General features: G+C 41.1%; 3 protein-coding genes across 6 annotated transcripts; 2 read left to right on the top strand and 1 right to left on the bottom strand.

Moving 5' to 3' along the window:
- Positions 1-17,471: 17,471 nt before the first annotated feature.
- On the bottom strand, positions 17,472-33,156 carry LOC115571788 (G protein-activated inward rectifier potassium channel 1-like). Its single transcript, XM_030401384.1, has 3 exons — positions 32,417-33,156; positions 20,792-21,008; positions 17,472-20,399 (listed from the first exon to the last, which is right to left on the bottom strand). Exons 1-3 carry the CDS (start codon positions 33,083-33,085, stop codon positions 19,726-19,728), a joined length of 1,560 nt encoding a protein of 519 aa, XP_030257244.1. The 5' UTR covers positions 33,086-33,156; the 3' UTR covers positions 17,472-19,725.
- A 5,228-nt stretch (positions 33,157-38,384) lies between these two features.
- znf281b (zinc finger protein 281b) lies at positions 38,385-46,166 on the top strand. Of its 3 annotated transcripts, none has more exons than XM_030401190.1 (7): positions 38,385-38,595; positions 40,798-41,322; positions 41,541-41,654; positions 41,766-41,889; positions 42,708-42,791; positions 42,889-43,007; positions 43,524-46,166. In XM_030401190.1, the coding sequence occupies exons 2-7, from the start codon at positions 40,870-40,872 to the stop codon at positions 45,147-45,149; spliced, it is 2,520 nt and encodes an 839-aa protein (XP_030257050.1). In that variant the 5' UTR covers positions 38,385-38,595; positions 40,798-40,869; the 3' UTR covers positions 45,150-46,166. The 3 variants fall into 3 exon arrangements, with proteins under 3 accessions (XP_030257050.1, XP_030257048.1, XP_030257049.1); XM_030401188.1 differs by having other exon boundaries at positions 42,699-42,791; XM_030401189.1 differs by lacking the exon at positions 38,385-38,595 and adding an exon at positions 38,709-38,910 and having other exon boundaries at positions 42,699-42,791.
- Positions 46,167-48,103: 1,937 nt separating this feature from the next.
- muc13b (mucin 13b, cell surface associated) lies at positions 48,104-62,075 on the top strand. 2 transcript variants are annotated; one of them, XM_030399160.1, is made up of 12 exons: positions 48,104-48,211; positions 56,867-57,271; positions 57,398-57,520; positions 57,861-57,970; positions 58,433-58,491; positions 58,631-58,806; positions 59,593-59,721; positions 59,870-59,912; positions 60,106-60,143; positions 60,522-60,609; positions 60,837-61,104; positions 61,286-62,075. In XM_030399160.1, the coding sequence occupies exons 1-12, from the start codon at positions 48,124-48,126 to the stop codon at positions 61,502-61,504; spliced, it is 1,746 nt and encodes a 581-aa protein (XP_030255020.1). In that variant the 5' UTR covers positions 48,104-48,123; the 3' UTR covers positions 61,505-62,075. The 2 variants fall into 2 exon arrangements, with proteins under 2 accessions (XP_030255020.1, XP_030255022.1); XM_030399162.1 differs by lacking the exon at positions 48,104-48,211 and adding an exon at positions 55,271-55,470.
- Positions 62,076-71,905: the final 9,830 nt, after the last annotated feature.

Genomic DNA, 71,905 nt, shown 5'->3' with positions numbered 1-71,905 from the left:
GTGAAGTGGAAGGAAAATGATATATGATTTTCAAACTTTTTTGAAAATAAAAATTGAAAAGTGTGGTGTGCAAAAGTATTCACCCCCTTTATTCTGATACGCTTAAATAAAATCCAGTGCAACCAATTGCCCTCAGAAGTCCCCTAATTAGTAAGGGCAAGGAGAGCATTGATCAAACAAGCAGCCAAGAGGCCCATGGTAACTCTGGAGGAGCTGCAGAGATCCTCAGCTCAGGTGGGAGAATCTGTCCACAGGACAACTATTAGTCATGCACTCCACAAATTGGGGCTTTGTGGAAGAGTGGCAAGAAGAGAGCCATTGTTGAAACAAAGCCATTCAGTTTGCAACAAGCCATGTGGGGGGCACAACAAACATGTGGAGCAAGGTGCTCTGGTCAGATAAGACCAAAATTGAAAATGTTTGGCCTAAATGCAAAACGCTATGTGTGGCAACCCTGAACACACCATCCCCACCGTGAAACGTGGTGGCAGCATCATGCTGTGGGGATGCTTTTCTTCAGCAGGGACAGGGAAGCTGGTCTGAGTTGATGGGAAGATGGATGGAGGCAAATACAGGACAATCTTGGAAGAAAACCTGTTAGAGTCTGCAAAAGACTTGAGACTGGGGCGGAGGTTCACCTTCCAGCAGGACAGCGAGCCTAAACATCCAGCCAGAGCTACAATGGAATGGTTTAGATCAAAGCATATTCATGTGTTAGAATGGCACAGTCAAAGTCCAGACCTTAATCCAATTGAGAATCTCTGGCAAGACTTGAAAATTGCTGTTCACAGACACTCTCCATCCAATCAGACTAAGCTTGAGCTATTTTGGAAGGAAGAATGGGCAAATATTTCAGTCTATATATGCATCGCTGGTAGAGACTTACCCCGAAAGACTTGCAGCTGTCATTGCAGCAAAAGTCGGTTCTACAAAATTGAATGAATACTTTCGCACGCCACACTTTTCTGTTTTTTATTTTTAAAACCATGTATCATTTTTCTTCCACTTCACAATTATGCACCACTTTGTGTTGGTCTATCACATAAAATCCCATTAAAATACATTTGTGTTTGTGGTTGTAACGTGACAAAATGTGGAAAAGTTCAAGGGGGGGTGAATACTTTTGCAAGCCACTGTACCAGTGTGCTTGTTATGCTTTCCATTACATTCCTTTCACAGCATAAATTCTTTCTTTCACGGCACGTGAATTTTACACTGACAACAGTGGCAGATTAACAACTTGCCATGATTTTTTTCTTTGAATCCTTGAGTTCAGCTGGAGGCAAAAGCAGGAAACAATTGAAAAGATAATTATCACCGCAAGATTTGATCACCTGCGAGCTAATTACGCTAAAGTTATCTCCATGGGGTCGCTTTCAAAATGTCCCTGGCTGACTTCACAGTGTCTTCCTGACTGCTTTTAAAGACAATCTTTAAAAAAAATAGTGGGTCTTACAGATGTTCTAAATACATGATTAATGCCAAAATTTTGAGTGTGGTGTTCATGCATTACAATGTGAAGCTCAGTATTTATAAGCAAAGTAGAACATGTAAGATCAGACCGATGTTGTTCATCCAAAACAGGCTTTTAGGAGGCATTTTCGGCACAAACAACGTACATTGCAGGTGACATTGGCTGCTGGAGATGCAAACACACCCGAATCCACTGACAGACACAGAGCTGCTAACACTGACATAAATATTCTGATAGCATCCTGGAAGGCTTCCACACAGTGAGGAAATACTACACAGGGGATGTGAACCAAGCTGTTACTAGACACACATACAACATACTTAAAGATCGATGTGCTCCTTGGCTTTGGAAGTAACTGGCTTAATTACCAACTACTATAAAAAACAAAACTAGCAAGCCAGGCATGCTAACAATTGTAGCTGACATTAGAGCCTAGAGATTTCAACACCTGAAAATACACATTAACATGAATCCAACATGTTATCATCAGAGATTTATTTGAAATGAATGAATAAAGGTCGCTAACGTAACCATACGCTAAATCACTATGCAGCTCTATCCATAATTGCCAGCTAATCAACTAACTAGGCTACCTATTATCGAAACATAATGGTCAGTAATCGCTATTACGGACATTCTTGCGAGCCATGATGGATTGTTTTTGAAATTATTAAGGAGGAGAGTCTGAGATACCCTTCCATCTCAGAAAACCCCCAAATTGATGAAGACCCCCACATTAGAGCCATCATTCCGCTTCCTTTAACTTTTTTCGTGTGTGATTTTGTTTTCTGAGAGGCTAAACAGAAAAATGGCTTCACCATTTAAAGCGTTGCTCTTTCTTCAGCCCCCGCTACACTGGCCTACTTCAGCATATTGGAAAAGCCCAGAGCTTGACAGGCCTGCTGGGCCTTCGTTATGGTTGCTAAGCTATGATTGGCAAATCTGTTTTCAGGGCAGAGCGGTCAATAGCTGCTGTTCATCTTGAATGTTTGTCCATGTTTCACACCTTATATAACGTCCACTCTTCTTCTCTGGATAGTGTTGCATTGGCAGCATTTCCTGTAAACTGAACAAATGTCCCCGGGGCAAAAGCGATTAAGTGTATATTTTTATATGCAGTCTTCTCCTCACAGCTTTGACTAAAATACGTTTTAACTTCACAGCTTTTTGTTGGCAATAGTTCAAAAGGTCACCCCTTGGAAAAAAAAAATAAAAAAATCAAACAACCAACTTTTTACTAGAATATTGATTCGTCATGGGAATGATATTCTGAGGAGCAATTTCATCCGCCTGTTTCCCCTCTGTGGTAAATTAGAGCGTGGCGAGTCTTATCAAGAGCATTTCAGGACATGGAGCACAGTGTGAATACTGATGAGAGAGGGAGGTGCAACGTCTCCGCCCAAAACTGGAGCTCGGTAAATCGGTAAAGGGTAAATCCACTCAGTGCAGGAAATCATTCCAAACTAAATAGTCGGTGCTCGCTCGGTCTGGATTGTGTTAATGCACTAGATGCAGCAGAAATGTATGTGCGTTATATCCGAGAATCCATTTCTGTCCATGTGCTGACTCAACCAAATTATATAATTAGATAACAATGCATTTTTAATTAATGATCTTGCTATTCACATCTGTAAATATGTTCTTGATAATAGCCAGAGATGCACATTTGCACACCATGCATATGTGCCCTCGCACTTGGCTGTAAAACTGCAAATCTATGAGCTGCAAACATCTGCAAACCAGTCTGCAGACAACCACAAGGCTCGTTCTAGTCCATTAGAAGCCATTCTATGCAATGCCCAAACATTTTTGACTGTTGGTGGAATTTCAACCTTTTCTTTCGGGTTTACCGTCATGCCTCCAGGATGATGGAGGTGATTACGAAAGACAGCCAACTTGATTTACAGAGTAACACTGTTTTTATAACGTGTTCCTTGAATCGTGGTTGCAATATTCCAATCTTGCAAACTCCTCTCTGCTCGTCCTAATTACGCAAAACCTGCCCCTCAGAAACAATTACCTCACAGTCCAACAGAGCCAGATGGCGAGGAAACTGCTCTCTGTAAGAGCATTTAGCATGAAGAAGGTATTTTAACGTCTCAGCTGCCATATTGTCTTGTTATGAGCTCACATGAACACACTGTGCTCGCAGCTTCTTCTTCTTCTTCTTCTTCTTTCTTTTTTTTTTTTTTCCTCAAGGGCATTTTAACATGTAAGCTCCTCCTCGGCTGGTAATTACCATGTCATGCAGCGCTGCGGTGTCAGGAATGGAGAAGATTTTCATTCAGTCCTGGCGTGAGCAGATCACTTGACCCACTTTACTGCCGAATGATATTAGACATTGTCACAGAGGGGTCACGAAAAAGCTCTCAGAGGACATACTTTTAATGCTCTTCTAAGTTGTATTAAGTCCCCTGTAATAAACGTGGCTCGACCTCGACGGCAGATACACAGTGCACACAAGGGCACGCGTTGCAGCTGTGCCAAACGTCCTCTCTAAGTTATAGCTTTTATTTGCTGTGCGATTAAAGTGCTGATTGTTTTTAATATATTTACAAAGAAGTCATTTAGGTTCCTCTAATAAAACGAGTCACTTTATTCCATTTTTGGCTTACAGAAAAATTAATCATGACTGGAAAGTAAAATAATCCCTTAACCTTATAGGGAAAAAAAAAGTGTCTAGATATTGTTGGCACTAGTCATTTTGTCACATATGTTTCTTAACGCCGGAGGACAGGGCGCATTAAACTTTGCTTTGTAACCACAGATGGCCATCTCGCTCACTAACTGGGGACTAATGGTATTCCCTCAAGTGTACAAGTCTTGTCACTGCATTAGCTGCATTAAAAACCATCTAGTCACAGATGGTCAGGGAAAGTGTACGGGAGGATTATGTGAGCAACATCAGGCCAAGAATAAAAAAATTAAAACTCATATGGAGTCACAGTGGCTTCTGCAAAATGAATCTGGAGGATAAATTAGCCGTGCAGTCACGGGTGGCTGGGTGTGCCTGTGCCATTTGAAATCTAAAGCTGGCACGCCCGACAACATCATTAGAAATATGAGTTAGAGGCAGATCAGAACTAATTGTTAATATTAGACTTGGGGTGGGGGGGGGGGGGGGGGACTAGAAACTAAAGAGAATGCACGTCACTTTTAATGAAAGTTCAAAGTTCAAATGAGTGCGGGGCTCTCTTGGCAAATGCGCTGCCATTATCCCATTTAATTAGTGATCAGTGACAGATCATTATGGCGAGCTAGCTAGCCAGCTCATGCCTAGAGAGTTAATTAAAAAATTCTAAGATGTCAAAACAAAGCTCTTCCGGGCAAGTTTTTTAAGAGGCCGTGCATCTAGAAGGAGGATCAGACAACCGCAGCCGGAAAGTGGCCGTCCAGGGAAAAGTTGGGCGCTGACGTTGAGGCTGCTTCTCCAGCCTCCAGCGCCTCGAAACTAAAACTGACCGTTCCAGCCACAGCCCCTGGATGCCATGCCAATGTAACCGTTGCAGCTCTATCAGCGGAAGCCATTCCTTTAAATGCAGCCAATCAATTGTGGTGTTACCTTGAAATATGGTCCGATGTCCCTTCGGATTAAACTATCAGTTGTCTTTTACAGTTGCTAATCAGTCAGGAAACAGTGAAAGGATAAGCAACTTGCACCCGAGAATAAACACAGCAGAACGACATTTGATCTTCCCACCCTGAGAGTGATGTCAGAGAGATAAATGGCCACCGTGCGAATGTGGTCTGGGGGAATCTATTGCGGCATTGCATGAAGAAATAAAGTTTCAGCTCGCCTCCGTCACCTTATTTTTCAAAACTATCGCAAAGTGAAAAGCAACAGTAAACAGTAAAACCACCACACTGCCATCGATACAATTTATAAAACTGTCAGTAGGCAAATGAACAAATAAATCTGCATTTCACTTTTTGCTTTGGTTCCCCCTAGCAAAAAGTAGTATACTTGAAGTTCATTTTATTAAGTATGCTTGAGTATAAGTATAAGTATAGCAAGTATACTATGGACCATGTACTTGTAGCGTACTAGAAAGTATACAGTGTTGGGGAGTAACGAATTACATGTAACGACGTTACGTAATTTAATTACAAAATTTACGTAATTGTAATCCGTTACATTACTGGGAGAAAATATGTAATTAAATTACAGTTGCTTTTGGAAATTTCAATGATTACAACTTAAGTTACATTTGAAAAATAGCCGCAAAAGCTCGGATTTATCAAATAGTCCCCCCCCCCCCCCCGATGGATTCATGTTTGTTTTTAGTTTTTTTCATATCAACAGCCTCCTTCCAAAACTGACGCTTGTGATTGGCTCTCTCTGGTCATGTGCCATTCGACTCAACCGACAAACCGTACGGCGGCAGTCACACTCAGCAGCAACAGTGTCGGCGACGCACAAGATGTTCCTGGGCTGGAAATACAAAAAACACTTAATACAGACAGAAGCCAGGCTTCCCTGTATTACAAAGGTGGCTCTCTTTTAACCCGGCTAGATCACCATGGTAACTTATGCTTAGCTTATAACCTGGTTCCGACCAGGTTATGTTCAGAGTTTAATCATAAAATCGACTATAAAAGCGCCGCTGTTTCACTATTTAACTCATTTACAGCTGGCGTCACCTTGACTTTGAAAGTCCAGTAGAGCTGGATCAGAACGGAGCATTTGTAAGGAGGGAGAGATCGCGCTGATCCGCTGCTGTTTACTTTCTCTTTGAGCGTCTCCGATGTTCAGCTGAGGGGATACGCTGCTCAGCTGTTGATCCGACTCGCGTCAGGAGGTCATTTATCAGGCTATAGCCTATTTACTTTTATATACAGTCAGTCACCACTGAAAGAAGTTGTGCGCTCGCAGCAGGACAGATAATTTAACTTAATGTGGCCATGAATACATTTATTGTTTCGCCTGTTATGTGTTGCCCAAACGCAAATCTTGAGTAGGTCTACTGTGTTTTCTCACATTTAAAAAGGTCTTTGTACAGAGACAACATGAGATTTGCTTGTGGCTACAGCACCTAAAAACCCCACTGTAACCTTTTTTCATACGCACACCCAGCCTCGCTTTCAATAAAACACACACTGGCATTTTATAATTGCGATCACTGAAATATATGAAAACAATATAAAACACTGTTTAAAACAACAGTTGTTGTTGCTCTAAAGCTTCATATTTAAAAGCAGTTCAATGTAGAGCTGTCAGAAATTAAAATCAGCCTCCTCTTGTCATATTTGCAGGAACACTGTTGCGTCAGGCTGTGATCAGGCTTTTTTGTATCACTCATACTCTCTCCATTAAAACAACCTGCTCCTCTTGGCTGAAATCAGCCCATTGTCGCTCCATTTAGTGAGGAAGTGAGCCTCCTTCGCAGTACAGGCCTAAGGTCAGACTCATAATATATGGTTAAACCTTTGAACTGAAAGGTTTATCACACTATAGGTCTTAAAATGTGAAAATGGTTAACAGTTAATTTAATACTTCTTCGGACTAAATTGGAACATTTTAAGTTTATAAAAGTATACTTTAAGTATACTTTATAAGGTCATTTTAAGTTTACAGAAGTACACTTTCAAGTACACAACAAGTACACTCATCTATATACTACTAGTGTACTAAGTATATACTTCTAGTCCACATTTTAGTTTATTAACATGTAAGTTTATAATAGAGGTAATACCTCAATGCAAATGTGTGTAGTGAAAAACATTTTTACTCTGTTAACTTAAATGTAAGCACAAGTCAATGACTTGACCTTAATGTGCACTAACATCAAGATATACTAAATATTAATATTTGTAATTTGGCAATTTCTGGCCAGAGATTCACCAATTAGCTATTACCACACACACACACCTATCACTCATGGTGCCAACATTTTTATCATCTATGTTAGCTCGACACAATTTAACCACATAACAAGGATGTGAATTAACCCGCAACCGTCTTACACATCATCTTATTCACAAACACATTCACAAACCATAATTACACCAATAACAACAGAATACCCAAGAGTCTTTGCGCCACAGTCCACAGTATACTAAAGTACAAGTATAAGCTTTAGTAATAAAGTATAAGTGTAAGTCTAAGTATTAATGTACTTAGTCTTAGACTATTCTTTATACTTCACTATACTTTTCTTAAGTATATAAAATATAGTATATAAAAAGTACACTTCAAGTATACTGCCTCAGTTTTAGTATAAAATAAGTATACTTGTAGTACACTTGAATAAACTACTTTTTGCTAAGGGTCTTCTTTCACACCTTATAACAATAAGAACCACTGGGTTAAACGTCACTTGAAATGTCCCTTGTGCCTGATGATTCTATGATTGATTATCTTATTGATTTTATTTCTTCATCTTTGTCTTCAATGACATAAAGACACTTCAACTTTTAGATAAAGCTATTCAACTAGACACAGTGAGTAATGGAATATAAATCACAAGTGGCAGGCGGGAGTCATATCATTGTATTGGTAATCAGTTATCCTGATGCCAGGGAGTGGACAACAGATACAGTAATTGCGGTTTTCTGAGTGTAGCCCATAGGGACCCGCTGGGTAAATAATGCAGAGCTCATTGATTGGTACTACTCCCAATCGACTGGGATACTGAAGCCGGTGTAATAAAGTCGCTGCTATTGCTTTGTTAGAGAGTGAAGGCTCAAACAGAGTGCACACATGTTATTTGATTTATTTTTAATATAGTACAAAGGAGCATAAACTCCCTTTAGACACCTGCCTTAAACTTCACAGCAAACCCTCACACCGACCTGCTGGCCTAATAAATAAGCAAACTGTTTTGATTAATACACCTGCACCACAAAACCCATCGTCACGGCTGTACTACCAGCTATTAGTGAGGTAAGCGAATAATTTTCTTTGTCAAGTAGGACGAGGGAGAAGCCATACCAGTTTGTCCCCAACCATGCAGTGATTAACCTCAGCCAGCAGCTGTAAATCAGCGTGGCAGGAGATGGATAAGAAAGACGGTCCAGGGCACAGACACGGCTTCTGCACAACTTACGTATGCCCAGACTTTGCTCTGCATCATTTTCCCAGAAGACAGGCTGGCATTGTGGCCAGTCTGGGACACGTGCACTCAACATTTGTGTTTTTGCCAGATCTGAGTGCTTGTTTGCTCAGCTGCTGTTTTTTTTTTTCCCCTTTTTTTTTTAAACAGGCAAAAGTGCGAGACGGCATTTTATTGGTCATTATTCTGCTGCACTGATGGCGAATCTGTTCAGAGTTTTGAGTTTGGCAGTCGAGTGCTTATAGTCATGATAAGTGGGCCTGTTGTGTCCAGAAACCGTCAGAATAACAGTCTGGCCTAAATACCACTCTGTTGGTTGTTCTCTTTTACTTTGGTAAAATGGTAAACGGGCTATATTTGTATGACACTTTTCTAGTCTGAGTGACCACTCAAAGCCATTTCCAGCACAACTCAGCATTCACCCATTCACACACACATCCATATTACTTGTGGCAGAGGCTACAGTTCATACACACAGTTGAAAGAGCCATCCGGGGAAATTTGGGGTTCAGTATCTCGCCCAAGGACACTTCGATATGTAGACTTCAGGGGTCAGGGATTGAACAACCAGTTTGTCCCCTGTGTAGGAATCTGAATACCTGTCGCCTAGAGTCATTTTTATAAACTGTGGATGAAGAAGTTAACAGTCGAGCTTATCTCAAAATGAAACTTTATGTTTGAAATAGCTGATGGTAACGGAGAAGCGGTTTAATTAGTTAGCATAAAGTAGGCTAGTGGATAGGCTGGTTAAAATAGTTAACTGAGATTGTAATCTTAACTAAGATTTGTCCAAATGTTTGTAGCTCAGAGTCGACATTACTTAACATGGGTACACATAGGGGATACTGAATAATCTAGAAGTAAACAGTTGAGATTAGCTACTTGATTTATAGTTGATAGCTAAAAGCAATAGTTGCCTTCTGCTACGTGGAGTGGCAGTAGTAAGAATGCAGCGAAAATGTCTAAATTGATGGTTCAATTGTCTGAAAAACATTTAGCAAAATCACGTTTGGTATCTACCATTAATTGCCCATCAATTTGAACAACTCTTCAACATGATGGGTGGTAAAGGAGTATCTCAGCTGTGATGACATGACGCATAAAAAGGTTGGGAACCGGGAACGATTCACATTTCTGTGATAAAATGTTACCTCTGCTGCGGTTCACAACATACATAACATGTTATTTGTTACACTTCATGTCCTTGAAGAAGCACTTAGTTACAGCCCTCTCACCTCGGAGAATCACTCAGCTCTTCTGGGCCCTGCTTTCCTTGCATCTGTGCGTAATAAAAGTTTGAATTATTTATCAAATTTACTGTGCATGAAACATTCAGCCACTCAATCAGCTGTCCCAGCGCTGCCCCGAATAAGTCTGTGTGCACAGCCAATTTAGATTTATTTGCGTTGGGAACCAATTTAATTTGATAGGATACACCTGAACAAAGTCCGGAAATGCTGATCGGGCGGCGAATTGAATTTGGTAACAACATGCTGTGGGTTGATGAATCTGATGAAGGCTTGAGTGGGTGGAGCTGGAGTCAGAAGTTTTGGAAAGGAAAAAAAGCTTCTTGTGTTTTTCGACAAACAATGATGAGCTGACAGCCCCATGTGTCACCGTCTAGACAAAAACCTTCCCATCCAAAAGTTTTGGAGATGATGGGAATCGGGAAGAGGAGCTGAGACATCGCCGTGTCCCAGAAAATATGTAAATTCTTAGAAAATATGTAAATTTCCTGGGACAGGAACAAGTCTTCATTCTCGAGCCTCTCTTTGAAGATTACTAAATTATCCCACATGGTATTTACTGAATGTGTTACTTAGGTAATCCAGGGAGGGGAGATGAATTAATATGATGGTAGAGTGCATACTGTAGGAGCATCGCAAGGTCTTTTTGGAAGATCAAAGGTTTTAGTTTTAGTCAGACAAGGTTGTCGTGTGCCATTACAAAACAGGGAGAGCGACGGCTTTTGTCACACTGAAGGTCTCACCTGAATAGAGGCTGGCGGGTGGGAGGGAGACAGAGGAGACTGGCCACTTCATTTGAATGAGCGATGAAGAATATGCACCTTGAAATAGATTGGGAGTTTTTGCCGCTTTGCAATGAATCAGACGGAGACAGAGAGCACATCTTTACTGAAATCGAACAGGGCCATTCGTTCTTTAATCCTTGCACCACAGAAGCCTTTTATAATATACCACTCAGACATCGTATTTAACCTCAAATATTTAAATCTCGGTGCTGTATTGTAGGCAACTGGACTTGTTTCAGTTCCAGAAACTGATTTACAATGACCTGGATGACTGGGAACCTTCATCTCAAATATTTAGTTCATCTTTTCCGTCCTGCGTTCTTCGTACACGGACAAAGTCACAAAGCGGAAACGTCTTCGCCAAGCAGTGCTTTTCACTTATTAAAAGATCAATCCAATATTTATTGGACAAGCACGCTTTTCACAAGAGACAAGCGGGAGCTCATAAATTCTCAGTCATGTCGGAGTTCGAATCAGACCATAAATGATTCTGTCTGCTTCACTTACTCTTCACTAAGGAACGGATTCCTCCCATTTAAAGCAAAGGATGTGCCCTGTGAAGACAATTACTCATTCAAAGCAGCAGCAGCAGCAGCAGCAGCAGCAGCCACTCCAGAGGTGTGTATTTGCTAATGTGCGCTGAGTGATTTCGTATTCACAGTGGTGGGATTGTAATGCAGAGGGTTTGAAAAAAGTCTTGGAGGGGAAAACCCAATTAGGATGCCAAGAAGGGGCATGTAATAAGATTCTGTCAATCTGTAATGGAGTGACAGGTAATAAGGCAGGCACATGTTGAGCTCTCACTCCAAGCGGGTTTCAATCAGGATCGCCTCGGGCAGCATGACCTGCACCGAAAAGAGGATACAGCACCTTCCCCTGCCAGTCAACCGTTACTGAGTATATATAGTTTGTACAATCAATCGAAATATAGCGGTAATCACAATGCAGCCTTCCAAATCCCAAGAATCTGCCATTTCTGATGAAGGTGAAATGTGTGACAAAACATGATAAAGACTGTAGTGTTGCAGAGACACCCTGGCCTTCAGTCTTATTCTCCAGTTAGAATAAAACATGTTTGGTACAGATGCCAACAAATGTCACATAATCATTATTGTAATTGTTAATAATGTCAATATGACTTTTACTCACTGTGTCGTACAGCCCTGGTATGAAGCTAAGATTTAACCAGCATATAAAGGAACAATATGTAACTAGTACTGCAAGCAGTTATGAACGGGGGCCAAGCCCCCCCCCCCGCGCGGCTCGAACACCGCGCACCGAAGAGCCCACGGAAGTTGGCCCCAAAGGATGACGGGCTCAGGGCAAAAGTGAGAAGACAGGCCAATGTCTGAGCCGTGGTATTCGCTGTAATGGGAAGTGCACTGGAAGTGCAAAAGGCTGAATGTGTGCCAATTTGGATTTGTTGTACTAAATCACACCCACTTTGTTCTTTAAAATGTGGAAGTTGAAGGCAAAAACTTATTTACATCTGAGATATTCGCAGGAGTCTGGACCAACCCTCCAAATTGCACTGCCCTCCCTTGTACGGTTAAAAATAAAAATCTTTACAGTTACAATAGGGTTCCTAGCACTGCTGGTCCTAGGAAACGTGTATGCTTGCATACGCGTTCCCTCGGTCCCTCGGGCTTGGCCCCCTAATAATTATATAATAAATAAACTAAAATGATCAACAGAATGTGATTAGTTGTCGTTAGTTGTGATTAGTTTTGATGTTATGATGTCTGCATACTAAGATTAGCATGCTAACCAGCTAGCCCCGGCCCCGCCTGGTCCAAAGCTACTCAAAGCTCCTGTACTGGCAGTGTAGACACTGACACGCCACTGGTCCCTGAGCTCCCCAAGCTAGCTGCACTGCTAACTGAGCTAACAGCTACAGTTAGCAGCACCGAGTGGTGACTATGTTTACATGTTTCTGCGTATATGAGTATGAATTTGACAGGTGGCCAATTCTTAAATATTGCACCTTTAAGCAAGCATGCATCGCAGCATGATGTTAATTTAGTATATTATAGTCCAGTTAGAGTAAAATAGACGATAAAGTTTGCTTTAGAGCATCGCTGCCTCCTGATTTACAAGTTGCTATCATGGTGTGTCCTCGGGTTCTCAGTCAGATCCAACAAGAGTGCAGCATCGCAGCTCACTTCTGGCGATGGCACTGATTCCAAACTTGGGGCTTCAAAACAATAGTCCACAAACCAGTTGGTGAGGTCTACTGACCTTTTGGACACCTGAGGAGTGGAAACAACACAACACTGTCATATCATCCTCTTATAAGTCTGATATAGCAAACTGGTTGGCAAACAGTTCACATCCAGCAGACACAGAGCAACATTAGCATTCATTTGGAGTCGTGTTTCTGGCGACTTGCTGAATGTCAGTCCAATATTTGCTCTTGTTTGAGCTCTATTTTTGGTCTCCGATAACTCCTGAGAGAAATGTCTGACTCTTTAGCCGCTAAATGCTCCACTGTGCAGAGAACTGTGTGTTACAACCACTTACGACCTCTTTAACACCACACATCAGCACATTAATATATTAAAATTTATGAACTCAATCAAAAAATGCATTCAAACACTACCACCACTTAACCACTTGAGCCCGCAAAGTAAACACTATACATGTGACCAGGATCAATAGATGGTATAATTACGTGACTCTACATCTAATTAACCAACTTTCCAGGGTTTTAGGAGGCTTAAAGTCGTTTTCCAGATCATTATTCAAACATTCTTCATTATAATCAGTTTCCTTGAAGAGAAATGTATTTAACAGAAGCTTTTCTGTCACGCTGGTTTGTTTATATGCAAAAAGCAATCATCTAGTTCCATGCGGTGAGATCCTGAACTAGATTTAGGTGTAAAGTGAGAATGCAGCCAAAATTAATTAAACTGCATCTAATGACTCCCTCTCTCAGAGAAACATTGTTATTGCTCAGGTTTATCTCAAACCTTGATGCAAAAGAGTTATTTGGAATATAAAATTTGAGATTACATTCATTTTAGTTTATGGTGCTTCTAATTAAATGTGAAACAGCTGAGGGGAAAAAAAACATGCTGTTGGAAATGCAAATGTTTCCAGCGAGGAATGCTTTCCGTCTTAGTCCTCAGCTGAGGGACACTGCAGATATAAGGAGCACTTGAATTGATGTATGGTGACTTGTGGAGAAACAAAGAAAGAAAAAGGCAATTGAGATTCTGCTGCAGAGAGCAAAGCACTATTTACCTAGACTGCCCCGAGCGAGCCTGTGGGCACAACACAGCTGACACCACCAGTAAATGATGCCCACTCCCATTTCTCATGGTGATCAAACAGGAAACTTCAAAGATCTGTCGGGTTCTCTCCCGATCATGTGGACATTTTCTTTACTTAAAAGTTTTTTAATTTATCCAGATAACAGATCTGTGTTAAAGCTTTGGTCGGGTTTTAAATATAATTTTGCTGATGCGTGCGAACAAAAGAAGTGGCGCGCACTTAGAGTACGAGAGAGTATCCATTGTCCGGTGAGGGAGGGAAACTCTCGACCCACTTTGTTGGGTAAGTTTGATGGCCACTTCACGACAAAGTGATTTTATCTCACAGGAACAAGTTTATTCATAGCGGGCGGTACCTGTTATGACTATATCCATGTCGAGAGGTCAAAATACAGCAGTGCTGCAATCCCCACTACCCAGATGATCTCTCAATTCACAAAGCTAATGGCGCTGTGCTGTAGAGAAGCAACACTTTTTTCGTGCTCATTGACTATGGATGAGCATCTGGTCGATGTGGATGTGTGATCTGATTGGTGTGTCCCTCCTCAGAGCATCTCGCTGTGTGTCCCTATGCACAAAGGGAAATAGGGGAGACATACTGAGGCCACAGAGTCACGCTCTGAACCCCACATCGGACTCTACGGTGGCATTAATGCAGCCTTAAACCGAACATGACGATAACTCGAAACTCTCGTGGCAGCGAAAAAGCCTTGAAACTGGAGGTGGGACTTTCATCGTTAACAGATCACACTGATTATTAATGGTTTTGGGCTGTTAAAATGAGTGATAAAGTATTTTATTTAATGGTAGGGGGAATAATCAATAATTCAACGCTACCAACATCAAATCATGTTTCATGTTCGTGTATCTGCTGGACTTCATACAATACAGTTAGTATTATTACACCTGGATGAGTTAATGGGATACATCTGCTTGTTTAACTACATTTTCAGTGTTACATAAAGACATAAAGGATCTGCACAGTCTATGAAATAGAAAAATCTGGCCTTGGATACACATTATGCCCTTGGGCATCGTTAAACACCTGCAAAATACGTAAAGTACGTTCACTCTAGTGCTGTACATGCATTTTTATACTTCTAATCCACAACAGTTCAAGAGTAACATTATATTCAAATCCATTTATTTGAAAGCTACACCTTCTAGTTACTTTTCAGATTGTGATTGTCAAACCAAACTTATAAAATATGATGCAATGTGACAGATTAAAACCACCCAACAAGATATATAATGGTCTTAAAGAGCTCCAAATTAACAATGCATGACATGAAAATGCTGCTTACCTGTTTTTGGTATTCCAATAATATGTAGTTTATAGGAGTATGAGTGTGGCCGTTCTGCTCTTTTATAAATACTTTAGATATTTAATACATTTTAAAGAGAATAGAGGTGGAAGACAGATCCAGTAAAAGTAGCAATGAGTCACTGCAAAGTAAGTCTTACAATATTAAATTTTACTTAAAGCACAGTATTAATTCTAAGTATGTACTTTAAGTGTCAGGTAAAACAAATCATGAGGCAGACTCAGCCTCGTTAGATCATAATATATTGGTGAAACTTTATTATTGATACTGATGTATTGATGAACACATTAATAGTTCTCTAAAGGTCATATTGATAACATTTGTATGTTGACAATTCACTTACCATGGTCTGGGGGAATACTCGATTCTGATTGGCTGCAGGGTGTCCATTAACCCCTGATATATGGACACTTACTAAGTAGTTCCAGTCAAATTGACTGTTCACCGCTGTAAATTAATGCGCTAGCTGCTGTATCAAATCTGAATATATTCAGTCCGTCACTCCTTCAGCGTCTTATCCTCTGAACACCACAGGGTGGCGACTGTAACACACAAGCTGCAGAAAGTTCACTTCCCTTCTAAACTTACTGATACATGAATAATCTCACATCCCATTCGCTGTTCAGCTCTCTACTTCAGGCTGCGGCCACAGTAACGTTACACACGAAAATCTTGATATTTATTTGGGGACAATGACATGACTGGTTAGCTAGCTAGTCTTGTTGTTAAACATACTGTCAAATTATATTTACTGTTTGTTAACCGTAGGCAATGTTATTGACTTTGAATCTTGCTAGCATAGCGTTAGCTTTCTGGCTCTTTGCCGAGCGGACTAGAATATCTCCCGTTGCCTAGTCATATCCGTCCTATTTACTGGAGGAGTGAACAACGCTTCCGTTGCATAAGAACCTTGCGGGAGGGTAATGATTGTTCCAGTTATTAGTCAAACCCTTAGGTGTTACCAGGGAAACTTAGTTATGGCTTGTGAAAAACTTTATATTTTGATTGTTAAAGGCATGAAAATATAAATTAATGGTCTTCATTTCTTTTCTTTGGCAATTGACCATGGTATAAGCGGGATAATGCCCTTCGAGGTGTCCATAAACAGGAATTAATGGCCTCTGCGTTGTCCATTACTTCCTGTTTATGGACACCTCGTTAGGCATTATCCCTTACTTAAATAACACATGTACAGAGCTTGTAGAAAGTTCCAGAATAAAAGTTTCTGTTTTCCTCAAAAACATTATTATGATTATGAATTATATTGTGGATTTCAATGGCTTTGAAACTGCCGCTATTGGATATTTGGAACTCTTGTTAGCTAGTTAGCTCAGTTACCTGTGCAGCTAGCGGCTTGGACTGGAAGCCCGGTGACTAGTAGTGTTGGTGTTTATCCTGCAAGCACAGGAGCTTTAGACCAGAATTGGGCTGGGACAAAGACATCAATTAGACGTGGAATTAGTGCAAGCTCGCAAATGTTGCATGTTTTATCCCTTTTCTTAGAAGTAAGGACCGTCATTCCACCGAGGAAGTGCAAACGAAGTGAAATTAGGCCGATCCATTTCCCAAGTACAACTTAATGACAGAGGAATGAGCAAAACAGATTTCCCTTTACAGTTGAATCCATCATGATACAGTATAATGTCTGTGAGAAGAATGGTCTGTGATTTAGTTGTCCCTCCATCATTTATCTGAGTTAATTTTATCTTAAGCTGGACGGAGGTAATTTTGCACTGTCAACGACTTACATAATCAGATTTCTGTTTTGTGCTATTATTTGCAATATGACTAATTATCCCTGGACGTGTAATGTCTGGAAAACTGCCCTCGTCTCCAGCACTTCCATCTTGATAGCTATCAAGACGAAAAAGAACGGAGTGCCACTGGCCAGGCTGCTAAAAAGCATGACTTCTGTCCTTTTCAGGATGACTAAAATGATTAGCAGATTCGGCAGCCAGAAGAGAAGGTTAAGGGTTGTGATTACAAGGGAACAGAAAAAGGAGTAGAAGATGTTAACCTCACAGGGTTAAGATGAAAAGCTCTATTTAGAGTTTCCTCTACTCTGAACTTCTGACCTCCTGAAATGTGCTTAAAAAAAGACATAACTCAGATTCAAATTTAGGGCTTCAATATTTGATGAATGTTGGTTTAACCCCCACAGCAGGTGACACACGAGCTGCTGATGCATTTTTGCCGGTTGAACACCTCAGGGTGTTGAAATGTTTAATGCAGTCAGCAAATACACAACTGGAGTCGCACAGAAAAGCGGATGCAGCGTTTTCAGATGGAAAGAGAATAATGTATACACAGACTCACTTGTGATTTCAAATAATTTATTATTCAGCAGTTGCAATATGAAGTGTTATCTTACCTTTATATTATTAGCAATAATACATATGTCCCCTGATGTCAGCATCCAGTGTTTTACATTTTAATAAATCAGTTCATGATAAAAGAAAGTCCTTAGTCCAAAATTGATCTGTCAGTACATTTTGTCACCCATGCGTATAACGGGCCAGTGCAAACACTGCACCAAGAGGTAAAAATAGTTAAAATTACAGTAGTAAACATACTTCAAATGAGCATTCAAATAAACAAATATTCACTAGGACTATAAGTGATAAATATAGTGTATCAACCTGACTTGTGTAGCAGGATTTTAATCCATTTTTTAACCAGTTTTGGTTGACTGACCGTTTGCTAAGCCCCATCCTCCACAGCTAGTGTCCCGACGCTTGTGAAGCTTTTGTCTTGTGGATGAAAACTTTGGCAGATTTACCTCTCGAAACACTCGGCGCTTGTTTTTCAGACAGAGGTAGACAAAAGCAGTTTTTCATTTCTAGCCTGCAACAATCAATTTTGCCAACTGTTGTGCTATTAGCTAGCCAATTAAGCTAAAGTCAGTTCAGTGAGTTAGCTGAAGAGTTGTCCTCTGGCTGACTTTGCTAATGTCTTTCTTAAAAAAATACATACATTTGCACTTGATTGGTACATACATGATATTGTGCTAGAAGCTTGAGGTTAAAGCCTACAGTTCTCACATAAAAATCCATCATCCTCATCCCTTTTATGATCAATGTAGAAGTGCCAAGTAAAGCTAGTCCTAGTAGCCTACCTGAAGACTGGTAAGTACAAACTGTTTGGTTGCATAAACCCTGTTTGGCTGCTTAGCTTAAATACTGTTGTCATTTGGCATTAACAATGAATCACGGCCCCAGGGATGAGGAGTAATCACTGTGTTTGGCAAACAAAACACTATCTACGATGATGTTGGCTTGGAGTGCTGACTTGTTAACCTCTCCAAATGAAAGACCAGGACAGAGCTGCTGCTAACGTTAGCTTACACTTCGGTAGCCTCCAGGATTGGCTTAAGAGTGGCTTGCCAATTAGCAAACTTTGTGGACAAACTGTAAGCAACCGGCACGTTCTCCTGCAAGTTATGTGACTTTTTGACTTTAACGAACACCATCCGAAGGCAGCCTCTCAGAACAATGGACGCCATTTACAGAACCAAGGTGATTTATGGAGTTTCCTAGTGGACTTATACTGCTAGCTTTGCTGCTGAAGTGATCTCTGACTATGTTAAATATAACTATGGTATGCTAGTAGTCGGTCTTATTTGCTAGGGGTGCCAGGAGCCACTCGGTGCTGTATTCCTGATATGAACTGTTGTCCGTTTTCCGAGGCTGTCTTGTTCTGTCCAGTTCAGCCGTGTTCACTGGGAGTTGCTAGTCTTGGCAGAGTCGGCAGACCACTAGCTCCATGGCAGAGGGGTGTAACACACACCTAGTGCTCTTGACTACTTTAAATGACGATCAATATCCGCAACAAGTCCTTCCTAAATTCTTCCTCAGCGACTAATGCTTTGTTGTTTCTCAGCTTTTTCGCTAAATTCTGCATGGCCACCGGGCAAATTTTGACCTCATCAGCATTTTAACAATCCCTTTTGTTGCATTGTTAGAATCTCACGACACCTTGTGAAGCGGTCAGCTCATGTGCCATCATATATAAATGGGGTTGAACTTTGCATAGCGTCGCATCGCTTTCAGTTTGCCTTTACCATTAATACAGCCCATTGTACATCAATGTAGGCATGTGGAGAAATCCAAACCTTGACAGACTTGCTGTGCCTGATTACAGTTGCTAGGCTCTGATTGGGAAGCCGCCATTCTCGGGTGGGGATTCAGCAAACGGTCTATTTGCGTCAGTCTTGATTAATTGAAAAAAAGTGAACTCGTTTGAGATATAAAGTCTTTGATGCAACTCTACGGACAGAAGTGAAAGAAACAAGCACGAGGGCAGAAGTGTTAGAAGTCAGTGGGGGGCACAGATGGTGATCTATCAAAAATGACTCACAGTATGAGCGGATGGATGGCTTATTGGCCTTGTCCTTCTATTTGTGGCAATGGACAACATAGTCGAGAGCCCATAAGTAAATGTAAAATACTGGAGAAAATCTGCAAGAAAAAAATAAAACGTATATCACAGTAGTCTTTATTTATATGCAATGCCCATCAAGCCTGATTTAATTTTTAAAAATGTTTTCAGTCTTAAAGGTAGTGTGCAGAAATCAGCGGTCGGCATTCATTCTGCGCAGTTTAGCGGGCAGGTTGTCCTCTGGCCGACTCCCTACCAAGGGGATCTGGACTGGTGTCGGGGTTGGAGCAGCAATGGTGTTAACGGCTGATGGCAGTCTGTGTTTCTCCAGCTCAATCTCCTCCGCATCCCCATCCAAGGACAGCAGCTGGACCTGCTCCTCCAGCTGCCCTTGCCTCGCAACCGGGATGGAGCTGGACCTCAGCCTCTGAATACTAAGTGGAAGGTCCCCTGTGCTGGAGGCCTTCCCCCCAGGCAAGGCTGGCCCGGTCTTCAGCCCCTTCCACAGGAGCTCTTCCCTGGTGGAGCTCATGCGCTGGAGTTTGCTGGGCAGCCGGAAGGTAGGCTCTTCTACGTGGTCTGCATAGTCGGCCGACAGGAGCCTTTCCCTGCGGCCTCCGCGGCCGCCATTACCCAGCGGAGGGGAGGAGGGGGTGGGCGCAACAGGCAGAGGGTTAGGCGACGTCAATGGGGACTTCTCCTCCTGTTCTTTTACGCTGTAGGGAGGCGTATTGACCTCAAAAGTGTTGTGAAACTGAGAGTAGTCGACTCTGAAGAAGCCCTCCTCCAGGGACATGACGGGGAGGAAGCGATGGCCCCACAGGACCTCATCTTCGGTGTAAGACGTCCTCGCCTGGCATGTCATACCTGCGATGGAGAGAAGAGATATAAGTGTTGAAAAATAGAAGTAAAGGACAAAAAGGAGATCTCTTGAACATTAAAAGGAAATAGCATAGAGTGGGCTGTTAAATGAAAATGGGCAGACAGCCAGACAGGGAATAGTAATGAAAAGTGGAGAATTGCTTTGGGGAAAAGAGGGACTGGAAAAAAAAAAGAAAGAAACGAAAGAAACTGAGAAGAGCTTGTGCTATTAATAATTAAAGCCCATGAAATTAAACATTCAGTTAAATATTTTATTTTATAATACTGAGAAATGCTCTATGCTTCAGGAGTAACTGATGATGAAACTAATCATGCAGCTTATTCAAAGTTATTATTTAATAACAACTTATATGTTATGAATATTAATTTCCTCTAACCAGTGGTCTCCACGATGCCCTCTAGGATGACAACAATCTCAAACTGCTCGTTCATGAGGGAGCGCTGCGACAGATCGAAGAACGGGCTTTTGGTGTTGATCTCATGGCAGATGGTTAGAGGCGACACCAAGAAGAGCTGGTCTGCTCCCGTCCCAAATCCCACGTCCAGCTCACACTGGTCCAGGGGCAGGAACTCGCCTTCTGGGGTCTGTCGAGACTCGAAACACAAAAGTTTCAGACATATTATAGTTATGTTCTTACTTTAAGAAAGAGGATTCAGGATACTTGCTCAAATTCATCCTTCACCACGCGGTTGTGGATATAAATAATAACATTAGTTGATTGACACTTATTTACACCTAATTGGGGAATTAACGAATGATTGATGTTGACATGTTTAACTTCTTCTAAAACATCTGTCTAATATATTTTGGTTTAAATTACCCCCTTTGAGGGGAAGTTATGGTAGTGGTGTTTACACTGAATAAGAAGCTACAGCCAGCAGCCAGTTAGCTCAGCTTAGCATGAAGAGAGAATTAACAGAAAACAGCTAGGCTGTTCCCCACCCTCACTAATTAACCTAATTAACTGGGAAATGAGCCAGCTGTTTCTCCATTTTCAGTCTCTACATGAAGCTAAGCTAACCAGCTACCGGCTGTAGCCTTATGTTTCCTGATGGCATAACAGAATCTATCAATCTTCTCATCAAACTTGATGCAGAAAGCAAATTTTCCGCAATTTTGAATTATAGCTTTGAAATTCTACACTGGGAATTCAAAACTGGTTGAATTTCATAATAAGGTGTTTGCTTATAAAATTTCACATAAAATATCAGCTTTTGCAAAAGGCAACATGGCTGCAAATGGCTGCAACATTATCCATTGGGGCAACTGACGTCAAAGTTACATCCCCTAAAAGTGGGTGTTTCAGCTATCAACAGGCTGAGGTTGTTACTCTATGTGTCTGACAACATTACAAAAACGATTCCTACAGAGATAGACCTTGTGACCAGAAACACAAGTCTTGCTAACGGATAAGTATTGCTCTTGAATCTCGTGAGAGTAAGTTTTCACAGGACGACAAAAGTCAGAATGCAGCGAATGTTGCAATTATCTGCAATGATCTTTACCAGTAACTACAAAATTCCTGTGTGCAACTGATTAGCTGAGCTCTAATTTCACAGCACTGTGCACAGCAAGTGCAACAAGGTTTTTATCCACATTGCCACAGGGGTTTTATGCCTGAGGATGACGGGCGTCCACTTCACTGGCCAGGACAGTTTTTATGTGATCTCTGTTGGACAGTAACTGCCCCCCAGCTACTGTACACGTCTGCCTGCATGTATATTTTTGCAGGTATAATCCTGATGAGATTTGAAGCGGTATTAAGGGTCCCATGAAATAGCTTGAAAAGGCAATTTTCCTCTGTGATTAGACACAGTTCCACATGACATGGGACGTAAAGTGAGGAGGGAGTTGACTCTGAGGTGCCTGTTTTGCTTGACAGATTTGCATGTTTTGTAAAAATGGGAGGGTGTGGCTGAAAAAAAAAAGTCTATGATGGCATTTCATTAATGGAATATTTATTTTCCTCTCAGGGCTTGGTGAGTCAACAGAAAATGCCAGTCACTTTTGGCAGATACATGGACGGATCTTGATCTAAAAATACATGAAAAAAAAGGGGAATGTATGAATATTTTGACACACTTTTGGCATATAGTGATATACGAACAACAAACCCGGGAGAGGCAACAACCCCTACGAATGGGTTCTGCTGTTCTCCACGCACTTAGTGGCAGACATGACGGGTAAAGGTGAGAATAAGGGTGTAAAATAACCACATCTCAGACAACACGAGCGCTGGTAACACTTATAGTTTCCAGCCACCTTGCGGTAATCTTTCACTCTCATTGGCAGCATATCGGAGTGCTTAAAAACTCTCTGCAGTAGCCCGGCCTCAAGACAAGTATCATTAGATTATGGAGAAGAACTAGTGCTTGCTCTTGGGAAACCACGCTCCATCAAATAAAGCACTCTTCTAGCTGTTAAATTAAAACATGGGATTAGGGAGAATGCTCTCTATGAGCTTATAAAACCTCTTTGGCTGTCAATTTCAAGCCTCTTACGCGAGTTGATTTGTCAAGAGTGAATGATTTACAAAGGAAAAAGGTGTTTTGTATCAAGGACGAAGATAAAAAAAAAAGAAAAATACATGCACCCACCCACATGAATCCCAACACGAATGAATAAAAAGCAAAAATATTACACACATTTATTAACTAGACTGACTTATGCTCTGCCGCGGCTTAATTCAGATGGTAGTTTCTGTCATCTCATGTTAAATTGTATGCAGAGTAGTCTCCCCGGCCCTTTGAGTGAGGAGCCACTCGGTCCACAGATGGCAAACAGGCTGTCATTTATATTCACAGTGATGTTGAGGACAGAAGGGTGTGACATTTCACAGGAAGACGTCTGTGCCCACAGATCCCTGGCTCGCCTCGATGAGGGAAAGCGTCGGTCATCATGCTGTATCAGTGATGGGCTCTCCCTGAATATGCAGACGGGGAGTCTACGTCGCATGTCGCCTGAAGTTAAATCAGAGTAAAAAAAACGCTCTGAGAGCCGGAGAGGCCGACGCGTTACATGATAGAACGATGTTGAAAAGTGTGGAGGAAGAGATAAAAAAGCCACACCATCTGCCTGTCATTTAATCCACCAGTCTGCATTGTAGAGGGGGCTTCTATTACTCACTTCACTCTGACATTTCCCACGAAAATACATAGATGTGAAAGATGCAGCTGTAGTCTCCTGTGGTGTTGTAAAGCAGGGGTGTTTGCTCGTTTGGAATCCAGCAGTAGCGTAACAAAATAATTTATAATCTTGATTGCTAAAAGTAAGATCGTCTCATGTCTGTGTGATAAATATGAAGCTACAGCCAGCAGACGTTTAGCTTAGCGTAGCTTATGATTCCACTCGATATAAATAATTTTTGTACATGTGCAAAATCGTATTTAAAAAGAGAGAAGGATTTTACAACAGCAGCTTCACTTTATTCATGTGGCTTTTTACAGGTTAGGGTCGGGCAAGTTCAGATATCATTGAGAGAAAATAAAGATTCTAGAGTTTAACCAAAAAACACCACCCTTTGGGGTTTTAACAGAAATTCTGTTTGTTACAGAGTTCAGTTTCTCAAACCAGCCCCGAGTAAACCCTCTCCCAAACTAATCAATAAAGCATCTTTGAAAATGAAAATAAGCCCAGCATTTCTGTACCTCCAGTACCAGTCGGTTGGATCGCCTTTGTGCACTTAGTATAAGTGTTGAAAGTGTAGCTGCAGGCTACTGTCAAGCTAGCTATGTTGTCGTGATTGGAATTGAAAGTTTATTTAGATGGAGTTTTGATCTAAACAATCTGTTTTAATTCGGAATCAATCGGTGACACCTCTAGTAACTCAGCATGGTTCCCAAAATGACAAACTGTTCCTTTAAGTGCACCTTAAAATTAGGGTTGGGCAATTAATCGACATTAGGCCACATGGTAATTGCGATATGAGACTGTACGCCGTCTTAGATTTTGATGTCATTATATTGTGATATGACATAAGATTTTAAGTCTGCATTACAGCGAAGTGATGTCATCTTGTGAACTTAACAGACTGTTCTACTTGTTCTGATTGATTCTTGCATTCAACTTGGCTGATGATTATTTGTGAATTAAAAATGACAGTATCGATAGTCATGGTCAAAAATATTGTGGTCTTTCATCATCATGATAAATATTGGGTGTCGTGAAAATATATTGCAATATTATTTGAAGGCCATGTCACTCATTCCTACTTAAAAACACTTTTTCAGCAGATTATCGTATATTGTTCTGTCTTGTGTTCATGAAACGTCTGTATCATAAATAGATTTACTTATTGTGATCCTTAGGTAGTTTGAATTCCCCCTTGAAATTTCATTTATTGGACTTTGCGAGCAGTGTGGTAGTTATTGCCTCTACTTACAGTAAATCTCTTTAACCAGCTTCCTTCCGCAGTATCTTTTAGATTTAAACAAGTGTAATGCTATTGCAATTGATTTTTCATCCATATTGATCTCCACTTCTGGAAGAAAAAAAAACCTTCCTCCGTCTCCCATAAAGGGGAGGAGGGCTTGAAATCATTTTTAAAAAGCCGCCGGTGTCAGATGTTGAATTTATTCATTTCTCCCAGTCATTTAAAAATGTAAATTGTCACTGTGTAATGCAGGCAGGTGTCCTATTTGTCAGCCATGTTCATGCAAGTCAAAGAGAACGCAAACCAATTTCCCTGGGAAGTCATATTTAAGCCATTCTAGTTATGAAAGTGAGGCAGCTATTTTTCATATACTGTTCACGGCTCCGACGACTAGCAACCAAATTACACCTCTGCCAAGGAAGGAGCGACCTGCTTGACACTGAATGGTTTTAACAAGGTGAGCGCCTTGTGTGTGTGTGTGTGTGTGTGTGTGTGTGTGTGTGTGTTTCTCTTATGGCTGCTAAACAGTCAGAGCCACAAGGGGGGAATTAATGGCCTTTGGAAGAGGACCTGTTATAGAGGGAGTGCTTAATTTACTTAGCCACCTGAGATTCAGGTTGAGTGAAAGCAGGCTCGATCCCCGGTGACACGCTTCCTCTCAAGTGACGGTGTGTGTGCGCAGGTGTGTATGTTAAAGACGCAAACAGTGAAAGTTCAAGGGAAGCGCATGTATGTGCACATCTGTCCTGTGTGTGTGTGTGTGTGTGTGTGTGTGTGTGTGTGTGTGTGTGTGTGTGTGTCTTTAATGCAACTACATCTTTGCATGTGCATGTGAGTCCAGCTGGATCCTTCGAGGTTTGGGCCCCAGGACTCAGGCGAAACACCTACGCAGACTGCTGTTCCCAATCTCTCGACAGCGCCATTAAAGCTAATTCAGCTGTCATTCCTATTGTCTCTTCTTCTTCTCTCCTTCTCCTCCTCCTCCCTCTGCTTGTCCTTCAGAGTTAGACAGCGGCAGATGTGGGAAGTCATGCTGACACGTCTGCCAGCCTGTCTCACTAAACACTTGCATCCATGCCTGTCTATCTGCTTCTACTAGCCCTTATCGTTTATCTCCTGCTGTGGACCAGCCTACTGAGACGCGCTTCTGCCGACATTGACAAGCACCGCCCAGCTGTCACTCTGTCCCTCACTTTCTGTCTTTCCAGTGTTTTGTTTGCCACGTTGCTGCTGTTTTCAACTTCTTTCTCTCTTGTCTGAGCACTTTTTTTTTTTCTTGCTGGGATGCGTCCTCCAATGCGCTGCTGGCAAAACCAGATGCAAGCGTGTACCTTTGGTTCAAAATCCTATTCTGCCTGCGCTGCACAGGTCAGAGCACCACTGCATTCTTTTGGTTTATTAATGAAAGCCACATTAATATTAATGGGAATTCAAGGACAGTTATCTTTATTAAGTTAATATGCATTATGGATGTTGAAGAAATGCAGCAGTCCTGCAAGAGGAATCGTTTCCAATTCTTGGCATGAAATTGGCTAGAAGGCACTTGAAACTCAGTAACCCTTGACACACTGTAATGAAAATAGTATCTATAATTGAAAAAAGAAAATAGATAAATAAAGTTTTCACTATCAGGTATAAATTAATACAAAAGTCTTGGGCTATCAACTTGTGCTGTGAAGAACCACAAAGTCCTGCATCATGTCGACCTCCTAATAGAGTTGCGAAGTTGGGGGAGCTGTATTAGAAAAGTAGAAGTCCTGGAACAGGATTTAACTACGACTTCCAAGGTGCATTTCTCCAAGACACATTGAACAATGAACAATATTAATAACATAGTTTAAGATTATGAATTGTGCGCCACGGGGGAAAGCTAAACCAAAGATTAAGCAGCTGTGAAAATGTCCGACTGGCTTCTACTCCGTAGTGGTAGCCATGGTGATGGTACGTTTGTGGACAATCTGTTTTTTTCCTCGACAGCTCTTTGGTATACACAAACTCGGTGAGGGGCCATCTTTAAATTTCTAATTCCACTCCCTTTTATGAGAACAGAGAGAGGGCCAGCCCCTCACAAGACATGCTGCGTGTGCAGTTTGATAAATTAGCTTCCTGCTTTTGGGAAAATTGTATGTATGTATTATAAGTATGTATTATAAGTTCAATAAACAATGAAGGAAGAAGGAGAAGAGGAGCACATGTCCCTCAAGGGTTCAGAGAGGAGGGAAAAAGGCTACGAATTTAAAGGTGCATTATGTAATTATGGTGCATCAACTTCAGGTTACTTCTTTTGACGATATAAAAATGATAAATATAAATATATCTTTTAAATATCAGCCACGAAAAGCTGCCTCGTTGCATCCCGAGGTGCGGTATGGGTGTTGCATTCATTGCGTTCGAGGCAACTTTATTTACACGAGATGTTTCATTCAGAGGGTTCTGACAAAGCAGAGGGATATGGCATCACTTTATGTCATGTTTACAATGCAGAACTTTGACTTTAGGTCTGGCAGTTAAGTGCTGCTTAACCTTGTCCACACATGCAAAATTAAATTAAATTGGTTGGATGTCTAACCTTGAATCTTATCCAATCACTGCCCTTGTGTTTATTTCACAGATAAACCCTGTAACCCCCGCCCCCTAAAAATCAGAAAAAAAGAAAAGAAAAGGATGAGCCGCTCTTGGAAAGGAGCAGAGCCATTAGATCAGGCTTCCTTCAAACAGCTGTAATTCACATCACTTAGCGGCCTAGTCTCGTGGGTATTGTAGTATTGAGACCTGTCCACCATGCCAAACTCAGAACTGAACTCAGAACTGAAGGTGAAATATGTCAAGATTAACCTAATTGGTTGTAACATCACCTGAACAGGAATGGTTTCAAATGAGAATACAATCTAATCCAGCATGTCAGGATCAGCAATACCCTTTCAGCACCCAGAACATTCGGCACAGGTGCTCCACAGGGTTGTGTCAGCTCACCTGTTCTCCTTTTAAAGCCTCACATAACACAAGTCCTTCAGCCTCTTTCACTGACATAGAGCATTTGGTACAGTGGTGTGATGACAGCTGGTGATAAAAAAAAACGGAAGACTCCAGTCCAGTGGTCATACATGATGAAACTTGGACAACGCTTAAGCAACAGGCCAACGTTGACAGTTTGTATTCTCTATATTTTCATATGCAGATTCAGGGTTTACGTGGTGGGTCATAGGATTATGCTTCTATTCTATCAGTCAGGTGTGGAACATCAGCATGATCTGGCATTCGCACTGTACAGAATCTGAGGTTACGTGTACAGGCTGTTATAAAGACTGTCGAGAGGGATGAACGCTAGTCCCTTCAGTCAATATAAGAGCAGTGTGTTCTCAGGCAGGCACAGAGAATATCGTCTGTCCGTTCTCACTTTGTCCACGCTGAATGGGAGCTCTTACCCTCTGGCAGATGATGAACACCCCAATGTAAACTCAGCCCCTTTAAAAAGACATTTATGCCTACCAAAATTAAATAAATTTGAAATAATGTTGCCTGAGGCTCGAGGAGTCGTGCAATAGCTTCACGGTGTTATCACAGGCTGTGTAATATGTTCGGTGTGTAATTTGTGGTCGTACGTGTTACTTTGGTTATATATTTCTTTTTACCTCTTATTACTAAAGAGGTTATGTTTTCACTCGCATATGTTTGTTGCTTGGTTGGGGGATTACACAACAAGATGACAATAGACCCCATTAACTATTTATTTATCCAGATAAATGCGATGAGGCTGTTTCTTTACATTTTGTTACTTTCTCAGGGAATAATTCAAGGCTCTTGATCTTAAAAAATCAGGTATATTTAGATGGATGGTACCTATGAGCAAGTACAATTCGATACGTATCCGAATAAAAGTCCGGATCAAGCAGATTTAAATGTTTGATTTGATATTGGATTAAAGGGGACTGTTGGGCCGTGCCTGAGGTATGCGCTCTACTAGAGTGCCACTTTAGTTATTATTACTACTGTGGAGGCAGCTGTATGTGTGAAGCATATGTGTCCAAATAAACTTTCTCTATGGGGACAATAAAGTATCTTATCATATCGTATAATGATAAAATGTCATAAAATGTCTTTCCGAAAGCTCAAAGAAGAAGTCCTGAAATGTCTTATTTTGTCGATAGCCAAAGACAATCAGTTGACTGAAAATATTCACATTTAAGAACTGGAATCAGAGATTTTTTACTTTTCTTTTACTTAAAAAGTTACTCAAATAGATTTACATGAATGGTCTCTCGTGTGAAAACTTTTTGCTTGGTTTACCCGACTGTCCATCCCCAACGTCCTCAGACCTCCAAAACAGGCTTTTCACCCTGCATACTACTTCCCCTCACTTCTTCCTTTGCACCTGCGATAATCACAATGGCCACTAGAGGTCACCGCCTGACAACAAGCATAAACGTGGGTAATTAGATGCTTTCAGAGTTGACATATGGTCATTTTCCTTTCCACTGATCCAAGGGCACCAGCAGCACATAGGCAACGATGCAGGAAGGTGAAACAAGTGGCTGACAGCGTGCACGATTCTTTTTTAATTCCTACAAAATATTACATAGGAAGCTGCCATCAGTGATGAATGGAGACGCATGAAGACATACTGCCACTGTGAGACCTTGAACAAGAGACTAATATCACTGCTTTCCTGGAACATTATGTCAAATTGTGAACACGATAAAGTTGAAAAGATTCAAAATACTGCACCTATGCCTCACCGTAATACGTTTATCCATGCGTATACCATCTAATTTGAGAAAACATGCAGAAGTTAGAGACGCATTCCTGCATGATAATCAAGAATGTGACTCGAGTATCCAGGTCCCATGAGAATTTACAGCCCATGTCCGCTGCAGTTGCCATGTCACAGCGCGTTTACACACCTCCATCATTAGGATTTACTGCAGCATGTCTCATCGCTCCCATCAGCTTTGTTGGCAGGCCATCTCGCAGTGACCTTGAGCTGCTGCATGTTACCTGAACAGAAGCCTGGGTAGTGCTCTCGCAGTGCAGGTACAGTACTACGGGGTGATATAAGGTCCATTTACTCTACAATGTCCCCACTTCACAGTCTGGCACCACAATGGCAGAGCTTTATGGGCTATAAAACACCACTGTGTCTTTTAACATACATTAGATGAGAGTCCCACCATGGTTTCCTGCACACTGCATCATTATAACAACACATGTCAACTAGAATTCAGAGAAAAGAGGAGGCTTCACCCGACGATAAATCACCAAGTGTAGTTGAAGATGTACCACTGTTAAAGAAAATCCATAAAATGTGATGAAAACTGAACTCAGAGAGCATACTTCACTTGTTTACTGTTTGTCCTCTGGGCATGATTGATGCCACATGAAAGTGCTGCTGCTTAGCAGATAATTAGAAAAGTCCTGGATGTCAGACCTTTCCCACCGACACGACTATAGATGTTGCTTTAAAAAAACGAACAATTTAATGATCATTTAATAAGATCAGCGTTTACTGGCAGAAATCCCAGATTAGGATCATCGCATAAATCCAATTAAGTGATCTTTGAAAGAAGGCCAAGGACTGTTTAACTAAACAAAAATCATTTTAAAAAAAACAGATGGGGGAGGACACTTTAAACAACAAATGTTCCCTCTGTAGTTCATGTTTTCATTGTATTACACTAAGCAGGTTTATTTACTGAAAAAAAAGAAGAACCAGCGCGTAGCCAAAGTACCGATTCTTTAGTACTGCAGCAGTTTGTCGCCTCATGTTACTCTCGTCCACTGCGCCTCAAGGTATCAGATGAAAGCCGTAAACTGAAATTATCACAACTATTCTTCTTCCATAAAAAGAGGCACTTCTACCAAGGAGATGTCTGTTATATTGGCACGCTCATTGTGCAGACAAATCTGTCCAAGGTCAAACATGACGGCGTGCCCCGTGGGTGAACATGCTCCTGCCTTCATTCCGTTTGAAATAAGAGGCGGACGGCGTCATCGACAACTATTACAGAATATTAAACCATCTCAGTGGAACTATTGGCCTATCTAGAGGGAGAAAAAGTTGATGATATAGCACATACGCCTCGGTGATTCTGTGTTGATTGATCGCAATTATTTTTCTTTGCCTTTCTCTGCTATTAATTAAAGAGCAAACGGCGATAAAATGGAGTAGAGCTCATTCCAAGAGAACTTGTTTTAACTGCGTTTTTTTTTTTTTGTGATAACTAAGTGACTTCGGTTTCTCTAATGGATGTCCTTCTGTCTTTTTCTACGATCTCTTACTCAGAACAGAACAGAAAGCATAAATTTAAACCATGTTAAAACACAAATCCTTAAAGGTGTACTACGTAGTTTTAATTGGGGGAGAAAGATTTTTTTTAAGCCTAAACAAGCTAAATAAACAATAACTCTTATGTTTTCACGGCTGATTAGACTTTGTTTATACGTGGCGGACCCTGCCACCATTCTAGCTTCAAACAGTGTTTCTGGGGACCTCATTTGGGCCCCTTTAAAGCACAACTATATCAACTCCCTGATGATGAACATACTGGGAGCTGGGACTTTCTGGTGACTCTCCCTGAGGGCAGAGAAAGTAAACTGTCACTTGGGATCATCACGCCGCTCACGCAGGGGCGACAAAAGCACAACTAACTCTCCCTGTCACAACCAGGCACTGTCTCCTTTAGATATCTGCTCGGACTGGGAGAGATTTTCATTTAAAAGACACGCCTGGTTGCAGCGAGCGAGAGCGGGAGATCGTACATCAAGCACACCAAAATCAAATCATGTGTGATGGATCGTGGTGCGTGGACGTGACTTCCCCAGCGCAAATATTTAGACATGGAAGTCCTGCTTCATTCTGCAGAGAGGAAAAGATACTTTACAAGCAGGTGTGATTTAGAAAATGCAGTTTTAGTCTCTTTCCCTCTGCACACTCTTCATACGAGTGTATATTACTATCAGCTCACGGTGCTTCAGATTAGTGCCACTCTGTCTTTAGGCGGGAGTATAGGAATTGGCTCAATTGATCTTGAAGTCAATCAGCTTGGTCTCCCAATACTGTCCCTCCGGAGGCCCATTCATCTCATCCGCGGACAGTTAAAGCAAAGGCTGAACTTAAAGATATACAGCCCACTGACAGCCATTCTGCTGACTGGAGGTGTGTGTGTTGGGGGGGGCAGTACTGTGTGGGCCCTCATTGTACCAGGAAAACACACAACACACTCTGCAGCTGTGCTCAGGACAAATCCAGCACTGGAAGTGTTGAGTTTGCAGCAGGAGGGGGTGAATTTAAGTGGTCACTCAATAAAATACATCTTATGTTGGAGCCTCCTGAGGAAAAAAAAAAAAAAAAGGACACTCTGCAAATCATAGAGACCCTCAGGGGGGGATGCAATCAATTCTGACGATGAATGGGAATTCAATGCATGACTTGGAAAGCACTCATAAAATATAATGGGCAATTTTAAAACAAATGAAGGGGGCTGTCAATTAGCCTCGGCTCTGATAATGGCATTTTAAAAACACTCGAGATGGAGCGAAATAGGCGCGTGCCCACTGCGCAAAAAAAAAAAAAAAAAAAAAAAAGTGGAGCTCATGTTTGGGTACGTGGCGCAACCTCAACCTGTAGCCTACCTTGATGAGTTTGCACCTGATCTGCGCCGACACCATGTGGCTGTTCCGCAGGTTCCCCACTCGGAACATGAGGCACAACTTGCCGTCCCGCTGCGAGATCACCGCGTCCTGGCTGAACATGAGCGTCTCGGCGCGCTTCTTCGGCTGCGACATCTTGATGAACATGCAGCCGATGAGGAAGGCGTCCACGATGGAGCCCAGCAGCGACTGGAAGAGGAAGAGGATGATGCCCTCCGGACACTTCTCGGTGATGTAGCGGTAGCCGTAGCCGATGGTCGCCTCCGTCTCGATGAAGAACAGGAACGCGGAGGGAAAGTTGTACACGTTGGCGACGCACGGGGTGTAGGACGCGTCGTGGCCGCTGTGGCTCAGGTCGCCGCGGATGAACGCGATCACCCACCACATCGAAGCCATGACCAGCCACGCGACCGTGTAGGTGAGGATGAAGATGAGCAGGTTCCACCGCCACTTGAGGTCCACCAGCGTGGTGAAGAGGTCGGAGATGTAGCGGCTCGTCTCCCCGCCAAGGTTACCGTGCTGGACGTTGCAGCGGCCGTTCTTCTCCACGAAGCGCTGCCTCTTCCTCTTCACCGGGGCGGAAAAAGTAATGCTCCGGTTGGTGTTGACCACCTGGTAGTCCTCGCCAAATTTCCTCCGTATTGCTGACATTGTGTTAATCACCGAGCGATCGATACTTGTGCAGAATCGGGCTCTTTACGCAACTTTGGTGCGTGTGTCCCCCCCCCCCCCCCCCCCACCCCCCTTCCCTCCCTCCCTCCCTCCCTCCCTGTCCAAAACCGGGCGATAACGCTCACACTCAGCGCGCCACTCGCATCCTCCTGCGCGAAGGAGACGAGCCTCTCTCCTGTAGATTAATCGTAGGGGAGCAGAGATTCTGCGCAAAACATGATTCAGACTCGGTCCTTTTACGCAAAAGAAGTCTCCTGCAAGTGCCAACTTTTCTCTCAGGTCTCATCCATGAAGGGGGAAATAAATAAAAGAAAATCTCTATTAGATTTCGAGCAATAGCTGTATTTGGAGCAGCTCCAAGGCTCTGTCCTTGGTAGATCCCAGCTGTGAGGTGCTGTGATTGAATAAAGCCGTGAACGTGTGTTGTGAATAGCAGGCTACAGTGCGCGCTGCTGCCCGAGGGGAGCCCGCGCCGATAGGAGTGACTTCAGAGTAGAGAGAGTGGTCGAGCTGCAGCACGGGTGGCAGATATCTCCTCCAGCAGGGGTGGAGGGGGTGAGGGCGAGGGAGGGGGGGAGGGAAGTGTTTTGGGCTTGTACCCAATCAGGTAAAGGCATCAGAGCGCGCAAACAATATCACAGTGAAATCAACCGTGGGAAACCTTTAAACTATTTCCTTTTATTTCTCCACGCGGCAACTTTGAGATCCGTGTCGTCATGCCTGATGTCCTCTCTCTTGTTCTGGGGGAGAACAATGCGCTATCAAAATGGGTTGTTCTCGGGGTAATTTAATATCTGCTCGGGTCGAGGGGCGGATATTTGGTTCCCCCTAGTGTTGCTGCAGTGGAAGTGAACCTGAGTTTATGCCAGGAGCTGCAGATACGAGCCGCATTAACGCAACATTGATATCTATTTGAAGTCAATGTTTGAGGCAGATGATGAAGAGATGTCCCAGAATTATAGGAATATAGAATAGAATAAGAATTAATTTCGGAGTTGGCCACTGATCGATTATTCGTTTTTACTTTGACAGTATGTTTTGTCATGGACGCCTCTACTTCTTAAGGAACATAACAGCGGGTACTATGTAGTTTTGGAGAAGAAATTCAATCGCAGACTGTCAATATTTACCATATTAATGAGGTTATACAATATTTTTCCACAAGTGAATAAATAAACTGTTCTCAGAGGAAAATAAGGTCACCAGATCACTGTTTGAAGCTAGAAAATGTGGCAGGGTCCGCCACATTTAAACAGTTAGTTTGTCTATTCAGTTTATTCACTTGTTCTTGGTCTTTCACTTCTTCTTCTTCTTCTTCTTCTTCTTCTTCTTCTTCTTCTTCTTCCTACAGTTGAATGTTTGCGCTCCACTATGTAGATTAGCATAATGTATTTCCGTGCGACTGTGACGCTAAAAGGCTGCTTCAAGTGGAAGTTTCGTCTGTGCCCATTGAAAATTTGATTTGACAGGACATCACAAATCACTTGGAAGTGACGTCCTGGTCCAGTATTCAGCAAACACTGAGAATAGGCTTCACAGCAAAGTAGGGCATGATGTCCTTAAACTTAACAATGGACACATATTTCCATGATCATAGAGTCTGCTTTTTTTTGGTGGAAAAACCCACACAAGACTCTGCTGGACTTGAGGCCATATTTGAAAAAAAAAAAAAAAAAATACAACATGGCGCCCTCTTAGATGACCCTTTGGTATATAAAACATGATTAGGTGCCCTCGGGGGTGCCCTTCCAGTGGAGAAAACAAGAGTGTGCTAGTTCTTCTTTTTCAGCCCAACTCAGGAGTTTGGCTTCGTTTCACCTCCCGAGCAAGGTTTTAGAAACTGCTACTCATCCTCTGACAACAAGACGGCCATCTTCTGACAGGACATTTGGTGATTGTCTGATCTGCAAAATCTGCATCTGTGATGAAGATGCTTGATGTATCGATCCCCTGATGGTCCCCTTTGGATCTGCCTGGTCGTGCTTTGGATGCAGCTGATCCAGTTAGTGTAAAGTGTTTTCGAACTCCATGCAATGGCGTCTTAGAAACCGTAAGTCTCGCCATGATTTGACACTAAAAAAAGTCCTCTTTTGATTGGAATAACAATTTTACTTTAGACAGGCACACTGATTTTCTGAATCCCCACACCTTCTGATTGTGACAATATTAGAGATTCAAAAAAAGCCTAAATACAGTCCTTACGAGGATATTATGAAATTAATATAGCTGTGTGTTGGTGCTCTTGCAGGACTGAGCAAGCGCCATATCTGCTGTGTGTTTTTTTCCACTAGACTATGCATCGTATACCTCTGCAGAAAAGCAGGTAATGGAACTGCTCCCGAGAGGAATTTCAAGTTGGAATGCAACAAGAAGTATTGCAACGTTGTTATTTCCTCTGCGGTTGCTTCATCAATGTCAATTCATCACCTCGTGTTCCAAAAACAGCCCTCTTTACCCCGCTATTTTATTTCTAATCAACAGGAAGTAGAGGTGATTTGGACTCATGTTCCACAGAATGAGATGGTGTCTGTACAAAATACGTGGCCATGAAAACAAAAATTGAAAAAACACTTTTACAGGCTGAAGTTTCTGGATTTGGACATGATGACGATGGAGATTTTTTTTTTTTTTCTATGAACAGAGGGACACTGGCGGTGGGAACTGAACTGCGACCGACAGAATGGCTATTCAGCTATTCTCAGTTTTTAACCTTCATACAGTAATGGGTGCTTTAGATTGAAGTGCTCTTTCATTTTTATCAGAAATATGCTATGAGTCACCAAACAGATGTACAACAGGGGAGTGATCCGATGAGTCAACTCAAATGTCATGTTTTTATTTTCAAAATTTATTGATCATTAAATTGTCTCTTTGTTGCTTTGAGCTTCTCGGAAGCAACAATTTTAGTCATGACTGTAAGCCATTAAGCTGATCGCTGACAATTACAAGTTGATAATAAGAACAACAATTATTCAGTTTCAGATGTGAAACATAAGTGTCTTTTCTCTCAACTCCTGACAGCAGTAATCGTGCAAAGTGTGCTGCATGAACTTCAGAAAATCGCAAACAGTGTATCAACTTTTCCTAATACCTGCTGATATATAATATCAAATGAAAGTGCAACCAGGGAAAAAGGAAAGCTTTCAAGGTTTATCATGCAGACAACCAAAATAACCTGATCTATAGAGCCACATTTTGGAAGGAAATGACACATCTCATCGCAATGAATCCATCACACACCAACAATCCTATTCAATTTAAGGATGTTAAAGGATGTTCCACTGCAATAAAGTCTGAGCAGGTAATAAAACATTTCTTTTAGGAGGCTTCAGGGTAAAAATTGGGCCCTAACAGCAGTGTACGGACAGTGTAAGGATGATATAAACAAAAATAATGAAGGTCTTAAAACTAAATTCTGATTAGGGGACCTTCGACAGTGTAGGGCCACAGCATTTAGCAGGATCCATTTTAAAGGATAGGTTCACCCAAATAAAATGTTTTAAAAATGTTAAGGTTTTCAATATTCTCAGCGCACGGTCAAGCTTGTGTAATGGGATTTCGGCTAAAAAAAGGGTGTATGTCTTTCAATTGTATTTGGGATTTGGGCTTCTGGAGACTTGGAATTACGTCGTCTGGAGCAATTTTATCGGGCTTTTTTTCAGTCGTTTAACATTATATAACAAGTTCTCGTCTACTTCAGTTGTTTATTACAACACGTTGTTTATCTGTGAAGCTACAGAACTCTTTTGTGGACTGTGGGCCAAATCTAATCCACCATTAAATTGGATTAGGCAGCCATATATTGAATAAAATATATTACATAAATTTAAGAAAAATTATAAGTCACTTGTTTGTGCTGTTTATACATAGAGCTACGTGTGGGAAGTCAGTCCGTTAAGGGAACTTAAGATCCTATTATTTTTGGATCACCACTGAACAAAAACATATCTGAAAGACTTCAATTCAACGTCTTTGAAGTTGCTTAAAAGATTCCCACTAGAAAGCCAGAATGAACATTTTTTTAACATCTTTTTTAAATGGTTGCGATGACAATAACATTCTAATTAATGAAGCTAATGAATAGTTCACCTGGTAAAAGGCCTCATTCGGGCTTAGTGAGATTGATGCACAGGGTTCAAACCTGCAGTTTCTACTGCAAAAGGTAAAACCTTACCGTCATAAAAAAAACTTAAATTTTGTACCACATGAAGTTCTTTACATATCTGTAGCTCAAGTTAATAAGATGTTTAAAATTACATTGTAAATTTTTTTACCCTAAACCCTGTGAGGATGTTACGTGGACATCAGTGGTGAGCGTTGAAGGGGTAATGCAAAGATTCAAAAACGTTTATTCTGACTCTCCAGTGGAAGTCGTTTCACCATTGTCAAAGACGTTGAATCAATGTCTTTCGATACGTTTTTACCCAGTGGTATTTTGGCAAGGTGGCCCTCCATTAAGTTTCAGCTTTGGCTCTTAAAGGGAAAAGTTTGGGTCCCCCCCTTGCAAATTATCACCATGGTTTACTCAGTCCCTGTGAGACAGAGGTAACATTTCTGGCAGGGGAATTGTTTGGTGCTACGCCACATTTCTTTTTATATGTTAGGTTCCCAATGAGGTTAAAGGTGCACTAGGTTGTTTTGGGGAAGAACTTTTGATCAGAAGAGAAAGATCGTCATGGGCTAAATAAACAAACTCTCTTTGTTTGCATGAATGAAAGAACCAAATAAACAAACTAACCTTAGAGGACAACCCAATTTCATACTGTTTTACTTTGTTTATATGTGGCGGACCCTGCCACCTCTCTAGCTTCAAAAACTGTGTTTCATCTGAGAACACCTTATTTATTCAGTTGTGGGGGAAAAGAAATCAATATTTCTGAATGTATTATTTCTTTCTTATTAATTCTGAGTTGGAATTTCTTCTTCAAAACAACACATTGCCAGTTTAATCAAAACACAAACTAGTCTTCCCATACACCCTTTAATCAACACACAATGTGCAATACCAGAAAAACAAAACAAATAAAACAATAATAAATTAACAAACACACAAACAAAACAAAATAGCTCCAAAAATACAACACTTTACATGTAAGCATTAGAATATATATCGAAGTAAGCTGTAAGTAAATAAGGAGAAATTGAAATGTGCCTGTCCTTTTGTCCTGAAATACACGCAGGGACAAAGAGTTGCATGACGCCATGTCTGTCTTCATTACAGTGTCCCTTCATGTTAATGTGCCCGCTGTGTTTACATTACTATAGAGCCCCCGGGACTGCACCGCTGTCCGCTGACTCTGCCTCGAACCTCGGCAGCCTTCGCCTGTCTCCTCTCACGACCCGTCCGCTGCACCCATAATTCCCCGCGCCAAGACAAGATGGAAGAAAGCAGCGACCGCCGGAGAACAATGTTTTGGCAATAAAACCCCAAAAGCGGCGAATACGGAGAGAATATAGGCACGTTTGAAACCAACTGCGGTCATGTGTAGGTGAGTGGGAAGCTATGTGGGTTTTTTTTAATTCGCGGCGAGTGCTTTGGCTTTGTCGAGACTGAAGCGACCGGATTGTCTGGCTCGGCGCTAACGGGAGATGCACTGAGACCCAGCATCATTGTTTCTGTTGCATGGGCCGTAATGCGGGTTTTCAGACGGGGCAGCTAGCAGCTAACTAGCTAGCTCATGGCAGCTTTATTGTTATAAACACAGCTGCCCTCAAAGCGCACAGTTTTATTTAGCTCGGCCATTTGATCTGAAGACCGCATGTGCCGCCATCGGCGAGGAATGTTTTGCTAGCTAAATGTGCTGGTGAGCGTTATCCGGTTGTAATTACAGCTAAAGTTAGCTAACAATAAATAGAGCGCCAGCGTTGCTCGCAGCCAGACAGATTTGATTTCACGAGCGTCATCAAAGCTTGGGAATTGGAGAATGAGCAATTTATGCTGCTAACCCGACTTTTAACAGCCCTGCTGTTCCATTTCACCTTCTCCAATGTTATATTTTTCCTCAAATTAATTCAGGGTTTTGGAGTATGCGCCCCGTCCCATAGAGTTGCCGTTTAAAGAGTCAATATATGCGCTAGTAGTATCAGATCATGGATCCTGTTTTAGCGTAAGCTAGCACGATAGCAAGACTAACGTTAGGTAACGTGCTAAACGTTTCATCGATCATAGCGAATGAGAATGGACATTTATTCACTTCAAACGTGGGTTATTTAAGTTCACATGGCTGCGAGGGTCGCTGTTATTTTATTTTAATGGTTTTGTGGTTTGTATGGCGTCTGAGCCGATTGTTTTGATTCAGGACGTAAAGATGCGTTGATTGTGTCTGATTGCGGCTAAGCGGCTAGCTAACTATGCTAACTAGCTGGCTAACTATTATGCATCACAAAAGCTCATCCGCTTTCGGTTGGATTCGGTGTCGCGTTGCCAAATGGTCGGCTGGGCTAGACTAAACAATAAATTCCCACTCCAGTCGCCCTTCTGTGCTCGTTTCGATCCACGTACGGCTTAGTCACCGGACTGCGCCTGCCTTAACTGACTGAAATGTCTGTCTGGATGTGACCTAAATATCGTTTGTTTTAGCCAAGTGTAGTGAAGCGATTAAATCGCCAATATTGCAACGAATGCACCCAGCTTTTGCTTTCCTGTCGGGTCATTAGCTAAAGATGGAAAATGGTGTTCAATACACATCAAAGTGCGAAAACAATGGGGATGCCTGGCCAAAAGCTATCAAGCCACAGATTTTTATTTTGGCTATAGTCCAAGTCACATGTGGTGCTTAACGTAGAACAATACAAGACGTGGAGTATTTCAGAAGCAACTTAAGATTTTTTGTTCGTACGTATATTGAAAAGGATTTACAATGCAGAGCTTTAAAATCAATTCATCAAACCATCTCACAACATAGATAATTAAAAAAAAAAAAAACTAAATAAATTCCCCTTTGAGCTTTTTTAAACCATTTTTTTTTTATTTTATTTTACCAAAGCAGGAAACACCTTATCTTTTAATAAAACACAAAATCGTTTAGAGGGTGTCATTAAGAAATCTATGTCTTTTTACTCTTGAGCTCAGCTGGCTAACTTTGTTTCTAAATTTGGTGTTGGTGATAAGGAATTTAGTCAGTGGTAATGCCCCAACCAATACAGTCCTACTCAAGTTTTTGTGACATACGGTTTGTAATGGCATTTAAGCTTTGGTTATTTAAGTAAGTCTGGTGCTGTGGTAAAGAAAGATAAAGACATTGAAGCTATAGTATATTGAATGTGCGCAAGTTCTGATTAGTAAATCACAGTACTTTATTAGCAGTATTTATTTATGTCACTTTTGGAAAGGTGACAAAGCAAAATGTATTTTCATGAAGTGTAACAAGTATCAATTAAATGTATTTGTGCCAAGTATTCATTAAGGTTTCCAGTAACTGTACCCGTTGTTTCTGTCAGGTAAAGCCCAATTAATCCAATTAAGTAGTTAATGGGTGACTGAGAGGAAATTCACAGAGCATTGCAGTACACACAGTGCATACTATAGAGACTTGGTGGCATTGACTAAACTTACTAAATGGACAACTCTTACAAGAGATGAGATGTTATAAGAAAGACTTGAAACAAAATGTGACAGTTGCATTGTTTTTATACCTATGAATGCCTGAATTCATCAATACTTATCCTGGTGTATCTTCCCTCTCTTTCAGGATATTCTTCTCCTGCATTGCTCTTTAGATCGATTGCCCTCCTTCTTCCCTGCACAAAGCAAAACCACCACCATGAGTATTATCCAGGACAAATTAGGCAATGAGTTTTTGCGCAATGGTGGCATGGACCCTAACTTTGCACCAGGTATGCTTATGTTCAGCCACCTGCCACCTGTCACCAGCTTTACACGGCTGGCCTCCCAGTCCGTTATGGGCGAACTTCCTCAGGAGATGATCCTGAAGAAAGAGCGCGACTCACCCCCAGAACACCAGGGCAACAATGCTGGGAACACAGGGGGCTTCCTCCACAGCATGGGCATAAAGCAGGAGCGGTTAAACGAGCTGGATTACCGTATGCCCCTCTATGGTGGGGGTGGAGGAGTAGGGGTGAACTGTGGTGGAGGGGGCGCGGGGAAGAGTGGTGCTGACATGCCGGACATGTCTTTCGGCAACCACCACCAAAATCACCAGAACATGCTTCTGCATGACCTCAGCCTCAGCAACGTTCGTCCCCTTGGAGAACCGGTGAGATTTGGATGTGATTCTAAATATTCTATAAACACTGCTCCCCACTGTGTTACTTTTGTAGTTGAACAATGGCCAGTTTCTCTCTTAACTGCTTAAGTAGGAATTGTAATTTACAGGCTTTTGGCTATAGACATTAGTTCACCCTACAGTAGCTAATTCTGTGTCTATTTGCTGTTTATAGATCATTTCTCACTTACTCTATTGTTTGTCCGTAGATGCCTGGAAGACCATGTAAAGAGCCAAAAGAGTCCTCAGGTAGACGAGGTCGGAGGAGCAATGGGGACGGGCAGGGAGGCAAAGCAAGAAGGAAACGCAGCGATGCTGCAAAGGTAGATCACTGTTCTCCTCATCTCCTTCACTACGGTAGAAACATATGTGTTCTTTGACTGATGAATATCTGCACTTAAAAAGAACATGTACTCATGGTTTTCTTCTTGTAGGCCATGATGTTGGATGCAGATGGGTCCTGCATGTCCCCCAGCTCAAAACCACATATCTGTGAGCACTGTAACGCTGCCTTCCGCAGCTCCTACCACTTGCGCAGACATGTGCTCATACACACAGGTGAGAGACTTTCGCTGCTTGTTGAGCTTTATTTTTTCCTTATACTCTCAGTACTTTCCATAGAAACTATACATTTACAGTATGTCTGACTTAGAATTGGTATGTTAATAAATATAAAATGTGCATAGGACATGTTCAGTCAGAAGTGAAGTGTAATGTAGCCGACGTATCAATTGTAATAAGTTCAAATTGTGATTAAAGTATGCTTTTGTTGAAGATACCTGTAAAAGTGTGATTAAATATACAGCACAAGATCCACAAGCATGCAGTCTGGTTTAATTCTGTTAATTAGTTTTGACGGTAGTGTAAGACAAAATATACCATTAATGAACAGCACTTTCAAAACATCAGACATTAGAGGAACCACAGTCTTCACTTCCCTCCACTTTTACTGATCTCCCCTTCAGTGGAGTACCTGGGGCCTTTTTTTAAAAACCAGACGATCGCTAGAGTCCCCGAGATGACTCAATCATTACTCACGAATTTCTGGACGTCTTAGTCATTCTCTTTGCTGGGAAATCTTCAAATGGTTCTCTGAACATGAGCTTTTAAATCATTTAAAGGGAAAACATTTTATGACCCAGGGTTTTTGCTGTCTAGGTTATTAGTACACAGTTTAGACAAGGAAATTTGGGGTTTTCTTGTAAACAATATTGTCCTGTAAAGGAACCTCCGGTTGTTCAAACAAAACAATGCAGTTAACAGTTTCTTCTTGCAAATGTCTGGTTTCATTCATCGTCATTGTGACCGTACAGCTACGTGACAGACAGGGCATTAATTAATGTGATGGGCGGATGGTTGTACTCTTGATCGCACAGGTGAGAGGCCTTTCCGGTGCAACCAGTGTAACATGAGCTTCATTCAGAAGTACCTGCTCCAGCGGCACGAGAAGATCCACAGTGGTGAGTATCTGCTCATGGATATATAGTATCCTTTAGTGTTTTGAATGCATACCTTCACTGAAACAAGCCCTAACATGGCCACCTCTGTCTTTTGCAGGAGAGAAGCCTTTTAGCTGTGACCAGTGTAACATGCGGTTTATCCAGAAGTACCATATGGAGCGACACAAAAGGACGCACAGTGGCGAGAAGCCATATCGCTGCGATACCTGCCAACAAGTACGCCACATGTAGACTGTTTCCTCAGTAGCTTGACACCTTTTTTTGGCTTTTCATTTTATGTATTTTGCTAGTTGGCTTTGTATATACTTTAAATTGCATTAACAATGATCCTTTGAATAGATTGACTGATACCTTATTGACCTAGAGGAAAATGTAGGCATGTAGTAGCTTTTAGAATACACACTGATGATGCCTAATGCAGGTGAACACTGAGTCAACAGTGTGTCACTGTGTATTAGGAACAAGTGTTGTCATCATTATCACATGGTCCATTCCAAACTTCCCACCTTTAAATCCCTATAAAGCCCTGTCTTAAAGGGATTTGTTGGGTCAGAGTGGTCAGGCAATTTAAAGCTATCTCATGAAATTTAGTGAATTTAAACCAGCTGTGTACCACTGCAGTATATTTTCTGATGTTAAAATAATGTTTAGGATTTTAAAACTACTTCTGTCCAACCATTGTAACTTTGCTAATATTTCTTCCTGTTCCTGTTATCCCTTGTCCACCTGTAGTTTTTCTCAAGAACAGACCGGTTACTGAAGCACAAACGGACTTGTGGAGAAGCCATAAAGAAGGGCCTGGACCCAAGCATGCTGGAGCTCAGTGAAGCAGAGCTAGGCCATGGCAGCTATTCACTCACTCAGGGAAACTCTACCACCTCCGGACGCAAGAGGGCCAAGGGCAAAAACGGTGAGGGCAAGAGGAAGAAGAACGCCTCAGCAGCAGCAGCAGCAGCAGCAGCTGCCTCATCCTCTGGGGAGATGGCTCGTGACCTGGGCCTGCAGGACTATATGGAACACCCCTCAGGCTCTGGCCCCGGCATGCAGGGACGCACTCCCAAATTGGTCTTTAAAAAAGCTGGCCGCAAAGGCTTGGACAAGGGCCTCCTTTCTCTGGATGACATTGATGACGGTCAAAAACGGTTGGGCCAGAAGCCTGGCTCCATGGATCATATTGACGGTTCTGGCCTTGATAACATGGGTCTTCTCCAGGGTGCCGGGGTCAACAAGCAGGGGCCTACCACCAGCAGCAACTATGATGATGCAATGCAGTTTGTGAAAAAGCGGCGCTACCTCCATGCAGTTAACAATGACTATGGAGCTGGCTCACTGCACATGGCATCCCAGGGCAATAGTGTAATCCAGGGCTCCCTGGGGCCTGAGCCCACGCTGGCCATGCTGGACACCTCGCCTTTGGAACTCAAGCATGACAAGTCGGGCATTCCAGATGAGGTACTGCAGAGCCTGCTAGATCATTATAGCCATAAGCCAGAGGGGACACACCACCATGATGTGACTTTTGACCTGTCGGACCATCCACACCACGTCGACCTCCAGCCAGCAGCCCCCGTTACCCCTGAGCTAGAGGATGACTCGCCCAACGGTGGTGACAAGACAGCAGTGATGAGCGAGTACTCGAAGTTCCTCTTGCAGGCTCTGGAGCGCACCAGCCATAGTGGACCCTTCCCCAGCCTTGGCCAAACAGGGCCTTTCCCACTCCTGTCCAGCAGCTCCAGTCCTACAGGGCCCCTGTTCTCCGACAAACATGTGTATGCCACGTCCCCACTGGATTGTGGCTACCCTTCTGCTGTCTCCTCCCCACTGCCCATCGTAGCCCCTTCATCAACCTCCTCCTCGTCATCCTCCAAGTCCCACTATGCCATGCTTGTCGGCTCCCCCTCCCAGGCAGGCTACCACCTCAGTTTAGAACCTTCTAGCCACCAGCAGCTGACTCCATCTCAGGAGCTGACGGAGCAGTTGGAGAAGCAACACTCCCCTGGCACCTTCAACCTACCTCCCCAGGACCTGACTGCCTCGGCAGAGGGATCCAAGGGGCAGCAGCCCAAGGCTGGAGGGAACGCTGCACCCACCAATGGTTCCACCTACCCAGACCTGTCCCCACTGAACCCCCCTAAAGAAACCACGTATCAGATCGAGAACTTCGCCCAGGCCTTTGGCTCCCAGTTCAAGTCAGGGCGGCGGACCCCTCTGGGCTATGGCAGCGATCCTGGGTCAGAGGTTGACCACCGAATACGGACTCCAGTGTCAGAATTCTCAGGGTATACCAGTTTGTTAGCTGACGTAAGTGAGCCAGTGAGTACAGGATCAAAAACCCCGACAAGCCAAAGTTTCAGATAAGGGTCAAACGAGGTGAATCCAGTAGGGCGCTGTTCTGTTGCTGTCCATACAGTCCCTATACCCATCCTAATTTTGTTGTTGTAGCAAAGTTTTGTTTTTTAAACACTGCCATTAAATGTTAATACAGAAATGACCAGGGAGGGTCTTACATGGCCTCAAATGCAATTTTTTAAATATTCTCATTTTTATTATGTATTTAGTCGCTCAATTTTTTTTGTTAAAGTGTAGTGATTTTGATATGAACGTACCGTAGATTTAAATGTAATTTAAAACATTTAGAGGGTAGCTATAAACTTGCTTGATTTCTTTTTTTCTGAACACTTGTGTTTTACCAATCATCATACCATTGTAAAGTAATAATGAATAATGTTGATAATTTCAATAATAATAACATTTGTGGCAGGGAAAGGCCCAGAATTCAAATGGCAAAAAAGTATATATTGTCTGTTACAAGAAACGTATTAACTCAGGAAAATAGGCAAAATTGTGTAATAAGACTTTGTATTATGAGATGCAATTAGCACAGTTTTTACAGGTGTACTTTGAGACTACAAAGCTTTGATTTTGTTTTTGTGTTGTATTTTTTTAACTTGTCAGAACAACAAATTACAATACATGATCATGTTTGGTTTCTACTGCATGTAGCTTTGTTGAGATTATGGTACTGTTGTGTCAATGTGAAGACATCCACATTTCTTTTGAGAGCCACATGTGTACACGAGGTAGTATAAATTGTTGTGGAGTTCAGCCCACGGTGCGCACACATCATATTCTGAAGTGAAGAGGATGTTTGAACGAAACTGTGTTGAATTGTGGGCATAAAGTTATCAGTGATACGAAGCCTGTGTAACTCGTCTGGTTGTGCCCCCCTCCCAAATTGACCAGTGGAAAAGACGCAGCTTAGATCAAAACCAACCCGGCAGCGGCTGTCTCAAAATGCACCAATCAGTGATCTTTTCATCATGCTGTTGCTGAAGTGATCTCTGTTTTTAAACAAGTCACCACTTTTCTACTCCACTCCTTGCTGTTTTTCTTTTTTGTGTCAGTGGAATCAAACAAGCACTTTTTTAAACAAATCATCATTGGAAACAACAACAACCCATTCAATTTGCATATGTGATACGTGATAATTATGCTAATAATTATTAATATTATTTTAAGAGGAGAAAACTGTGAACGGGGTTGGGTGGGTGGGCAGGCGGGATGGATGGATGGATGATTGGTTGGGTGGTGGGTGGTTGGTTGATTGGGAGGGAGGAATGGGAGGGCGGGATTATTGTTAAATGAGGTTTGATAGGGGTTGACTAGGCATTACCATGGGCATCTAAATGTATTTTGCTTTTTCTCATGGGAAAAAGGGAGGGGGAGGGGGGATGCTTTTTTTTTTTTCTAACGGTTTGTCGGGTGATGTTGTAAAAAGATGATTTGCCATAATTTTGTTATACAATATTTTGAGAGTACCTCTTTGTATTTAAGTGTTTTGAGAGACGGGCTGACATGCTGGAACCCTTATATCTTTAAACCCTTGGGTGTGTTGCCTACACACCCAAACCCTTTTATTTATTCTCCACTAGCCACAACATAACTCAGTAGCAGATATTTTTCGGCAAGTATCACCGGACCTACACCTCTACCCCCCTACCTTCCCTCTACTTTTTTAAAGTATTTTTTTTAACTCCACTGTTGTTAGTAATTGCAAGAAACTGCTTCAATAATACAGTTAAAGAAAACGAAAAAAGTTAACTTATACCCATATCCCCTTCCCCAAAATGCAGCCCTGCACTCACAAGAATAAACAATGGCCTTCTTTGTCTTCCGTGGCTAAAGCCATTCTATCCCGGCAGCCTGGGTTGATATTTAATTCAGTTGATTTCCTGTGAGCCGAACCCCCCCCCCCCCACACCCCTTTTCCTTTTCCTATGTCTGTGAGCTCCACAGCCAAGAGACTTTGAAGCTGCTCAGATCACAGGGAACAAAGACTGACTGACCAGCCACCTCACTCCAAACACACACTATGCTTTTAAAGGAGAGAAAAAGAGTGCGTGGGTGACGGAGAAAAAAAAAAGACAATAAGATTGACCTAAATATACCTCATATCACTAAAGCGTAAAGAAAGCAGGGACATGCGTTTCATGTATGTAGTGGAAATATTTGTAGTATAGGTTCGACATATTGTATAATCATTTAACACTGCCTGTGTTTACAATTATAGAGCAAGTGACTTGTCAGAATGCAAATGTATTATTTCTTTTTTTTTTCTGTAAAAAAACATCCACGCCAAGCAGTGTTGCATTCTAGATGCCTCATAGAACATTCATTTTTCTCATGTTATATCCCTTATTTTTGTTACTTGCCATAATGTGTTTTGATATGATCTCTAGAAGGATATTGTTTACAAAAATGTACAAAAACACTAAAAATGTGTGTTCTCAATTTTTTTTTTTTTTTTGAGTTTTTTCTCCAGTATGCATGATAAAGACATTTTTGTATGGCTTTTTTTTCTGACTGTCACCTCAATACCAAATTTTGTAGCAGAAGCCTCCCCATTTCTTTTGTCTTATTTGTTCTAGCCCCCCTGTGATATGATTTCCCAGGCTGTACCTGTTATTGAGATGATGAACGGATTAGAGAAGCCAATAAAATCTTTTTGTTACAAAAAAAAGTACTTGGTGTGGGATTTCTCTGTGGAAAAAAGCAGCACTGAAAATCACTTTAAGTTCCTAATTTCTTACAATACTGTGTAGTAGGGCCTAATGTTCATTGGAAATGTACTTAATCATATTACAGTTTTCTTGTTAAGATAATGACAGCATATCAGAGTCAAACACACGAAGATCAGGTGAGATTGACTGATTGAAAATAAGATGATCTTTTGTTGTTACATTTTCAGATAAACATGCATCTGCTGCTTTGATTTTTGGGTTACCGCCAAAAGACCCAACAGTTAAATTTGACTGACAAACATTTTAGGTTTATGATGCAGGAGACAACCCAGGGTCAACATGTAAGTTCATGTGCAGAGACGAAAAGGGAAATTAAAAACCAGGACGCTGGCCACGAAGGTAACATATTTTTCCTCTGTTTGGTGTTGGTGAATACACAAGGAAATGCTGATGTTCGTGTCAGCGATGGATGTAAACATTAATGGCGTCCTTCCTGGCCGAGCTGTAACGGCCGCTAGCTTAGTTAGCTTGCTTAGCTAGCTCGGCCATGACTGGGCGTTTACCGCCTGCGCGGTGATGCGGTTTTCGGGTGTGGTCCGATGAAAAGAAAGTAGTTCCCCCGTGAGATTGGTCACAACAAGGTCTGTGGATTATCTCGAGTAACCGGACCACGATAGGGGAGTTCTTCAAATTTATTCATTCAATGTTCACTTGAAGCTAATTTAAAAAACAGAAGTATGAGCAGAAATGTGTATTTGGGTAGTCGGCCAGAGCTTGTGACGAAATGAATACCAGTGATGGAATGTAACTAAATACATTTACTCAAGTACTGTGCTTGAAGTAACGCCAGCATTTGCACTTTGTGTTATATTCCACTCCAGTGCATTTTGGACACACATATTGTACTTTTACTTTTCACTACATGAAGTAACTTTACAGATTACATGCTGTATCAGAGTTTAATAAGGATGTTTAAAAGATTAAAAAAATGAAAAAGTATTTTATCAGCAGTTATACTGGATGAGAAAACTAATAGCAATAATCAAAAAAATGCTGAACATTGTTATCAAATCGGATAATCAATCGAATCATAGTATACAGTTTATACTGTACATGCATTTAAATATGTACAATTTCTGATTAGGCCTACTTGTAATTTTATCATGTATGTACATTTATTACAAAAAAACTACTTGTGATACAAAAGTGAATTTAATATCAAATTACCTTTTTTATTTTTAAATCACACTTTTACTCAAGTACTACTCGTATGGGCGACTTTCACTTTTACCAAAGACCATTTTTATTATGATTTAAATTCATTGTATTTGCTTTGACAATCAAGCAAAAGCAGGAACTCAGGAAGACAATATTACAGAGTAAACACTCAACAGTCAAGCCAGCACCAGGAAACCGAGTCTAGTGTGAGTGAAAACAAAAAGGCAGAGCGGAAAATGCAAGAACACAAAAAGTCAATAGAAATAACTGCAAGTAGAATAGTGGGAATAAAAGTGATAAAACAATCAAAATCACAAAATAAAAGAAAGCACTGCAAAAAGAGAAACAAATACAATACTAAAATCGATAAAGAGAACAGCAAGAAGATGAGAAGAAGATACAATTTTAACATGATATCTTTACTTTTCGCAACATTGATCAATATTACTTCATATACTGCTGGGTGGTAGCCATTAACCAATATCATCTCATCAAATCTGAATCTACCAACTAGTTATTCAGTGAATGTAGTGTAGGGAAGCTACATTTCCCTTTAAAATGAGTAGAATTATAAAATAATACATTTCTCCAATAAAACAACTTGACCTCTTTTTTCTGCATTTTGTTGTGTTTTGTATGTAAGCCAAAATGTTTCCAACAATGTTCAAACCCAGAAAAATGAGTAATTTTACTCTAGGTATTCCAAGGGGTTGTCACCATAACTTATGGAAGGGAGTTAGGCTTTTTAAGCACTGGCCTGCATTATAACAGGAGACATACCATGCTCCTGCTGTTAGTAAATCCAGTTTACAGCTTGTCACATGATGCTGTCAGAAATAATATGTTTTTTTAATATGACAGTGAATTATATTATCATTTAGACATGATGCCCGGCTGCCAGAAGATGGAGCTGTTAGAGTGACATTATGATACCAGTTCCTTGAAATGTTTTGCATGTTGTAGACTTGGCCTCCACAACAGGTGCTGTTCTGTCAAAGTTTAAAGTAGTGTGAACAAGACTCCTGTTTTCACACTGTTGACTCTGACAGTTGTGAAAAACCTGTTTCCTAGATGCTGAAGAGATACTACAGTGTTGTACTGTTATCATGGTTTTTAGCTCTTTATCCTTTGTGTGGAATACACCAGCAGCTTCAGCCATTTTGTAGTGTTTGACAACACGTTTCATGAGCCTTGAATTACAGTGAGCAGACTGTTCACTCTTTTCTTCACATTTGATGTCTCAGTGTAAATAAGGGAAGCAAATTTTAAGTAATTTCTTGAATCAATAGCCAGCTGCCTTAACAATTCATCATTGATTAATCATTAATAACATATGAAATACGTTGAACGTTTTTCCTTCAGAAAACTGTTTTAACCACTGACGTGATCTATGTTTGATGTAAAATCAGAGTCACATTAAGAGCTAAAAGAACAGAAAAGTATCTGTAATCTGTTAATCTTGTAGAGTGTAAGATACTCTTTGCACTTGATGTTGGTTTTCCCTTTATGTGTCATCCGTTATAAATGGGTATTGGATACATGAACTAGTGACATCGCAGCGTAATTGGTTTGAGGAAACATTCCATTCCTTCTCTCCTTGCCTGCTTGCTTGGTGTCTTGATAGTCAAGGGTCCTCAAGGGAATGATTGGCCTTCCCATCTTATGCTGAGCTGGTATCAATCTTCCTGCGTGACCCTCACAAACTTTAATCACTGTCGTCATTGCCAGGAACAGCAGGTTGGGTGGGGTTAAGAGTGGCCATAACTGTAAGCGACTTTGGACTTACAGTCAGCAAGAGGACAAATAGGCAGTTATTGCTCTGTGATCTATGTTGACACTCCCGCTCCTCACGGCAGCATGTTCATAAAACCTGTTAGTGAAAAAGTGTAGCTAGAAAACACTGAAGGTTTTCTCATCTGCAAAAAAGGAAGCATTAAGCTGCCTCAAGATAAACTCAGAGGTGATAACATGATGGAAAAAAAGGTCATGATAAACTTGTACAACAAAGTTTTCATAGATTTTCAAGAAAATGTACTGTTACTTTTAGACATTTTTTGTTGATTTTGTTGCTTAGGTGCTGAGTGAGCAGTCAGCAGCTTGTTTGTGTGCACAGTATTGGTAATTTTGATGTATTCACATATATTGTTAATGACATTTCTGTTGAGTCTTCTTGAACAACAGGCCTTTTTCATAGCAGACTTTTAGTGTTTCCATATCTGGCAAATGAAGGATTTGTATCAATTTCCAATACAGGGTTTTGAAGACATCTTTTAAGGAAATATCAATATTATGTTGCTATCATTATGTGAGTATAAATGCTGTTTTAGATTTAGTATGTCCTTATTTCAGAGTGTAGAATATGTGTTGTTTTTTCCTGGTTTAAAAGGCTGCATTACAGTAAAATTATGTCGTTTTCTGTGCTTACCAAACGGTACTATTTGTTTGAATAATACATATCATTATATATCTGATTATTATTTATGAAAGACAATCTTACTGTGTTTATTATTTTTTTAAAGTGCCAATAGTCATCCATATAGCAATGTCACAATATCAATAGCTCTAGCAGTGTTATGAAGTACTTTTGACAAGTTCAATAAAGATATGTATCTTTATCCGCAACATTAAAACCACTAACAGGTGATGTGAATAACATTGACCATGTCATTACAATGCTGCTGGGAAACTTTGGGTCCCCCTCCATGGATTGTTATTTAGTTGAAGCCCTAATCTGAATAAAACAGTCGGTTCTTCTTATCTATTCAACCCATATTTTATTGTCATCCAACCAGTGCTATTTATGTCATAGGTCATTTAAGTAATTATTCCACTGACGTCCATGATGGTGCTGAAGTGCTGTTAAAGTTTAGTCGTGTTTAGTCACATGTAACTGGGATCAAAGTCACTTTGATAATATAATTTAATTGATGGTGATTAGATGATATCTCAGTTCTCATCAAATTGAATTATTTTAGCACCTAAGCCAGGGTTTAAAACACACTTTGATATTCCGAATGTTCCAACTTTGATTATTACGGGTCATGTCTGTCTCTTTCTTAGCTGGATGTTAACAAAAAAGATCCTATTATCTTACATCTTGTGACGTCTTTGAATCAAAGGTCACGTTATCCTGCATCCCACCCCGTTTTATTGGCCACCTAGTTTCTGATAACAACATTCTGGGTGGGTTGAATTGCTATCTGGAACAATGTTTTCAGAATTTTGTTAGTAACTGAATTTGGCTTCGAAGAGCCAGCTTCTTCTGTGGGGCTTTTGTCAAGACTCATGTTTTAATAGGGCCTGTGAAGAAATCAGGTTTATAGAATTTGCTTTGTGTTTACTGATGACTGGATGAACTGCCATAAAATCATAAAATGACATGCAAGGAATGTAATCTTTGCACTTTATTTTCATTACAACCCTTATAAGTAACTTATGAAGTCTGAGGCGGAGATGGACAGAAGAAATAGTTCTTCTACTTTGGAAAAAAATCTTGAACATTGTCATTAATGACAACCAGTAGTGTTGCATGCATGTTAAAGAAAGTCACACATTGTCATTTTACTGTGGCTGTATTTCTGTTTTTCGCTCCTGTCATAAATATCCCACTGTTCTGTTTTTTATACGTTTACAGCTATGGAGAAAAGTTCAGAGAGGAAACATGTACGTAACTTCAATTGGTGCCAGAGAACTGTATCATAGTATGATAACAACCTCTGCCAGTAAACTCCTCGGATTTAGAGCTTACGCATTATTATAAGAACTGGTATATATTGCGTTATCATGACCTCCTTACTGCCAGACATTATTGCCTTCCTTTTGCATTAATCCTAAAATGTAGTTTTAGTCTTTGTCTAAACAGAAATAGGGGTTGTACGAATGATAGAATAATAGAACGATAAAACGATAGAACGATAGATAGATAGATAGCTTTATTAATCCCTGAAGGGAAAAAATGCTTAAGTAACTCGTGACTCGTTTTCTTCCGCTTTATCCATGCGGGTCGCGGGTGATGTTACCGCTTTTATACCACCTTTTTCAAGGTGGAGCGGGGATACTGGGGCCAAATCCAGTGGCTCTATGGGCGAAGGCCAGGGTACTCCCTGGATGAGACGCCAGCTCATCGCAGGGCCCTTACTGATGGCAGTGGCTGCCATGAAGGTGCCAACTGCACATCAGGAGCAGTGTTGGGGTTCAGCATCTTGCTCAAGGATGCTTTGGCTTGTAGCTCAGTCCCGCCCAGGGGAGCCAGGGATTTGAACCAGTGACCTTCCGGTCACTAGTCCTCAGCTCTACCCACTGAGCCACAGCCGCCCAGCTGCTTAAGTAACTATAAAATAAAAATATTTAGATAGAAGAGAAAAGATAAGAGGAACATACATTTTGAGAAGATAAGGTGCAGTATGTACAGCGATAATAATTTAAAGCACATTATTTTGAGTGTTATAGAGTCTGATGGCACCAGGAAGGAATGATTTCCTGTGCCGTTTCTCTAGGCAGCGGGGTTGAATGAGTCTGGTGCTGAAGCTGCTCTTAAGCTTGTAGAGTTTTGCGGAGGGGGTGAGAGGCATTGTCCATGATTGCCAGCATCCTGTCCTCCGCCACCTCCTTCAGGGTTACGAGCTTAGAGCCAACACCAGACTCCTCCTTCTTGATGAGTTTATTCAGTCTGTTAGTGTCCTTCGCTTTGATGCCCGTACACCAGGAGACCACAGCGAAGAAGATGGTGATGATGGCTCAGTGCTAAAACATCTGGAGCATCCGGCTGCAGACATGAGCCTCCTCAGGAAGTAAAGCCGGCGCAGGCCATTCTTGTAGACTACCTCCGTGTAATCACAGAGTGGCGCAATGCGATACTGTCACAGTATATTTCCCGTTATAACTATGACACTTTAAACAATGCAAGACAATCATCTACAATACACACATACAAGAATTGTTTACTGGGTTTGGTGCCTGTTTAACACACACACACACTGACTACAACATGTCCACATCCATGTTTGACATTATTCGAAAGGAAAACAATTGTAAACTGGCAAAACTGCCAGAAAGCAGAACATTTCTGGAGGTTAATTTTTTCAAGGAAGGATATAACTTAAGATCAGCAAAAGCTGTATAAATTAAATCTGTGTAAATCAAGTTTACACCACGAGGAGTCATGCAAATTTTAACTAAGATGTCAATATTTGGACAGTGGCAGTATAATATATTCCTGTTACAATATAAGAAACAAGAATCAACAATCTTAGGTCTCCATCAGTGTCCATAAGAAGTTTGAGGTTATGTCATTTTACAGTAAACCTGTTCATATTTATATTTAGTTTACATCTTGAGGACATATGGTTTTTGAGCATTAATTTTAACTAAGTAAGGTGGGAAAGATCATTTTAGAACTGACAACGATGTGAAATTTAATCACTATTCAAGGAAATAATTTAATGTGTTCCCAGCTTAGGTATTATCCAGGATCAGAATTTCAAACCAAGCATTTTGTTGCCATTTACATTCACATAATACACACATAAACATGATAAAAGAAAATGTTTAGACATGTATTGTATGTAATGATCTGTGTAGTAAAAAACAAATATTTAGATGACTTAATTATATTTCAATTGCAAGTTTTTAAATTACCTATTGTACTGTATGGTAAGCTTTGAGTGTTAATGACGTTGGATAAATGTGCCCTGACCTCTGCTTTAGTGTTTTTTTTTTTAGCCCAGTATTACCTCTAACAAATTTTAATTATTTCATTTAACATTATTGATTTGTTGGTATTAGCTCAGGTAGCAGAACGTATTGAAAACATGTCTTGTATCTTAACAAAAAGCGTACTTTCATCATCAACCCTGTAACTTCTCTTGAGTGGTTGCCCTAGTTAATAAACCATGTCTGGTTCAACTTTCAGGCTGCCTCTGAAAGAATATCATCAACGCTGCACTTTGTTAGGTTGCTTTGAAAGTATTGAGGAAGTTATTGTATCAGTGTTTCGTGCTCTCGTTTGTTTTCAAAGGTGTAGTTTGAAATTTTCTGTCAACTATATATGTCTGAGGCTGTTTATGATCACTTAAGTTATACCTGTCTTAGCCTGGAGTAGTCTTTCATATACTGTCGCTCTCACATCACATGTGATACACCTTCTGGGCATTAATAAAAAACAAACTTCATTTCTGACAGACAGATCTTCAGAAGGTAAACAGATCGCTGTTTTTTCCAGGGTGTGAAATGTACTTTAGCACACAGTGCCACCCTCAGAGGAGTGGCTAATGATTAAAACTGCCAGTGGAGGACACCTGAGCCTTCATCATCCAAAGTGTCAGGGCTCTAAAGCAGCGTCTACACACTGGCTTTCTTTCGTAGGGAGTTTTGTCATTTGTTTTCGATGGCTCAAAAATTCAAACTCCTCTTTCTCCTTTCACTGGTTGTAGCCTGTCTTGGTAAGTCGCCTGATTGCTACTTAAACATTTAAGCAGTCTTTGCTAGCTGTCAGTCTCTGATAAGTGGAATAGCCCAGCTGATAAAAAAAAAAGAATTATCTATTTAACTTTATAATCAAGATAAATGTTCCTGTATTAGGATTTAAATGTATAAAATGTTTCTAGATTACGTTTTAAATGTTCACTGTTTAAATGTTTAAATAGAATTACATTTAATAGTGGTTAGAGAGTTGCTTTTTTTGACACAATATGACTGATCAAGCCTTGATCCAATTATATATATTCTAAGTGGGAAATGGAAAGCTATCAATCAAAAGAAATGTGGCTTTCGTAGTACTTTTATCTATTAGTGTACCAATTATCTGTTGCCTGTTGATTTTAAATGAAATTTTTTTTTAACTACGTCATTTTGTCTGTTTTGTAATGCTGATGTCCAGCTAGTTATAAATAGACTGTTAAAATCATGGCAGAATTTGCATAAATTGCCTCAAACTTGACTTCAGCTTTTTTTTGGTTTGGTGAACACACAATCAATTTGATGCACACAATCTGACCTAACCTTATGACCCTGTTTTAACCCTGCCTTACTTTGTATATCCATTCCAATCAAGGAAGACCCTTTGTCCCCTTTAGTCTGTCCATTCTGGTTAATGTTTGACGTGTCTGAAGCCTAAATGAGCTATGAGTCACTTTTATGGGGTCAGATGTAGGACCTGTTGTCTTCAGTTTGTACGAATGGACCTTATCAGTAAAAAAGGTCCTTTTTGCATACATAAAAAGCAAATGCATATAACAATTTGTATTGAATTTGTATGCATTAAGGCATTTTCGGTTGTCATCAATAAAAATTTGACAAGTGGCTCAAAACTAAAACTTCTGTCTTTAGTGGATGTGAATGCTCAGCTGATTTTCAAAGTGAACAGCTGCACGTTTTTCAGGGTCATCAGTGGGACATATGTTGACATATGACATATGTGGGACACCTAGTTTATCACCGACCTGTCAAGCTGTAATTCTCAAGTTTATGATTAGTCCTTTTTATCTTCAGGCAAAGGAAAAGCACTGCCTATAAACCCATAATTCATGCTGCTGTATCATCAAGCAATCATGGCAAGTCATTTGATCGTGGAAGACTGATTGCTATATTGGTAATAAGTTGAAGGAGATAATGCTACCACTATATCATCAAGCTGGTTGAAAAGGTTGATAGACATTCTTGTTTATGTTTTTTTCAAGTGAGAAATTATTTTCTTTTGCTTATTTTAACCCATTGTAAAATAGACAGCTATAGAAGAGTTGATTTTCCTTCTTTGTTAAGCTGCAGCTAAATACTTACAAACCTACAAACAGCAGGCTCATTGTGTTGCTTTAACCACAACACTTTTATGTGATGCAGTCATTCCTGACAATCCAGTGGCAGCAGCAACCATAGATGCCCCAGTGACAACTGATCCATCCACAACAAATCTACCAGTCTCCACTAAACCATCAGCCACTTCTGAACCATCAGTCTCCACTAAACCATCAGCCACTTCTGAACCATCAGTCTCCACTAAACCATCAGCCACTTCTGAACCATCAGTCTCCACTAAACCATCAGCCACTTCTGAACCATCAGTCTCTACTAAACCATCAGCCACTTCTGAACCATCAGTCTCCACTAAACCAACAGCCACTTCTGACCCATCAGTCTCTACTAAACCATCAGTCACTGTTGACCCATCAGTCTCCGCTACACCAACAAGCTCTGAAGTAACAGATGCAGAGACTTCCGCTCCATCCCTTACAACGCCAAATCCAGGTAATTTCAGCTGTGTCTAACAACAGCGGGCTAATTTTCTCTGTTTCCAAGATTTCATTGTTTTGGGTGCCCATTTAATGCTGTAAGCCTGTACATAATGGCATTTCTTTTCCTTTGACTTTGAAGACTCTTGTGATTCAAACCCGTGTGGTCCAGGGAGCACCTGTGAGGCCCGTGCATATCCGAACTATGTCTGCTTGTGCCAGGCTGGTGATATCTACAATCACGTCAGCAACAGTTGTCAAAATGGTAAGTACCGATATTTGGTTTTGTGCCACCACTGACTCCCACAAAGTTAGCCAGGAGACGCTTAGCTTAGCTTAGCTCAGCTTAGCATAAAGACAGGAGGAATTGGGGGGGGGGGAAACCTGTGTCGGAACAACAAGTCAGGACAACAACAATTTCAGGCTAGCTGTTTGCCCCTGTTTCTGATCTTTATGCTGTTGCCTTTTGATAGTTGACAGACATGAGGTTTTATCTTCTCGTTTCCCTCTTGGAATGATAGCAAACAAGCACATTTTCCAAATTGGTGAACTGTTTTTTCAATGGTGGGATTCAACTTTCACAAGATGATTTTTTTCTTTTTTAGCCAAAGTTTTTCCTGGAAACCTGTTTGCTCCTGAACTACCATACGAACCAGAAATGTCGGACCCCAAGTCAACTGAATTTTTAGAAGCTGCAGAAAAAATTATGAGCCAGGTAAGCAATCAGCTCTCTCTCCTCTTCTTCATTTCAATTTCATAAATGTTTGACTTGAAATAAAGCCATTGCTTGTGTGTTTCATATTATAACGTTGTGTTACATATCCCTCATCTACTTGGCTTGGAAGGATCAATGTATTTATCTTTGCATATGTTTAAACTGTCAGTGGCTCTCCAGACCAACAGCTAACAGTGGCTGTCTGGTACAACAGTAAATACAATCTTTATCATGTAAAAAATAACAAATAATAAATATTTTCTTTTTTGACATTTTCAATGCAATTGTGGGGTTCTCTGACAACAGTTACAATTCATATGTGCTATGCATGTGGTAATTAATGTATTTGTTTGCTGCACAATATCAAAGTAAAATAAGCTAAATAAACGTTATCTAAAGAGACTGTGCCTTCCTGGTCAGATGATGGCCTAAACAAAATCATATTTTCTTTCCGAAACACAGCTTCAAGAAGTTTTCAAGGCAAATACTACTTACACTGGATCTACAGTGCTGAAACTGGAGTAAGTCAGAATGACAGTGGTATTGACCAGCTGACTGTCTCTTCATCTAGAACCATACCTCTTACATTACACATTACAGCAAATTGCACTTAATGATTACAGAATATAATAATTGTTAAGTGTGATTTTGTCTATATAGGCCCTTTACCACTGCCAGAGTTTGGTCAAGAGAAGGCAATCCGCACATCAAAGCAACTGTAGAGATCAGCTTCACAGCAACTGCTGACGTCACCACGGATGGCGTTCTAGAAGAGATTAAGTCATATGTTGATACCTGTTCAGTGAACTGTCTACTGAACGGGGCAACTTTTATAAGTAAGTTTAAAATCATGTCTGATCTTTGATGCTGAGATGTATCTAAATAATACTCAAAGTAGACACAGATTTGCTTTGAATAATTATGTTAAGATAGAGATTATGTGACAAACTTTGTGTGAGTGCTGTCAATTGAAAGGAGGATCTTTCACCAGTAAGTTTATTTATCATGTCCTTTCTTTATGTTTGATGCTGAGATGTATTTAAATCATACTGACACAAGACAAAGATTTGTTTTCAGGAAGAATGTAATTGAAGGATAATTTTTCAAAATGCTGTTCTGCAGCAGAGTTAGTTCATTCATTCATTCGTTCATCTGTGAGATATAGAAGAATTATTTGTAAAAACTATGCTTGCCTTCCTACAAATGGGTTTGGTTTGATTTTATCCTATCAAACATTGCTCTACTACTGTCATTACTCTGGCCTAGTCTTTCTGTAGTTTTTAATTTAAATGTTTTTTTTTAATTCATCCCGATGGTCATTTGACTCTGATTATTAGAAAAAAGGCTAATATTTAGTATGATGAGGATCATCACTCTTAAGTGTTGGTCCTCTGTCACTGCTCATAGAGTGATCTTTATAGAGTGTACAGTGTATCACTCAGCCAATGACTAATAATATCTTACTGTTGATTGAATAGCATAGTGTAAATTTTATTTTAAAAATCCACAGTTTATATCATGTGATTATTTGATGGTTTTCTATATATTTTGTAAAACTGCACTGGTACTGGCACTTTGACTTAGGTTTACTGACACATTTTTTTTGTTTCCATCATTTAAAGGTGAAACCCTGTGTGCTAAAAACGCCTGTGATGCGGCGACTACGCGCTGCTTATCAACGGATGGATCTTTTAAGTGTGACTGTAGGGAATCATACGTTCCGACGGCGTTCAGTGACAGAATGTGTATTGGTAAGTTTAGTGAGAGGGCGAGTATGTGTGTGTGTGTGTGTGTGTGTGTGCGCGCGCGCGCATTCGTGTGTGTGTGTTTGTCTTATTCTTTCATATTCATTTCTATAATCTAAACTACAAACTACCTTAACCTTTGCTACTTTTGTAGCTTGTCCAAGTGGCCAAGGAGTGGACAAAGGCAAATGTGTCAAGTAAGTGCTTTAACATCACAGTGTGTTCTGAAAGTGTAACAATAATTATCCATCATGCAATCTATTTATATTTCAACATTTCATGCAATTCATAGTAAGGAAGGGAAGGCAGAGAGCCCCTTGTAAATATGACCTGTGTTTGTGGAGCTTTGGTATGAATACAGAAGAAGAAAGAACCATTCATGTCTTTCAGATGTTCATTTGGTCGATCAGGTTTGAACTGCAGTGAATGTGAGTATACAGCATTTGTATGACAGTGTCAGCAAAAACAGCAACAAAGAAAATAACATAATAATACAGGATCTTTTTTTTTTAAATACACATAAGTCAAAGTTTGAGAGTAATGATGTAAAATTATTGACAACCCACACAAAAAAACAGTTTTGTATTGTTTATATAACTCCTTGTAAATGTAATATATGTTCAAGGGGAAAACATAGTCTTACTTGAATTGAATTCTTTAACGCATTAGACAGAAAATTTAAGAATATGGTTTAAGATACTGTCAAGGAGAGAAATGTACACAATTTTTGGGCTTTTTATGTATTTCTAAAGTAATTTCAGTAGCATGGCTTTGTTAATAACATCCTTGTCATTTATTTTTGTTAGCATGGCAGCTGACTCTGGTAATCGTCGCCTCCGTCCTTGGAGCACTACTGCTTATCACACTCATTATTCTGCCGATAGTGGCCCTCAAGTGAGTATCTCATCCATGCACTCATCCTCTTCCAATCATTCATCATGGTGTAAGCCGTCTCTTTGCCATGTTTCTCTATCATTCATGCTACACGTGAATTAAATAAATCAATTAACAAAAGTGATAAATAAACTGTAATACAATAATACAATAATATATATATATATATATATACACTGAAACAGTAACAGTGGACAGCCATATATACTTCTGTTTTATCTTTCCAGACCCTCAAAGAAAAAGAGCCCCAAGAAGAACAAAAATGCAGACATTCGGGAGCCTTACGTCAGCCCCATTCCCGCTAAGGCACCATTGGTTAATGACAGCTTTGCAAACAGCCAGGCTGCCTCAGCTAGTAGGTCAGATAATGCCTTTGCCAATGCTGGTGTGCCTCGGATCCCAAGGGCCACAACCACTAGCAGCTGGGACAGAGGCAACCTGGAGATGACTCCGAGCAACAGTCGACAAAACCTGGTCCCTGGGGGGAGGAACGCGGTGAGTACATCTCTGTGTGTGTTTGATGTATAATGTTGGAACGTAGTGAAGGTAAATTAGAGGAGTTTAAGTAGAAACAGAAAAACAGAAAAGAAAGTAAAATATTCAGCAGGGAGAAAACTGGGGATGTTGTAGCTTGGTTTTGTTGTTCTCTAATAAAGAAAGTCTCTTTTCATCGTAGCGACTGTACGAAGACGATGATGACATGGCCCCATACAGCCAGTCTCAACCCCAGAGCAACCTCTATGCTCAGGTTCGACCCCAGAGCAACCTCTATGCTCAGGCTCGACCCCAGAGCAACCCCTATGCCCAGAATCAATCCCAGGTCAACCCGTATGCTTCAAACCAAGGCCACGCCAACCCGTACTACATGCAAGACGATGGACGTCGGTTCAATTAATGTGGAACAACAACGGTTTATCCTACAGTGACATTTACCCAGATCAAAAAATTTGTTGAGGTGTCTTCTAACATTTTTCAGACCCATTATAAGCTTTCATAAATCATTTCTGTCTTTCCTTGACTAATCTTTATGTATGTTTGGGATTTGAGATACACTGTAAGTCTTTTCAATTGTCTCCTCTTAATGACAGTGAATTACAATACTACTTACCTAATATTTTGTGTTTTGCTCGTCTATGAGTTTTCATGTGAACATTTTGTATGTTAAATTTTTTCAGTTTATGATGAGTTACGAATATATGTTCAACTCAGTTTTTGTGAATGAGACGAGTTTCTTTTGTTCTAATAAAACTTAATGACTGACTGGTTCGAATTAGGGCATGTAAGTCCATCCATCCATTTAAGTTTAATTTGTGTAAAATGTTTACTACATTGAAATTGTTCGATGTCCTGTGTTGTATAACTTAGAGTATATTTTGTGTATTTTTAACCTCTTTCATGTGTCATTGATACAAAGCTGTTATTTAACTTAAATAAAATAAAATAAAATAACAATATTTACAAATTTGTCACCTTGTCTACTAGTTTTCCTCTGTCACTCATAATTTAAATTAATATTGAATTTGTTTTAACACAGTGTTAGTGATTTTTCAATGGATTCTCTCATGGAGTTTGCTGGTTCTGTTTGTGTTTAAATGTTTTAAAAGGTTTGATTTGTCACAGCAGAAAGCACAGGTGTTGCTGTTATCATGAACACTGGCTCTTTTTAGCTGTTCTGTTCTTTTCAATTAGGAGTGTACAGTACCAGGCAGTGCCGGTCCTGACCACTTTGCCCTAGGCAAGATTTTATCAGGCGCCCCCTTGCATTGCAGTCGATTTTACAATCAATTTTCATGAACTCTACAAAGAAACTGCATGTATGTATTCAAGATTTTATTTCTTAAGTCAAAAATATCACACCAAATAAAAACTGAAGAAAGAAACAAGTGATAAATTAAAAATACAATATGAATAAGGCATTGCACAAACATATTAAAGAATATTATATTTACATACAAAATACAAACACTGAACTCAAAAACAAGTGACATAAAATGAATAAAAAATACAGCATAACTAAAATGCTAGTATAAGTATATGTGACCACTGGATGTTTCATTTTATTTAAAAAAAAAACAGATGCTTGGTATGTGCTATATATAAGACTAATATAGACTAATAATGAAGATAAAATGAGATTCATTCAACTTTATCGTCATTGCAATGCAATTTGGTCTAACCAGAATGCAAAAAGCAGTTAAGTACAGTGAAATAAATATAGGCAAGGCAAGGCAAGGCAAGGCAAGGCAAGGCAAGTTTATTTGTATAGCACAATTCAGACACAAGGCAACTCAAAGTGCTTTACAGGCACACACAAATTACATTAAAAGACAAACATTTCATTTAAAAGACATTAAAAATTGCATTATAAAAAAAAACCAAAAACTCAGAGTAATAATGCAGTTCAAAGACTTCAGTTAAAAGCAGTGGCAAAAAGAAATGTTTTAAGTCTTGATTTAAAAGAGGTGAGTGTTGGAGCAGACCTGCAATTTTCAGGGAGTTTGTTCCAAATATGTGGCGCATAGTAACTGAAAGCTGCTTCTCCATGTTTACTTCTGACTCTGGGGACTGAAAGCAGACCGGTACCTGACGATCTCAGAGGTCTGGATGGTTCATAACGCGGCAGCAGATCAGAAATGTATTTTGGCCCGAAACCATTCAATGCTTTATAAACCAACAACAGGACTTTGAAATCTATTCTTTGATAGACAGGAAGCCAGTGTAAAGATCTAAGAACTGGAGTGATGTGATCTACTTTTTTGGTATATATATATATATATATATATATATATATATATATATATATATCGCCTATGAATGATATGGGAAAGCTAAGGTGTATTAACAGTAATACACTTTAACTTTACTTTAACACTGATGTAATCTTTAACAAACATAAACTGTGACACAGTAAACCAAAGGCTTACAACTACCCTATTACTTATAAAGGGGATGGAAAACTAATAGCATTTTAACTGACATACAAGCAGGAAAACAGCCAACTGGTTAAAATAACAACAGGCCTAACGTTTACTTTCCAAATGTCCCTGATGAATTTAAGGTAGAGTTAATGTCAACTCAAGCTATTTGCTGATTATTAAACAATGCTGCTATCGTCCAAAGTAAGATAGCAAGTTAACACTCTGCTCCAACAACTGTAACTATGATGCATAAAACTATTAATTTTAATCACTTCATCACATTCACGTCACTGTACCTCTATCTTCTTCATGTTTCAGTCTTTTGGACATTGTGATTCCGCTACAGTACCGGTAAATATCTGTCTTGGTCTTGGGGTCAACTCGCCTCTATAGTTATTTTATTTATTTATATTTCCTCCCCCCGGTTTGCAGCACCCCCTTGGATGACGGTGCCCTTAGCAGTCGCCTGTACAGCCTATGCCTAGGGCTGGCTCTGGTACCAGGACTCCAAAACTGAGGCAGCCATTGCTCATTTTGTCACTTTGCTAGTGTGACATGTTAAAATATCTTCAGCGAAAGAGCTCTATGCTTATTTGTTCCCACTATTACACCACATTGTGTATATCTAATAGATGTTTTTTGTATTGTTTATGACGAAAAATAAATGATAAATTCTCTCTTGTTCAGCAATACAATTCATGGGAAATATGGTCTTAACACAGTGTAGGATACCATTAATGTAGTTATGTTGATTGTTGGGTGAAGAGTAAAGGGAGAAAATTATAATCTAATGTAACAGCCTTGTCAGTCAACGTTTGACTAATTATTCATGTCAAGAGTTTGAAAATTATTAAAATCAAGTATTTTCTGTTTCACAACTTTTTATAATAACATTTTAGACTTAGTTTCATAAATACAACTAATGTAAAACAAACCTTCAAGCTTTGTTAATGTAACGCTGAAGGCCAAAAAATGAATGGCAGGCATCAAGACTGCAGACAGCAAAACTGATAAAAAAAAAAACATTCTGAGGCAGATCCTAAAAACTAAAGAGAAACACGAAACTAAATGTAGTGCAAACCAGACAGTATTGCTTACCAACTAAGCCTGGCTTATTATGGTTTGTCTGACCCATTTTCCAGGTGATTCAGTTCAATAAAGCTCAGTTCTGGTAACTGATGCTGGGAAACTAACTAAGTATCAGGTCTGAGTTGTTCCTGCAACACTGACCTGACAGAAAAGCAATGATTTTACCACTGACTCTCTGGCATGCTGCCATATTATTTGACTCTATAAACTGCCATCAAACATTCATTTATAGAAATAAACCCAAATAAATAATAAATAAAAGAAATTGCATGATAAATGTTAAGGTACAGATCAGCATGTAGGTTCAACAAATCAATCTAAAATCTTCCAATAGAATGACAATGGCTTAATAAATAATTTACCGTATGCAAACAATTATAATTACTATAAATGTAGTATCCAAAGCACAGGGCAGGCGCTCAAAGTTAAAAGGAGCATGTTAACCTGGAGAAGAAATAAAAAATGTAATCAGTTGATCAAAAACAATTGAAAATTTACAACAAACAGATTTTTTGTTATTTTTCAAACAAAAATGTAAAATGTTTGTTGGCTCCAGCTTCATTTCATTTTGTTTCAGTCCCCTCTCTTTACGGGGCATCTCTGCACTGCTGAAGGAAATTTAACGATACTTACAAGAAATTGTGATAAACAAAAAAACAATAAAAGATACACACAGTTAAACTGTGTAAGTTGCAAGTGGACTACTGATGACACAATGATTTATCTTAAGCAGAGTTATATTCAAATTCTGTATTTAGCAATAGCTGTTTGATAGTGCGTGATTTTAGATTCTTGGACATTTATGCCCTATTTTTCTCAAATGAGCTTTCTACTATTAAAAGCCTAATTGAAAGAGAATTAATAGAAAAACTTTAGGAAACATATATGATTGCAAATAATATTGTTCTGTTCTCCAAACTAGCCGAACAACAGTGTAAGTATTTTCTACAATTGAGCAAAACTATTTGACAGAACTACTGCTAGTTCTACAAAGAAAGAAAAAACAAAAACAAGCCCACAATATAATACACCTTGACAAAGGTGCACTTTGGACATCAGGGGCAAAGGGTGTCCAAGCACCCTTAGTTACCCCCACTGCATGTGTCTGCAAAAGCTGATTGCCGCTATCCTCCTGATAGGAAACCATGTCGACAAATTCACTGGTTGATAGATGTAATAAATGTTGACCCTGTGTTCAGTAGGTGTATGGTTTTATTAATAAATAAGTAAAAGTCTATAAATAAAGACCTCAACTCATGTGTCAGAATTAATTAGAATTAAAATGGTGAAATGAGGAAAACCCTACAGAAAATAGGGTAACAGGGCACAGGCACAGAACTTGCAAAGAGAGAGGAGACAAGACAGACTTAAAAACAAAAGGGAGGTAAAACTAATACGGGGCAGGTGAAACTGATAGGGCAAATTAGGGGTAAATTACAACAAGAGGGTCAACACTACAAAATAAAACAGGAAAATGGTTGGAAATGTCAGCATTATTTAGATGGAAGCTGAAAACAGAGAAAAAATATGAATATTATAATTAGTATTGATTAATTGTGGGGGCCCAAAATGTATTAAACAGATGTTTTCCCGTTAATCCATTTAACTCATTTGTTGGCTGTAGGTAAGCAACGCCCATGGAAACCAGTGCTGCTTTGGGTATTTATGAGTCATTACAGTCATTTTTTCCACTGACGCCCATGATGACACTGAAGTGGCGTAAAAGTTTAGGTGTGTTCACTCAGATATGCAACTTGGATAACCTTGAAGATAATATAGTTTTATGGGTGTTGATTGGATGTTTGATCAGTTCTCTGTAAACTAAATTAAAAAGACTAAAATCATTTCCAAACTTATGGCTTATATATTATTAAAGTGAAGATTTGAAATGCAAGGGTATACAAACATTGTCTTTGGTTGTTTAAGTGTTTGCAACAGGATCCTTTTATCTCACATTTTATGACAATTTCAAAGGTCATATTCTCCATTGACCCTCACCATTTTATTGGCTACCTCTTTCCGATAACAACATTGTAAACTAGTTAAGTCACTATCGGATGCAATATCTTTATACATTTGTTAGTTGATTTGATTTCATAGACATAGCTTCTTCTGTGGTGGTGTTGTATTGACCCTGTCATGTTTTAATTGGGCCAATGAGGAAATCATGTTTGGAGAAGTTGCATACATTTGTAAAATGACATGCAAAGAATGCAGTCTTTGTCCTCTGTTATGTTTTTCTGGCATTTGTACACTTACTTATAAATTTGGACAATAACATTTATTTCAATAGCAGGTTGTTGATTCAGAGTTTTCAAATGATAATGATGTTCCATATTAGAAGCTTTGAGTGTTGGTTATGTTTAACTTAATTCATTTTTTCACCGTAAGTCTGACATTACCTTTAATACATTTTAATGATTATATTTAAGGTAACACTATTGATCTGTAGACAACCTCATGTTATGCTTTAAACATTCCTGACTTAGCCTGGAAAAGCCTTTCATATACTGTAGCTTCTAGATCTGTGATACTGGACATTACATAAAATCATAAAACAAATCATTGCCATGGTGACTTTGAAAGTGGGCCTCCCAGTTGTCTTTTCTGGGTAGGATGTGTTTTAGCACACAGTGCTGCCCTCTGAGGAGTGGCTAATGATTGAAAGTGTCAGCAGAGCCACCTAAGCCCTCATCTTCCAAAGTTTCAGGGCTCTAAAGCCTCGTCCACTCATAGCCCTGACTTTCTTTCTTGGGCTGGAGATTTCTCCATAAGTTTTTTTCCAATGGCTCGAGAATTCAAACTCTTCTTTTTTCTTTGGCTGGTTGCAGCCTGTCTTGGTAAGTCGCCAGATTTCTTTACTGTTAATATTTAAAAAATATTTGCTATTTGCTAGCCTCTGATTAGTAGAATAGCCAGGACGAACAGAAGTTCAATCATCAGGTCAAATTTATATTCAGGAAAAACTTTCCAGGCTAAATATTCTTATGTTTTTATTAATTGATTTTTAAAATTTTACTGCACTCTAACTTTAAATAATTTGATACCCAGAAATGATTTCATCACATCTCATGCTTAAACGGGCCTTTATGAAATGGCAGTAGATTTAAAGATGCTTTGGCAGTGTAGCTTATTAGACCATGATCCAGTGATACCTTTGTAATTGGGAAATGGAAAGCTACCAATGATATCAGACTGAGCGCATTTTGGATTGTCAATTCCATTATCATTGCTTGCTCAAGAAAAGAAAATGGACATCATTGCCACTTAATTGCCAGTGTACCAATTCTCTGAACACTCTGTGAGTTTTTAAATATTTTAACTCACTTTTGTTCCAAATTTAAAATCCAAGTATCCAGTTTTTATCCTTGTGAATGGTTTGATGCACACACATTAAATGTAAAAGTATACACATACACATAAGTCACCTTACCTTGTGACCCTGTTGTTACCCTACTTTTATTTGGAAGTTTGTTCTAAACAAGTCCCCTTTCCCTCAGACTGGCATCCACTTTGGTATGAAAAAGGGAAAACTTGCTACTTTTTAATGAGGATGTTCAGTCAGTGCTGGTCGTAAAAATTGCAATAAATTTCTCAAGAAAGCTGACTACTCCTGATGTAAAACTGTTAAGGTTTTAAGGAAGAACTACAGGCTGTTTCAGCTCAGATTCCTAGTCTCTGCCAATAGGAATTTGAGGGAGCATGCTACCGCTCAAAATCAAACCTTCCTTGACCTCTTCACTTGTAAACTAGCTACATTTCCAACTGCAAAAATGGCATCCAACAATATGAGAGCAAAGGATATTATGAATGAGGAATATTTGATATGGCTTTGGCTGACTTGGATATGGAGGAGTATTTATTCAAGCCAGATCAAATGGATGAAGAAATTAAGCAGATACAGTATGAGGCTCCCTCTTGATTATGCCTTAAATTATGCAAGAGATTATCTGAAAAGTCGCTAAACCAGCTAGAAAGTCGCCAAGCTGTGTGTGTGTCTCAGTCTCCGTCTCCCTCACTCCCGCCCTCATGTTTGTCATTGGTTGGCTTCAGCTGTTCGATCCACAGCAAGCATGAAATAAGATTTGTGGTTGGCTGGCCTTAGTGGTGCATTCAAGGGCAATCGTAAAAAGGATGTTTGTTGTAACTGCCAGAGCTGTGCATGCAGGGCGAGCGGGGTAATCTATATCGTTTATATCGTTGCTTTATCGATATGAATATCTTGAATGTGCATATCTAGATATACATATGATAACGATATATCGTTCAGCCCTAATTAATACTGAGGGACAGTGAAGACAATTTAGATTTTGAAGCAGAAATTAGCTTTGAATCAGTATAATAGGGAAAAACCAAAATATGAAACAATAGGTCCTACACCTGTTGTCTCAAGTTATCAGAGCAAAATGGCAGGGCCTCACCTTGTTCATTACCCACCATTTAGCTATTATCCTACCTATCATAATGTACTGCCTATAAACCCATAGTTCATGCAGCTGTGTCATAAAGATGTATTTTATATTGTTCTATTACAGTATACCATTTGATTACAATATGCTGACTGACATCAGTTTAGCTGTAGCTGAACACTTGGGCAATTAACAACTTATCACTGGTACACTGTGCTGCTTTAACCACAAGAGGCCTCATTTAGTTCATCACCAACTTTTTAAGCTGTAATTCTCATGTAAGTTATCTTCAGGTAAAGGACACATGATTCATGCTGCTGCTCTGTCCACTTCACCAGCACCTAACGAAATAACGGCAACCGACCCCGCTACTCCGCCCACTTCACCCGCGCCTGCCGGAACAACGGCAACCGGCCCCGCTACTCAGCCCACTTCAACGGCGCCTGCCGGAACAACGGCAACCGTCCCCGCTACTCAGCCCACTTCGCCGGCGCCTGCCGGAACAACGGCAACCGGCCCCGCTACTCCGCCCACTTCATCGGCGCCTGCCGGAACAACGGCAACCGGCCCCGCTACTCCGCCCACTTCACCGACGCCTGCCGGAACAACGGCAACCGGCCCCGCTACTCCGCCCACTTCACCGACGCCTGCCGGAACAACGGCAACCGGCCCCGCTACTCAGCCCACTTCACCGGCGCCTGCCGGAACAACGGCAACCGGCCCCGCTACTCAGCCAACTTCACCGGCGCCTGCCGGAACAACGGCAACCGGCCCCGCTACTCCACCTACTTCACCGGCGCCTGCCGGAACAACGGCAACCGGCCCCGCTACTCCACCTACTTCACCGGCGCCTGCCGGGACAACGGCAACCGGCCCCGCTACTCCGTCCACTTCACCGGCGCCTGCCGGAACAACGGCAACCGGCCCCGCTACTCCGTCCACTTCACCGGCGCCTGCCGGGACAACGGCAACCGGCCCCGCTACTCCGTCCACTTCACCGGCGCCTGCCGGGACAACGGCAACCGGCCCCGCTACTCCGTCCACTTCACCGGCGCCTGCCGGGACAACGGCAACCGGCCCCGCTACTCCGTCCACTTCACCGGCGCCTGCTGGGACAACGGCAACCGGCCCCGCCACTCCGTCCACTTCACCGGCGCCTGCCGGGACAACGGCAACCGGCCCCGCCACTCCTCCCACTTCACCGGTGCCTGCCGGGACAACGGCAACCGGCCCCGCCACTCTGCCCACTTCACCGGCGCCTGCCGGGACAACGGCAACCGGCCCCGCCACTCCGTCCACTTCACCGGCGCCTGCCGGGACAACGGCAACCGGCCCCGCCACTTCACCGGCGCCTGCCGGGACAACGGCAACCGGCCCCGCCACTTCACCGGCGCCTGCCGGGACAACGGCAACCGGCCCCGCTACTCCTCCCACTTCACCGGCGCCTGCCGGGACAACAGCAACCGGCCCCGCTACTCCGTCTACTTCACCGGCGCCTGCCGGGACAACAGCAACCGGCCCAGCTACTCCTCCCACTTCACCGGCACCTGCCGGAACAACGGCAACCGGCCCCGCTACTCCTCCCACTTCACCGGCGTCTGCCGGGACAACGGCAACCGGCCCCGCCACTTCACCGGCGCCTGCCGGGACAACGGCAACCGGCCACGCCACTCCTCCCACTTCACCGGCGCCTACCGGGACAACGGCATCCGGCCCCGCCACTCCGCCCACTTCACCGGCGCCTGCCGGGACAACGGCAACCGGCCCCGCCACTCCTTCCACTTCACCGGCGCCTGCCGGGACAACAGCAACCGGCCCCGCTACTCCGTCCACTTCACCGGCGCCTGCCGGGACAACAGCAACCGGCCCCGCTACTCCGTCTACTTCACCGGCGCCTGCCGGGACAACGGCAACCGGCCCAGCTACTCCTCCCACTTCACTGGCGCCTGCCGGGACAACGGCAACCGGCCCCGCTACTCCGCCTACTCCGCCCACTTCACCGGCGCCTGCCGGAACAACGGCAACAGGGCCCGCCACTCCGCCCACTTCACCGGCGCCTGCCGGAACAACGGCAACCGGCCCCGCTACTCCACCCACTTCACCGGCGCCTGCGGGAACAACGGCAACCGACCCCGCTACTCCGCCCACTTCACCCGCGCCTGCCGGAACAACGGCAACCGGCCCCGCTACTCCGCCCACTTCACCGGCGCCTGCCGAAACAACGGAAGCCGGCCCCACCACTCCGCCCACTTCACCAGCGCCTGCCGAAACAACGGAAACCGGCCCCACCACTCCGCCCACTTCACCGGTGCCTGCCGAAACAACTGAAACCAACCCCACTCCTCCATCCACTTCATCAGTACCTTCGATAACAACAGAGGCCGGTCCGGATAGTCCATCCACTCCACCAGCACCCACTACTCCCACTACTCCATCCACTTCACCAGCACCTACTGAGACAACAGAGGCTGTTCCTACTACTGCATCCACTCCAACAGCACCTTCCAAAACAACAGATGCCGGTCCAGATGGTTCATCCACTCCACAGGCAACTACTAAAACACCAGGTAATCTGTATCCAACAAATGCAAGCTAATTTCCTCTTTTTACAAGATTTCATAGTTTTTAGGTCCTGTAAATGCTTATATTATTGTGTTTCTTTTTCCTTTGATTTTAAAGACCCTTGTGCATCTAATCCATGTGGTCAAGGGAGCACCTGTATGTCCCGTGGAAAACAAAACTTTGTTTGCTTGTGCTTGGCTGGTGATTCCTATAATAACTCCACCAAAACTTGTGAGACTGGTAAGTACTGTAGTGGTATTTGTTTGTGTTTTTGACCTCAAAACACAGTAATTAGTAATTAGTAAATAGTAATTTCAA

Source organism: Sparus aurata, chromosome 20, assembly GCF_900880675.1.
Source record: "Sparus aurata chromosome 20, fSpaAur1.1, whole genome shotgun sequence".
Taxonomy (NCBI): domain Eukaryota; kingdom Metazoa; phylum Chordata; class Actinopteri; order Spariformes; family Sparidae; genus Sparus; species Sparus aurata.
The sequence above is the reverse complement of the archived record's forward strand: the minus strand, read 5'-3'. Positions and strand labels throughout refer to the sequence as shown.

What these genes read in the sequence shown, in the direction of transcription:
- LOC115571788 (XM_030401384.1), bottom strand. Translation starts at nt 33,085, where the DNA reads ATGTCAGCAATACGGAGGAAATTTGGCGAGGACTACCAGGTGGTCAAC. An exon ending in TCAGGTGCAAACTCATCAAG is followed by an intron (nt 21,009 to 32,416) that starts GTAGGCTACAGG and finishes TTGTGTTTCGAG; the next exon opens with TCTCGACAGACCCCAGAAGG. An exon ending in GGGCATCGTGGAGACCACTG is followed by an intron (nt 20,400 to 20,791) that starts GTTAGAGGAAAT and finishes TCTCCATCGCAG; the next exon opens with GTATGACATGCCAGGCGAGG.
- znf281b (XM_030401188.1), top strand. Translation starts at nt 40,870, where the DNA reads ATGAGTATTATCCAGGACAAATTAGGCAATGAGTTTTTGCGCAATGGT. An exon ending in TTCGTCCCCTTGGAGAACCG is followed by an intron (nt 41,323 to 41,540) that starts GTGAGATTTGGA and finishes GTTTGTCCGTAG; the next exon opens with ATGCCTGGAAGACCATGTAA. An exon ending in AACGCAGCGATGCTGCAAAG is followed by an intron (nt 41,655 to 41,765) that starts GTAGATCACTGT and finishes TTCTTCTTGTAG; the next exon opens with GCCATGATGTTGGATGCAGA.
- muc13b (XM_030399160.1), top strand. Translation starts at nt 48,124, where the DNA reads ATGATGCAGGAGACAACCCAGGGTCAACATGTAAGTTCATGTGCAGAG. An exon ending in CTGCCGATAGTGGCCCTCAA is followed by an intron (nt 60,610 to 60,836) that starts GTGAGTATCTCA and finishes TTATCTTTCCAG; the next exon opens with ACCCTCAAAGAAAAAGAGCC. An exon ending in TCCCTGGGGGGAGGAACGCG is followed by an intron (nt 61,105 to 61,285) that starts GTGAGTACATCT and finishes TTTTCATCGTAG; the next exon opens with CGACTGTACGAAGACGATGA.